The sequence below is a fragment of the Eubalaena glacialis genome, chromosome 13 (assembly GCF_028564815.1).
Source record: "Eubalaena glacialis isolate mEubGla1 chromosome 13, mEubGla1.1.hap2.+ XY, whole genome shotgun sequence".
NCBI lineage: Eukaryota > Metazoa > Chordata > Mammalia > Artiodactyla > Balaenidae > Eubalaena > Eubalaena glacialis.
Window position 1 is genome coordinate 22,110,712 of NC_083728.1, and position 71,897 is coordinate 22,182,608.

Sequence of the window (71,897 nt, forward strand, 5' to 3'; positions counted from 1 at the left end):
AAAGCAGAAGTCTTAAAAAATGGGTGAGTCCTCAATCTGATAAAGGGTATCTATGAAAAACCCACAGCTAACATGATATTTACTGGCAAAAGACTAGATGTTTTCATTGTAAGATCAGGAACAAGACAATGATGTCTTCTCTTGCCATTTCTATTTAATATTGTACTGGAGTTTCCAACCAGAGCAGTCAGTTAAGAAAATAAAATAAAAGGCATCCAGATTGGAAAGAAGTCAAACTATGTTTATTTGTAGATGACATAATCTTATATAGAGAAAATCCTAAGGAACCAACTGGAAAATTATTAGAATTAATAAATGATTTTAGCAAGGTTCCAGTATACAAGATCGATATACAAAAATCTATTGTATTTTTATACACTAGCAATGAACAAATGAAATGCAATTAGGAAAATAATTCCACTTACAATAGTATCAAAAAGAATCAAATATTTTGGAGTACATTTAACAGAAGATGTGCAAGATTTGTATACTGAAAACTACAAAACATTGTTGAAAGAAATGAAAGATCTAAATAAATGGAGAGACATTCCACGTTTATGGACAAGAAGACTTAATACTGTTAAAATGGCAATACTCTCCAAATTGATCTAAAGATTCAGTGCAATCTCTATCAAAATTCTAGCTGGCTTTTTTTTTTTTTGCAGAAATTGACAAGATTATCCTAAAATTCATGTGGTATTGCAAGGGACACCAAATATTAAAAACAATCTTGAGAAAGAAGAACTAAGTTGGAGGATTCACTCTTCCCAATTTCAAAACTAACTACAAATCTACAGCAATCAAGACAAGGTGTGCTGGCATTAAAGACAGACATATAGATCAAGAGAATAGAATTGAGAGTCTAGAAATAAACCCTTACCTTTGTGGTCAATTGATTTTCAACAAGGATGCCAAGACTACTCAATAGGTGAAAGAAATCTTTCAGCAAATGATGCTGGGACAACTGGATATCCACATGCACACCATACAAAAAAATCAACTCAAAATGGATCATAGATCTGAATGTAAGAGTTAAAACTATAGGGACTTCCCTGATGGCACAGTGGTTAAGAATCTGCCTGCCAATGCAGGGGACACGGGTTCGAGCCCTGGTCTGGAAGGATCCCACATGCCACGGAACAACTAAGCCCGTGTGCCACAACTACTGAGCCTGTGCTCTAGAGCCCATGAGCCACAACTACTGAGCCTGCGTGCCACAACTACTGAAGCCCGTGCGCCTAGAGCCCATGCTCCGCAACAAGAGAAGCCACTGCAATGAGAAGCCCACGCACCGCAGCAAAGAGTAGCCCCCACTCCCCACAACTAGAGAAAGCCCGCACACAGCAACAAAGACCCAACCCAGCCAAAAATAAAAAAATATAAATATAAATAAATAAATACATTTATTTTAAAGACCCAAAGGGTTAAAACTATAAAACTGTTAGAAGAAAATACAGGAGTAAACCTTCATGACCTTAGGTTAGGCAAAGCCTTCTTAGATATAACACCAAAAACACAAATGGCAAAAAAAAAAAAAAGATAGGACTTCATCACAATTAAAAACTTTTGTACTGCAAACAATATCATCAAGAAAGTGAAAAGACAACCCAAGAATGGGAGCAAATATTTGCAAATCACATGTATTATAGGGGATTTGTATCTAGAATATATAAATAACCCTAAGAACTATATAAATAATGAAAAGATAACAATTTAAAAATGGGCTAAGGATCTGAACGGACATTTCTCCAAAGAAGATATGCAAGTGACCAATAAGCACATGAAAAGATGTTTAACATAGTTAGTCACTAGGGAAATGTAAATCAAAACCATGATAGCCTCTAATGGCTATATTAAACAAAGAGACAATAATAAGTGCCAGGGAGAATGTGGAGAAAATAGAAATTCAACCATTGCTAATAGGAATGTACAATAGTGAAACAACTTTGGAAAGAAGTTTGGCAGTCTCTTAAAAAATTAAAGAGTTACCATGTAATTCAACAATTCCACTTTTAAGTATATACCTAAGAGAAATTAAAATATACATCCACACAAAAACATGTACACGAATGTTCACAGATGCATTATTCACAATAGCTTAAAACTAGAAACAACCCAACTGTCCATCAACTGATGAATGATATAACCACTGATGGAATATGATCTGGCAATAAGAAGCAATGAAATTCTGATATATGCTACAACATGGACAAACTTTGAAATCATTATGCCAAGTGAAAGAAGCCCATCAAAAAGACCACATATTGTATGATTCTATTTATATGAAATGTCCAAAATAAGAAAATCCATAGAGACAGAAAGTAGATTAGTAGTTGCCTAGGATGAGAAGGAGTGTAGAGAATGACTGCTAATGGGTATGGAGTTTCTTTTGGGAGGTGAAGAAAATGCTCTAATATTAGATTGTGGTGATGAATCCACAACTTTGAATATATTAAAAGCCATGAAACTGTGCACTTTAAATGGATGAATTTTATGGTACATTAATTATATCTCAATAAAACTGTTTAAACAAAGATTGAATCCTTGATTCCATGATTAGAAATTTATCCTGAGGCAATCATTGTCAACAGGCTCAAAAGCATAGTTTATATCATTCAGAGCTCAGTTGCAGGAAGCAGAAACCACATTTTCTGCTTTAAACAGAAAGAGACTTAATACTGGAAGTTGGGTTCTTGAAAAATTATTGAAAGACCTGGTGAGTGGGCTGTGTCTCTGGGAATGACTCTCGTAAGTCACCACTGTACTGTCTACCTATGGGAGCTGCTGCCTCTACCACATCCTGGAAGCTTGGTAACTGCTGTCTTCAGAAATTTGTCACTTCAGAGAATTCTCTGGCAGTCTAGTGGTTAGGACTCTGCACTTCCACTGCAGGGGACATGGCTTTGATCCCCGGTTGGGGAACGAAGAACCTGCAAGCCATGCAGCATGGCCAAAAATTCTTTAAAAATGAAAACAAAAAGGAATTTGTCACTTCAGCTTTAATCTAGGGATCAGATGTTGCTGTTGCCCCCATCACCATCTCTGGACACCCATGAGCTGGTGACAACACTGAGACCACAGTTGCAGAAAATCTTAATGCCTTCACAACCAGCAGGAAACAGCCAAAGCAGAAAGAGAGTCTCCACCTTGCTTTGTCTTTAAAATCTCACACATGTGCGTTTAATGGGTATGACTGAATTGGTCTCCAAACCCTAGCTGTAAGGGAGTCTGGGAGATGCAATCTTCACCCTTCCAGCCCCTGCAATACAGGAAGGCACATCAAAAGAAGCTGAAATGGATGTAGAATGAGCCAACCCACCATAACCAATGGTTGCAGGGATGACCACTGTTTGCAATAGTGAAAACATGGGAAAAAAACTAAATGTGCAACAATGGGGGTTTGATAAATTAGGCTTCATCTATTTGATGAAATTCTAGACAACCAAAAAATGTGTTGTAGAAATACATGTTGTGATCTGAAACATGTTAGACAAAAATGAAAAAAAGCAGGTGAGTAGTACTTAATAGGCAACTTTTATGACATTAGGAACCACATCTGTTTTGTCCTCCTGTGCATCCCACTGACTGGCACATAGTTGGCACAGAGTAGGTGCTCAATAAACCTTTGTTGGATGATTAAAAGTAATTCCATTTTTAGAAGTTAAATACATATTTATATGCATTCATATATACACACATACTTAAATATGGTATAGTAAGCCTGAAAGAAATACAGCAAAATGTTAACAGTTGTTCTCTCTGGTGATAATATTTGAAGTGACTTTTACTTTCTACTTTTGGCTCTTCTGTATTTTACAGATTTTGAACAGTGAACATGCATTAATATCAATTAAGGAAGAAAACGCAGATGTTCTGTTAAAGCCACAGAAAGAAAACATGCCTGCTTCATTTTTCTGTCTCTCACAGGGCCTGGCACAGGGGTGGGCCTAAATCTATGGGTGGAGACCAAGTGACTGCACCTCCATTTGCTGCCTGAGTGATTTCTGGGTATTTCTCAAGCAGCCTGAGGGAAGAATTGGGCTTTTAGGAAAATTCTGACTCTAACACAGTATGCTTCCTTCAGCTAAAACTGGACAAGTGCCAAAGCCATGGCACTCTCCCCAAGTGCCAGTCTTGAGTGTTGCAGAGGCTGTGCCAGAGTGAGGTCATGTTCAAGAGTCTTAAAGGGCTAGACCAATGACTCAGTCCTGCCCTTCCCATGCACCCCTCAGGCCCTGGAGCCATTGATGCTTTGGCTTGCCAAGCCAGCATCACTGCTACCAGCTGGGCTCAAGCAGGAAAGCTCTGAGGGAAATGGAAGAGGGTTGTCTGTCCTTCTCCAGGACTCTCCCTCAATTTCGTGAGGAGTCCATCAGAGAATGGGTTTTATCACTTTCACTTACACAGCTATTGAGGTCATAGGTCACATTAAGAGGAGTATAGGAACCAGAATGAGAAAAGTGAGAATTCAGCTGGCTCCGTGCAACCCAGAACAACACTTGGGCTAATCATATAAATTATCAACCTTGTTTTCCCCATCTCACTAACAGCAACCTTCTGCCTCACACTTTTTGCCAGTGGTCAGGAAACCTGGTCATGGCTGGCCTTCTTCCTCCTTGGGGCCTTAGTGAGGGTTGGCTTGGGGAGGCCCCAGAATGTTTGATAGTTAGCACCAGCCATCACTCCATTTATTATACCCATTAGCCAGATGGAAAAAAAGCAGAAAAGGAACATATAAGAAGAGGCTCCCTTATCCGCCATGGTCTTTGGAGAATCCAGGGCAGGACCAAAGAAGAGAAACAGAGAGAGAGATATGTCACAGAAGGATGGGAATTTGTCCTGTTTGGGAAAAGCTTATCTCATAGGACATGCAAACATATCCCAGCCTCAGGCTCAGCTCACCTACAGATGAGGTGGGAGAAAATGCTTCTGCCCCCGACCGGCTGTGGGCACCATATTTTGGCTTCAATTTGCTCATCTTTAAAATAGGGCCCAGGGGAGAGGGTAGACAGCAGAAGAAAGAAGAACTACAATTCTGCAACCTGTGGAAGGAAAACCACATTCACAAAAGGATAGTCAAAATGAAAAATCAGAAGACTTTGTACCAGATGAGGAACAAGATAAAACCCCAGAAAAACAACTAAATGAAGTGGAGATAGGCATCCTTCCAGAAAAAGAATTCAGAATAATGATAGTGAAGATGATCCAGGACCTCAGAAAAAGAATAGAGGCAAAGATAGAGAAGATGCAAGAAATGTATAACAAAGACCTAGAAGAATTAAAGAACAAACACTGAGAAGAATTAAAGAACAAACAGAGATGAACAATACAATAACTGAAATGAAAAATACACTAGAAGGAATCAAGAGCAGAATAACTGAGGCAGAAGAATGGATAAGTGACCTAGAAGACAGAATGGTGGAATTCATACCGCAGAACAGAATAAATAAAAAAGAATGAAAAAAAATGAAGACAACCTAAGAGACCTCAGGGACAACATTAAACGCAAAAACATTTGCATTATAGGGGTCCCAGAAGGAGAAGAGGGAGAGAAAGGACCCGAGAAAATATTTGAAGAGATTATAGTCAATAAACTTCCCTAACATGGGAAAGGAAATAGCTACCCAAGTCCAGAAAGCGCAGAGAGTCCCAGGCAGGATAAACCCAAAGAGAAACATGCCAAGACACATAGTAATCAAATTGGCAAAAATTAAAGACAGAGAAAAATTATTGAAAGCAACAAGGGGAAAACGACAAATAACATACAAGGGAACTCCCATAAGGTTAACAGCTGATTTCTCAGAAGAAACTCTACAAGCCAGAAGGGAGTGGCATGATATACTTAAAGTGATGAAAGGGAAGAACCTACAACCAAGAGTACTCTACCCGGCAAGGATCTCATTCAGATTCGACGGAGAAATCAAAAGCTTTACAGACAAGCAAAAGCTAAGAGAATTCAGCACCACCAAACCAGCTCTACAACAAATGCTAAAGGAACTTCTCTAAGTGGGAAACACAAGAGAAGAAAAGGACCTACAAACACAAACCCAAAACAATTAAGAAAATGGTCACAGGAACATACATATCGATAATTACCTTAAACGTGAATGGATTAAGTGCTCCAACCAAAAGACACAGGCTTGCTGAATGGATACAAAAAAAAGACCCATATATATGCTGGCTACAAGAGACCCACTTCAACCTAGCGACACATTCAGACTGAAAATGAAGGGATGGAAAAAGATATTCCATAAAACGGAAATCAAAAGAAAGCTGGAGTAGCAATAAAATGCTCTAAGATAAAATAGAGTTTAAAATAAAGAATGTTACAAGAGACAAGGAAGGACACTACATAATGATCAAGGGATCAATCCAAGAAGAAGATATAACAATTATAAATATATATGCACCCAACATAGGAGCACCTCAATACATAAGGCAACGGCTAACCGTTATAAAAGAGGAAATTGACAGTAACACAATAATAGTGGGGGACTTTAACACCTCACTTACACCAATGGACAGATCATCCAAACAGAAAAGTAATAAGGAAACAGAAGCTTTAAATGACACAATAGACCAGACAGATTTAATTGACATTTATAGGACATTCCACCCAAAAACAGCAGATTACACTTTCTTCTCAAGTGCACACAGAACATTCTCCAGGATAGATCACATCTTGGGTCACAAATCAAGCCTCAGTAAATTTAAGAAAACTGAAATCATATCAAGCATCTTTTCTGACCACAACACTATGAGATTAGAAATCAATTACAGGGAGAAAACCGTAAAAAACACAAACACATGGAGGCTAAACAATACATTACTAAATAACCAAGAGATCACTAAAGAAATCAAAGAAGAAATCAAAAAATACCTAGAGACAAATGGCAACAAAAACACGATGATCCAAAACCCAAGAATAATGATAGTGAAGATGTAAGAAGAGGCTCCCATATCCACCATATTTTTGAGATGCAGCAAAAGCAGTTGTAATAGGGAAGTTTATAGCAATACAAGCCTACCTCAAGAAACAAGAAAAATCTCAAATAAACAATCTAACCTTACACCTAAAGGAACTAGAGAAAGAAGCGCAAACAAAACCCAAAGTTAGCAGACGGAAAGAAGTCATAAAGATCAGAGCAGAAATAAATGAAATAGAAACAAAGAAAACAATAGCAAAGATCAATAAAACTAAAAGCTGGTTCTTTGAGAAGATAAACAAAATTGATAAACCATTAGCCAGACTCATCAAGAAAAAGAGGGAGAGGACTCAAATCAAGAAAATGAAAAATGAAAAAGAAGAAGTTACAACAGACACCGCAGAAATACAAAGCATCCTAAGAGACTACTACAAGCAACTCTATGCCAATAAAATGGACAACCTGGAAGAAATGGACACATTCTTAGAAAGGTATAACCTTCCAAGACCGAACCAGGAAGAAATAGAAAGTATGAACAGACCAATCACAAGTAATGAAATTGAAACTCTGATTAAAAATCTTCCAGCAAACAAAAGTCCAGGACCAGATGGCTTCACAGGTAAATTCTATCAAACATTTAGAGAAGAGCTAACACCCGTCCTTCTCAAACTTACAAAAATTTGCAGAGGAAGGAACACACCCAAACTCATTCTATGAGGTCACCATCACCGTGATACCAAAACCAGACAAAGATACTACAAAAAAACAAAATTAAAGACCAATATCACTGATGAATATAGATGCAAAAAACCTCAACAAAATACTAACAAACAGAATCCAACAACACATTAAAAGGATCATACACCATGATCAAGTGGGATTTATCCCAGGGATGCAAGCATTCTTCAATATACACAAATCAATCAATGTGATACACCATATTAACAAATTGAAGAAGAAAAACCATATGATCATCTCAATAGATGCAGAAAAAGCTTTTGACAAAATTCAACACCCATTTATGATAAAAACTCTCCAGAAAGTGGGCATAGAGGGAAGCTACCTCAACATAATAAAGGCCATATATGACAAACCCACAGCAAACATCATTCTCAATGGTGAAAAATGGAAAGCATTTCCTCTAAGATCAGGAACAAGACAAGGATGTCCACTCTCGCCACTCTTACTCAACATAGTTTTGGAAGTCCTAGCCACAGCAATCAGAGAAGAAAAAGAAATAAAAGGAATACAAATTGGAAAAGAAGAAGTAAAACTGTCACTGTTTGCAGATGACATGATACTATACATAGAGAATCCTAGAGATGCCACCAGAAAACTACTAGAGCTAATCAATGAATTTGGTAACGTTGCAGGATACAAAATTAATGCACAGAAATTTCTTGCATTCCTGTACACTAATGATGAAAAATCTGAAAGAGGAATTAAGGAAACACTCCTATTTACCTTTTCAACAAAAAGAATAAAATACCTAGGAATAAACCTGCCTAGGGAGACAAAAGACCTGTATTCAGAAAACTATAAGACACTGATGAAAGAAATTAAAGATGATACCAACAGATGGAGAGATATACCATGTTCTTGGATTGGAAGAATCAATATTGTGAAAATGACTATACTACCCAAAGCAATCTACAGATTCAATGCAATCCCTATCAAATTACCAGTGGCATTTTTTCCAGAACTAGAACAAAAAATCTTAAAATTTGTATGGAGACACAAAAGACCCCGAATAGCCAAAGCAGTCTTGAGGGAAAAAAACGGAGCTGGAGGAATCAGACTCCCTGACTTCAGACTCTACTACAAAGCTACAGTAATCAATACAATATGGTACTGGCACAAAAACAGAAATATAGATCAACGGAACAGGCTAGAAAGCCCAGAGATAAACCCACGCACCTATGGTGAACTAATCTATGACAAAGGAGGCAAGGATATACAATGGAGAAAAGACAATCTCTTCAATAAGTGGTGCTGGGGAAACCAGACAGCTACATGTGAAAGAATGAAATTAGAACACTCCCTAACACCATACACAAAAATAAACTCAAAATGGATTAGAGACCTAAATGTAAGACCAGAACTATAAAACTCTTAGAGGAAAACATCGGAAGAACACTCTTTGACATAAATCACAGCAAGATCTTTTTTGATCCACCTCCAAAGTAATGGAAATAAAAACAAAATAAACAAATGGGACGTAATAAAACTTAAAAGCTTTTGCAAAGCAAAGGAAACTACAAACAAGACGAAAAGATAGCCCTCAGAATGGGAGAAAATATTTGCAAACGAATCAACTGATAAAGGATTAATCTCCAAAATATATAAACAGCTCATGCAGCTCAGTATTAAAAAAACGTACAACCCAGTCCAAAAATGGGCAGAAGACCTAAATAGACATTTCTCCAAAGAGGACATACATATGGCCAAGAAGCACATGAAAAGCTGCTCAACATCACTAATTATTAGAGAAATGCAAATCAAAACTACAGTGAGGTATCATCTCACACCTGTTAGAATAGCCATCATCAGAAAATCTACAAACAACAAATGCTGGAGAGGGTGTGGAGAAAAGGGAACCCTCTTGCACTGTTGGTGGGAATGTAAATTGATACAGCCACTATGGAGAACAGTATGGAGGTTCCTTAAAAAACTAAAAATAGAATTACCATATGACCCAGTAATCCCACTATTGGGCATATACCCAGAGAAAACCATAATTCAAAAAGACACATGCACCCCAATGTTCATTGCAGCACTATTTACAATAGCCAGGTCATGGAAGCAACCTAAATGCCCATCGACAGGTGAATGGATAAAGAAGATGTGGTACATATATTACAATGGAATATTACTCAGCCATGAAAACGAACGAAATTGGGTCATTTGTAGAGATGTGGTTGGATCTAGAGACTGTCATACAGAGTGAAGTAAGTCAGAAAGAGAAAAACAAATATTGTATATTAATGTATATATGTGGAACCTATAAAAATGGTACAGATGAACCGGTTTGCAGGGCAGAAATTGAGACACAGATATAGAGAACAAACGTATGGACACCGAGGGGGGAAAGTGGTGGGGGGGTGGTGGTGGTTGTGGGATGAATTGGGAGATTGGGATTGACATATACACACTAATATGTATAAAATGGATAACTAATAAGAACCTGCTGTATAAAAAAATAAAATAAAAATCCAAAATTCCAAAAAATAAATAAATAAATAAAAATAAATAAAATAGGGCCCAGGGATCATGATAATCACTCAATTCAAGCTCTAAAATTCCATGATTAATGATTACCTCATTATCTTCCCCAAACTCAGCCCTAACCACACCACTCCCCCATTTAAAAGCTTTCCCATGGCTCCCTTTGGCCTAAACTGAGCCTGGAATTCAAGGCCCTTCCATGTGGTCTGGGCTCTTCCATGCTTTCCAGCCTTAACATTCCTTCCAAGTACCCCTAAACTCCAGCCACTCCGTTTGACATCCCCTTCCCATGAATTCTCCACACTCTTCCTCACCCCTATGACTTTGCCCCGGTATGCACAGATAGGTCCCTTTGCATGAAATGCTCCTCTTTACGGTATCTGCCTGACAAACTCCTATTCATACTGCAAAACCCAGATTAAGTGTTACCTCTTCCATGAAGCCTGCCCTGATCTGCCACACGGAGAGACTCTCTCTCCCATCTGGGTTCCCTGAAGCCCCAAGCTTTCCTCCACCACAGCCCTGAACACAGTACATGGGAATTAATGTTTACACAGTGAGTGTCTTCTAACCTGTTTCCCCCACTGACCTGAGAGTTCCTTGACAGCAGGAACTGTGTCTTATTCATGATTCACCCCATAGTAGGTGCTCAATAAATGTTCAATAAATAAAGTATCCCATAAGTAAAGTAATCACTTTTAAAAAAACCCACAGCTTTGTCTCTAATGGTTTATGGGTCTCAAGACAATGAGAGCCCTCTCTGGGCCTCAGTGTCCTTAGCTATAAAATGACAAGGCTGAACCGGTTGGCTTCTGAGGACACGACCTCTCTCTCCCCACAAGCTGTGATGAGCCAGAGACCCCAGTGATGCTGTCAGCTCACTTAAGAACTAAAGAGGAATTGAGACAGAAGAGAGTTAAGCAATCTCCAGGGTCTTACAGCATCTAATGATGGGTTGCGTTTAGGGTTAGGGTTAGGGTTAGGGTTAGGGTTAGGGTTAGGGTTAGGGTTAGGGTTAGGGTTAGGGCCAACTCTTCACCCCTTCTTTCATTGAGTTTCCTCCAAGCTTATCACCGCCCCCCATTCAGATACAGCACACCTTTCTCGGCACCCATATAGTGCCCAGGTCAGAAGGAACAGCCAGTGCAAAAGCTCTTAGCTGGGAGCATGCCTGGCAAGCTGCAGGAGTGGCAGGGAGGCCAGCATGATGGGAGCTGAGTGAGCAGGAAGGGAATGGAGATGGTGGATGGAAAGCGCAGGTCCCTATACACAGCGAGCGCTTAGCGAATTATGGCCATGCAGATGTTGATGTGGCAGCCATTGTTGGGACATGTGACCCTGGGGTAGATGTGAAGGATAGACAAGCACAAAGAACAGAGGGCAAAGGCACCAAGGCGTGAACAGGGCCCCACAACCTCCCTAGCCTGGGCCTCCATCCTCTCCTGCCTGGACTGTAACACCAGCCTCTTCTCTGCTCTCCCCACGTCCTTGCTCCCACCCCAGTGAGCAATTGGCCCCTTGACAGGCGAAAGGTATTTTGCAAAAAGCATGGGTTTCAGAGCTGGGCAGAGCTGGTCCTGGGCAAGTGCATCAGTTTCCCCATCGGTAAAAGGCGCAGCGGGGTGAGGGGCTGGCACTGAAAGGCTTTAACAAAAGCCATTGGAGGTGTCTGAGCTGCTGAGCAGGTGTTGGTGGCTCCCTGTGAACCTGGGAGGGAGGATTAATGAAGGCCAAAGTCCTGCTGGCTTCTGACTCCTCAGGGCACCGCAGTGAATGCCCTGTCTGAGCTCCAGCAAGGCAGTCCCAGTGGGTCTTGGAGCTGCTGGTCTAGAAAGATGCACTTTTTCCAGGGCTGCCAGATGGCAGCTGAGAAAAGGTGGGAGTGGGGGGTGGCGCGTGGAGGTGGTCCATTGTGTTCAGCTGGCGGGATGTGTCAGAACGCAGGGCTGGGGGACTTCCCTGGCAGCCCAGTGGTTAAGACTCTGTGCTCCGCGCTCCTAATGCAGGGGGCACAAGTTTGATCCCTGGTCAGGGAACTAAGATCCCACATGCTGTGCGGAGTGGCAAAAAAAAAAAAAACATGGGGCTGGGATCCTGGGATCCACAGGGAATGGGCAGACCAAGTGTGAAACCACCCGACAGACCCCAGGGTCCAGCCCAGCTCCAGAATTTCCATCCAGTGACTGCAAGCAACCTTGCTGCTCTCTCTCAACCTCACTCTTCTCATTGGAAATTGGCGGGTGGAGCCATTCATCATGCAGACAGAGAATTACCGGAGAGAATGACAACTTAGGGTCTTTGTGGGGCCAGATGGGACTGCAAACAAATCAACGAAAAGCAAGAACATGCATAAGTCTTCTCCACACAGAGCTGGCACACAGTAGGTGCACAAGATGCTAGCATCCCCTCTCACCCACACCCCAGAGCTGACTTGCAGGAACAGATGGAATTGAGGCACCTGAAGCCCTTGAAAATAATAATGAGTCATTAAAACAGCCAACACTTGTGTAGCTCTCGCTGTGACCTATGCTATCACATGCAATAGCTCATTTATTCTCAAGTCTGGGAGGCTGGAACTGTCATTATACCCATTATCTGGGTGAGAAAATTGAGGTGCAGAGACATGAAGTTACTTGCATGAGGTTGGGCAGCTATCGCACCCGGAAGCTCTCCATCACTCTGCCTCTGGGCTTCCTGATAAGCCTGGGTACCACCCAGGTAGAATGGGGACCTGGGAAGAAGGTGGGTCTTCATGCAGGACTTGATCGAAGATGAGGCATCAGCCACTTCCCTCTTCCCACCTCTCCATCCCCCCAGCAAAGCCAACGGCCTGACTGTCGCTTAGGAAAGGACAGGGTTAATCTAATTTGAGCCTCCAGACCATGCACAAGGTGATTCATTTTATTTTTAAAAGCTTAAAAAAAAAAAAGAACTCAACCTGTCGGGTCTTGTTTAGAAACCTGAACGTTCCGAAAATATTGACGAAGAGAGGGGACTGCATCCACGAGAAGATTCTCAGCGAGAGGCGTGATGCTAATCCAATGTGACAGGGGTATTTTTTTTCTCAGGCCAGAAAGGCAGAGAGTGCAAATTGCTCTTCTGGGGGTCAGCTAGCTGGTGTGCAAGCTCAGGAAGCCATCTGGGGTGGCTGTTGTGGGGTGAGCACTGGGCTCCGCTCCCCTACCAGCTCCATTTCACAGGAATGGTTTATCAGACGACCCCATCTTAGTCACAGCATGTCAAAATCACAGAATCTAGAGCATCAGAAATTCATTATTGGTCCAACCTTGTCATTTCTCAAATGGGCAAACTGAGACCAGAGAAAAGGAGTGAAGCATTTATTCTACCAACCATCGGTCAATCAACAGGTGTTAGAACCTGCGTTATGAAACTGTTCCCCTCCCACCAAGGTGACCAGGGATTTAGAAAGGCAGCTATGGCTCCCTTCATGACTTTGATTTGGATTCAAGTCTCTGCTCCGTGGTCCAGGGCAGGTTATTTAGGCTCTCTGAGCCTCGATTTCCTCCGTAAAATGAGGACAACAATCCCTAAACCCCATAGAGTCGTTGGGAGAATTAAATAAGAGAAATGTCCGTTCCAGTCTTTGGTTACATGAACAGGCACAGACTCAGGGCAGCTTAACAATTTCCCAAAAAATCACTTGGAAGGACATGGGAATGGCTTACAGGTATTTACACAAAAGAAATGAAAATATATGTCCACACAAAGAGCTGTACCTCTATGTTTATAGCAGCTCTATCTATAATCACCCAGAACAACCCAAATGTCCTTCAGCTGGTTAATGTAGAAATAAACTGTGATGTATTCATTCAATAGAATATTTACTACTTAGCAACACCAAGGAAGGTATGGTCAATACTTGCAACAGCTGGATGAATCTCAAATGCATTATGCTAAGTGAGAGAAGCCAGACTCAAAAGGGTATCTATTGTATGATTCCATTCATCCAGCATTCTGGAAAAGACAAAACAGTTGGAACAGTAATCAGTCAGTGGTTGCCAGGGACAGAGGAAGTGGGGAGAGAATTGCCAGGAAAAGGGCAGGAGGGAAATTTTGGGGGTAATGGAAATGTTCTATATCACGATTGTGATATAGTAACAGGACAATATATGTTTGTCAGCTCATTGAACTGTACACTCAAAAAGGTGAAATGGATTACATGTAAATTATAACTCAATAAATCTGACTTAAAAAAAAGTCAAACAAAAGCTAAAAAGCCTAGCTTCAGAAAAGACAAAAAGTGAAGTAGTTTTAGGAATGAACCAACGAACTTTAACCATCATTTAGAACTTGTGTCAGAGCCAGAAGATTCAAAGTCCCAGGAGAGCACCTGATTGGCTGAGTTTGGGTCCCAGGCCCACCTTAACTAGAGTTGGGCAGGGCCATTTGATTGACAGCCCCATCAAGCCTGTAGAAAAGGGCAGTTTACCCAGAGGCAGATGAGCTGTGTCTACAAAGAGGACTCCATCAATTGCAGAGGCCTGTAGCCTTGGGGTTTATTATCCTGGATACTGAGCTCTGCCTTTGCAGGAATGAGACTAAAAAACTTGCATCTTCTGTGACGATGGGACATGGTGACGGCAGACTCCCCTCAGATGTGAAAGTTGGGCTTCAGACTAACGGGGTCAAGCTGAGTGCTGCTTCAGACCTACAAACACTGGGTTCGGACAATCTCTTGAGTGGCTCATCAAACAGATGGGAGAAACAACGATTAGTTCAGCCACACAAGTGTTCAATTTAGCTGGACAAGCTCAGCCACTGCCCTAGACAGTCATTTATTTCCATGAAAGATTCATGTTTGATTCTTATTGACTGAGCGTGGTGTGTCAAGCAGACACAACCAATGACCTAGCCTAAGTGGGGGAGATGCAGGGTAATGCTACAGAATCCAGTGGTTCATCCCCCATGTCTTCACAGCCCCAAAGGGCCATGGGGGCTTAACCAGGCCCCCATGCCAAGGCTTAACTCCCCTGGCATGAAGTTCCAGCAGTATGGATTACAGGTATGGACTTCAGAGCACTCGCTCTGCCCCTTCTAAACTGTGTGACCTTGGGCTAGTCACTTCGCCTCTCTGACCCTCCTTTTAACACAGTAAAAATTTTTCAAGCACTTTCTTGGATTTCACTGGGATTAAGCGCTCCAGAAGCATTTAAAGACATAAACAGGATTGTGAAGTAAACAGAAACTCAGTGTACCATTCTCAAAATTCCGAATTTCAGATGTGGGAACATTTGTGAATTTCTTCTTTACTCATGTGCTGTGATCGTGGGTTTGGTTTTATAAGATTGTGCCAGTACTAACAAAAGTTGTTTTCTATGGGCTGATTGTGGATTTTGTTTGGTTTTTTTTTTGGGGGGGCGGGGTGCGGGCAGATTTCTTTTCTTTTTTTTTTTTCTCGGTCTATATTTTTTCTACCTTCTTTGCCAGAATTTCTTTATTTTGGAGTATTTCCATTTTTATAAAAGCTCAATTCTAAATGTAAACAGGTTATTCTTTTTCTCTTGAAAAATTAATCTTTAATTACCAAAGGGATACATAAAAACACTTCCCTGCTTAAAACTTTTCCACCTTCCAGGAAATACTGAAACCACCTTTAATCACCACTACCTACCCCCTAATTATGGCCACAGTACTCCTCCCATCACCGTCAGCAATTTGGAGAGAATTTTTCCAAACCTTCTTTTGTATACTTCTGTTTACATATTTTACATATATTTACTTATTTGTTCTCATGGGAAATGAACAGTCTTGTGGAATCATAACCTACGTAATGTCCTGCAATTTACTTTCTTTGCTCAACATTATGACTTGGAATTGTTTTCATGTCCATACACAGAGGACTACTTCGTCTGGTTTTTAACTGCCATATAATATTGCCAGGCATGGCTTATTTATTCATCCCCCTTTGCTGGGCACTTAGGTTGTGGCCAGTTTTCGCCAGAAGGAATAATAAGGTAAAGACCCTCCCTTTACAGAACCTTTGGGCACACGTGCAAGTATTTCTCTTCGGTTTAATTTGAAAATGGGACAATATTTGCAAAGGCTTTCAGAGCTTTATTCTTGTGTTTTGTTTTTTAAATCTACTCTCATTTTAAAAACCATGTTGTTGAGATATAATTTACACCCCATAAAATTCATCCATTTATAATGTTCAATTCAATGGTGTTTAGTATATTCACATATTTGTGCAACCATCACCGCAATCTAATGGTAGAACATTTTCCTCACCCTCCCAAAGAAACCCCAAGCCCATCAGCAGTCACTCTCCATCGCCCCCTCCTTTCAGTCCCTGACAACCACTCATCCACTTTCTGTCTCTGTGGAGTTGCCTATTCTGGGCATTTCATATAAATGGAATCACAGAATATGTGGTCTTCTGAGATTGGCTTCTTTTCCTGAGCGTAATGGTTTGGAAGTTCCTCCATGTTGTAGATGCATCACTACTTCATTTTTTTAAATTGTCAAATAACCCTTTTTTGAGTGTTTATTCTCTACCAGGCATGGTGTTAATCCTCACAAAAAAGCCTGAGAAGTAGGCACGATTATTATCATACCCATTTTACAGATGAGGAAACTGGGGCTTGGAAGTGCTGTGACTTAGCCAAGATCACACACAGGAAAGTAAATGGCAGAGCTGGCTTTGAACCCAGGTGTGTTGAGCCCCCATACCTGTGTCCTTGCAGCTGAACTGCACTGCTGCTAAAAGAAGCAGGGAGGGAGTGAAAAGTGTCTCAGGGGCTCAGTGGGCAGAGCACAAAGTCCCTTCTACTCATAGGATGCCTCTGGGTCACTATCATGACCGCTGATGATTGCCGCATGAGGCTGGACTATTTACCCAACTCCAAATGGCCCTTAGACTTTACCAATGTCAGAGCTCCTGGGCCTGCTTGTGCAGCTTTTCTGCCGTCCCCCTCTCTCTCGGCACTTCCCACCTCTAGTGTTTCTTCTCTCCAGTCCTAATGTCTTAACGTCTAACCGTCAGGGGCTGTTACTTCTGTGACGGTGTTACATCTCTGTTAGGATTGTATGCCAAGTAAGTGATAACTGGTTGTGAGTAAGGGTCTGAAGTGGGTTTTCCTATGATTAAAGCAAATCTTGCTGCCTGAAATGGTAGGACTCCACTCTCCAAAAATCCTAAAACTCTCCACTCCCCGGGGTGTCTGGAGAGTTAAGAAGTGTAACCACATAATGGTGACAACAATAATAGAATCAAGTTACTCTCCTTGGGAGGGGCTTTCACATCTCTGGGTCTCCTCCTCTGGGCCCAGTGAGCTGGGGGTGGAGGGGAGTTGTCCCTTTTTATAGGAGATTAAGACTTGAGGCCACATAGCCAGTAAGAGGGAGAGCAGGGTTGGAGCTTAGTGCTCTCGGACCCCACGTCAGCCCCTGCCACACCAACTCACCCTGGTTCCGTTGTACAAGTCTCATGTTTCACCCCATTCCCAGTTACAATGCAATGCCCTATTGCCAAGTTAAATAAAAGCAGCTTTCTACCTTTTCAAAATTGAGAGTAGAGGTACAGGCCAGGACTTGTTTTTCTATTATGTTTGGAGGTCCCACCCTGACTCTGCCCTAACTTGCTGTGTGATCTGGAGAAAGCTATTTGCCCTCTCTGAGGCTCAGCAGTGAGTCTGCCTACTCCTGGGATTGTAGGAGATATGACTGGAGAGTAAGTTGGGCCCAGACCTCTCATCTCTGGTGGAGGCAACAAGAATTGAAAGATGACTCAGCACCATGCCCTGGCTCCTGGTCCTGCCCCAGGCACCACAAATCCTGCCAACCAAGGCTCTGGGGTAACCCCCTGAGCCTGGCCCAAGCTTGAACAAGTCTCTCTCTCTCTGTCTCTCTCTGTTTCTCTCTCTCTGCCGCAGGTCACTTATTCATTCAACAGACATTTATTGAGCAGCCACTAAGAGCCAGGTGGGCAGTGGGAGACAGACACACACAGACACACACACACACACGCACACACACACACACACATTGGTCCTTATACAACGCAGACTGTGACTGTGTCCTGCAGGTACTGGGCATGAGGGAAGGGAAATCCTGCTCTAGGAGGAGGTGGCCTTTGGAGGGGCGTAAAGCCTGGGTGAAATTTTGATAGGTGAAGAGCGGAGGGCGTCTCAGACGGCACACCTTGAGCAAAGGCTTGGAGGTAGATAATTGCAGGGTACATTTGGGGGCCGGTAGTGTGTCTGGTGAGGCTGGAGGATACAAATGTGGGAGATGCGATTGGAGGGTAAGCTGGGCCAGAGCTGCAGGGCCTCGAATACCAGGCTGAAGAGCTCATACTTTCCCCCAGGGGTTTCAGAAGGAGAGGGACAAGCTCAGATCACTTCTCAGAAGGCTCCCTTTGGCCCCATACCTCCTCTCATTCTCACATCAGCCCCAGGAGGGCTGGGTTGTGATTCCTGCTTTTACAGAAACAGAAACTGAAGTTTCAGAGAAATGAACTAAAGTACTCACGGTCCCTAGAGCTTAAGTGGCAGAGTTGGGGCTGAGACCCTATGCTGGGGGCAGGGAGTTGGGAGGGGGGCACATTGTAAGGGTGGAGCTGAGGACACCATGGCCAGGTCAGTTTTTCCATCTGCAAAATGGACACATTGGGAGGGCCCTCCCCAGTCAGGTGCCCTGCTCTCTGCTCCCCACAGCCTGGGACACCCAGGTCCTGCCTCGGAGAGGCCACCCACCATACTCCCTCTCAAAGGGCCTAAAATGTCATGCCTGCCCCTTGACATTTTCCCTAAGTCCCCTGTCCTAACACCCCTACCTCAGCCCCTCCCATCTCAGGGGATTCTGGCTCTGCCCTTCCTGGGCTTCATGCTAGACGCTGCTCATTTGCCATTAGTCACCAGCTGGTAGAAAAGCTGAGACCATGTCCTTATTACGGTCCCACCCACTACCACCCAGCCCTCCCTCCCCTCCCAGCTCAGCCATCCAGGGCCATCTCTGGTCTGGGGGTCCCTTGTCCTTAGGGAATAGCTGAGCCCAGCTGTGCTGTAACCTCAGGCAGTTTCCCCAACCTCTCTGAACCTTAATCCTTTTCCTTTTCTTCCCTTCCTTCCTTCTTTCCATCCTTCCTTTTACTCTGACTCATCCCTCCCTCTCTCATGCCATAGACATTTATTGAACGTCTACAGTACACCAGACACCATGGGTCACAAGCATGGACCACTGCTCTGACCTCTGAACCCTGGAAGAGCCAGCCCAGGCTTTTGAACCAAGCCCAAGTTCCATGCCCCGACTTACTGACTGTGTGACCTCGGGCAAGTCACTTCACCTCTCTGAGCCCCAGTTTCCCCATCTAATAAATGACTAAAATCATATTGTGATATTTAAACAGAATATCTGACTGGTAATGGGTTATTCCAAAGTTGTAAAAATTCACCTTTGTCTCCACCTCAAGGCCTGGAAATCCTTATGGAATGAAGGACTGACCCCTCGAATGGGGGAGTTCAGGCATCAATCAGTGAGCCTGGGTCCAAGACTTACTTACGAGGCAGGGAGTTCTTCTAAGAAACCCCCAAATATTGTAGAACATGCAAATATTCTACCTTGTTTGCAACCTGCTTCACCTACGCACGTCAGAATCTCCCTTTTGTGGGTGAAGGGGAGCCTTGATTCTTGATGACATCATCATAAAAAAGTTTTAGGTGACATTTACTGAGCACTTACTATGTGCCCCCCACTGCACAGACATTATCTCTAATTCCCAGAAGTGGTGATTCTTATCATACCTGCTTTATAGATGAGGAGATTGAGGTTTGGACAGGTCTAGTAATTTACCCAGGATCACACAGTCAAGAATGACCTCAGCTGTGCCCTGCCCTGCACTTCCCCTGTAAGGGATGATGAAGGGTCACCTCCTGCACTGTCTGGGGACCTTGAGCTCACAACCACCCTCCCTGGGCCTCAGTTTCCCCCTCAGTAAAATGGTTTTGAATTTTTACTTGCACAGTGAGGTAAGACAAGGCAGGGTTTCCCAACCCCTCTGAGCAGATGGGAAAACTGTGGCCCAGAGTGAGGCAAGGGCCCCCTGGTCACCAGGCCTGGAATCCAGGTCTTTGGGCTCAGCCTGTGGTCTGGTCTTTATCTGTCACTTCTTGGAAGCCAGTTCTGACTCAGACTGCCCTGGGATTGCTCAAGAGCCTTAATCACTTAGGTGGTCATAGTTCTACAGAAACAGGGAGAGGAAGGAAGAGGTGGCAGCTGGCGTGGTCAGGGACGGGTCTGGGGCTCTGTACCAAGCCCCATGCAGGGCACCAGGAACAACCTGATGGGTAAAAAGCTTCCAGTGGATTCCTGCCCTCCAGGGAGCTCCCAGGTGGGGGTGATAAAGGGAGATTAGTGCCAAGTGGAGAAGAAATGTCATTTCCAAACGGAAAAGAATGGACAAAGGCAAAACCCATCCTTTCATGTGGGGCAGGTCTGACTCTTGTAGAAACGCTGAGCCTGCAGCCTTCCTTCTGCAGAGCCTGGCTGTCCCCGGGCCTCCTGTTTCTCTTTGAGGTCCCTACTCTCAGGGCCAGGTTCTGGGACACATGGCATTTTTGCTCCAAAACTCAGAGGCCCCAGTTATTGAGTGCTCACTATGTACTAGGTGCCCAAACTCAGTCATTATGGTTGAGTCTTACTCCAGGCCTGTGAGGGAGGAATTCTTGTCCTCATTTTGCAGAGGGGGAAACTGAGGCCTGGAGAGCCAAAATACCTGCCCATGGCTACATAGTGGGATCTCAAACCCTGGCTTCTTGACTGATGTTCATGCACCCCACTCCTTCCTTTGAGCTCTCGATAGCTATAGGGAACAGTTTCTACAACAATCTATAAGATGGGGCAATGACAAGGTTCACCCATTGGGCTATTTTATGGGTCAGCAGGGCCCAAAACTGTTGTAAGTTTGTTCACTAAGACCTCAGGCAGGGTCCATTTGACTCAGAGACAAACATCTACTAAAACAACACAGGTTTGTTCCCTGCGCTGTGTCACACAGGAATGGAAACTGGGGCCAATTTTGTAGCCTAAATCCATCAATAGATATGGAACTTATTCTGGAAAAAGGGCTGGAGGAGGCTCACAGGCCCCTGCCTCTCCAAGGACCCTCCCTGTTCAGGACTTGTGGTGGGTAAGAACCATAGGAGGCTGGGGGACCAGAGGGAGAAGAATGGGTGATCCCCCCACCCCCTAGGGTGCTAGGAGTGAGAGGTCAGAGGTTGAGTCCCTGGGACGTTGGCTTTGTTTCCTTCTGGCACAGGCTGGACCTGAAGGAACATCATCAGTAGAGGGAGGGAGTGGGCGAGGGGTAGGTGGATGGATGGATGGATGGATGGATGGATAGATGGATGGGTGAGTAGACGGATGAATGAATGATTAGATGGATGGACGATTAGATGGATAGAGGGATGGATGAGATAGAGGGATGTCTCTGGATTTTGCGACAGAGACAGGTGTGTTGTGTCTGTCTTTGTGGGTGTGTCTGCATGTCTGTACATGAGGCCATGTCTGTCTGTGTGTCCGTCTCCCAGTATCTGCACCTTTGTGTGTCTGTAAGTGCCCCAATCTGATTTTGTGTCCACCTCTGGTGGTGTGTGGTCTGTGTGTCTGTGAGCTGGGTGCATCCGGACACCTGCTTATTTGTGTGTGGCTCTTGGTGGGTACCTGTCCGTGTGTGTCTGGCTGTGTCTATGTACAGGCATGTCTCTGATTTTAATCTGATATTCTGTCCACGTCACCGTGTCTGTGTGTCCAGGTTTATTTGCAGTATCTGTCACAGTGTGTCTGTGTCTCTGTGCGTCCACAACCCTACGTCCCTGATTGTGTGTCTGTGTCTGCTCCATATGTATCTTTATCTGACGGTGTGTGTGTCTTCTTGATCCCGGGTCTGACCTGACTGGGGGTCCATGTCTGTGTAACCAAGTATGTCTGTGTGTCCTGGTGCAACTGTGTGTCTGTATCTGTGTGTGTGTTTCTGTATCCAGGTGTCTCTGTTACCCAAGATCTGACTCTGTGTATCCAGGTGTGTCTGGGTGTCCTGGTCTGTGTGTCCCCGTGGCTGCCGTCCCAGCCCTGCGCTGTTTCCCCAGGGGGCGCCCTTGCCCAACCTTCACTTCCTCCCTCGTCTCCTGACCCCCGGGTACGCCCCAGCCGGCTGGTGGAGAGGAGCGTGGACTCAGACAGGGCACCGCCGCCCCGCCAGGTCCCCGCCTTCCCGCGAGGCCCCGCCCCTAGCCCGCCCCTAAGCGGGCTATAAGTTCACCGTCGGTCTCAGCCTCTGCATTGCCCGTCGCTAGTGGTCTGCACTTGGAGAGTCCTGCCACCGGTCTGAGGAGTACAGCCACCACCCGACCATGGCCGAGGGTGAGTATCAGGGTCAGCGCCGCTGCGACCGCTCAGGGGCCCCGGGTCCAGCCATCCTTACCTGGTCTCTGTGGTCCCACCGGTGCAGTGGGGGTCAGGACCGGGCTGGGCTCAATCCCTAAGTCCCCGATTTGGAGCTCAACAGGTGGGCTGGGCTGGGTGAGAGGTGCTTGGCTCCCAGTCCTGGCTCTGCTTGGGGCCTCAGCTTCCCCATCCCCAGGGCATAGTCATTAACCTCTGCCTTCCTGGATCAGATGAGGCAATGGAACGCGAAGGCGTGTTATGAACGGCAAAGTACTGTGTTAGCAGACCATTGTCACTTGTCCTCCGTCAGTTAGTGGGAGCTGCCTCCCCGCTGCGTGCCAGGCGTGAAGCTGTACAGAGGGTGCTGGCCTGGACTCAGGTACTTAGTTCTGGTTAGTCCGCGGTGATGTGCAACCCAAGCCTGGCTGTCTCCTTGGCCTCGGGGGCCAGAGAGGAGCTCCCAGCATCCTATGGAGGAGAGGCCTGAGAGCACACTTGCTCTCCTAGGTCCCTCCCTGCCCTCAAGTTCTGCAACCCTGGTCCTTGGCCACTGGTTGAGTCTCAGTTTCCCCTCCTGTAAAACATGGACAGTAATGCCAGTCCTCGGTACATCTGTGAGGGGACTGGAGAAGGGGCTCAATTCATTTCCTACACACACACACACACACACACACACACACACACACACACGGACAGGGCTACCATTTCAGAGGAGGGATTTCTACGATGGGGGATGCGCCTGTACTAATGCTGCTGGACTCAGCATCCTGGCTGACTCTTGGGTCAAGTCCATTTGGAGGTGGCCTCTGCACCGCCTCTGCAGCCCCCAGGAAGCAGGGTGGGCAGAGGGAACATGGAGAGGGACCCGGGGCACGTGGGGCAGGAACAAGCAGGAGGAACCACCGACGTGCCTGACCTGCTGTGTGATCTCGGGCCATCTTTGTCCCTCTCTGGGACGCAGCTCCCCAACACATGCGATCGAAAGCCAGCTCAGGGCTGGCTGTGACGCGTCACCTAGGTGGCCACTTGTGCCCCATGCAGTTTCCCACCCTGTCCCCAAGAGTGGGGCTCAGTAGACCTGGGGGACTCTGGAGATGCCAATTATGATGAGCCCCCTGCCCCATTGCCAGAGTGGCCACTTCCTACAGGGGTCCCGGTGGCCTGGAAGACCTTGGGTCCTTTCACAGTGCAGAAATCCTAAGATCCTAGACCCCAGTGTTTCTGCACCTCTAGAGCTGGGCATGATTTCTGGAAATCTTTCTTCAGACAATAGAGTGAGAAAGCACTGCATCTGCCCCAGACCAGGGACTGACCATCTCTCTAAGGTCCCCTAGGGGGACAACAGTGGCCTCTTTCTTGCATAAGCTCTCTGGAGTTGAAGTTTCCCAAAACAGTGTCTCTTCACCCCAGCAGGCCAGCAGGAAGTTCTTCCTTGTGGCTAGCGGAGGTCTCTCTTGCTGTGATTGCAGGGGCCTCAACTTCCCCCAGGTCTCCTCCTAGGCTTGAAACAACACAGGATGTGGGCGGGGAATGGGAGGAGTGGAGGGGGGCAGGGGGATGGACAACAAATCCTGAGCTGTGAGTGAGGTGGTTACCAGTGTGGGCTCCCGAATCTACAGCCCTGGATTCAAACCCCAAAGCTTCAGTTTGTGCTTGCCATGAGACCTGGGGCCATGTGATGTCTCTGTCTACAAAGTGAAGATAGTGATAGTAGCTCTGTAGGTGGGTAGTTGTGAGGTTTAAGTGGAGATAATCCATGTCAAAGCCATCGGCAGTTACTGGGCAATTTGTTTGCACCTCATTTGGGGGATATTCCATGGCGGGAGGGAGGAGACCTGCATGTATGTCCCTGTGGAAGGACCCACTTGCTGGGTGACTTTGGCAAATCCCTGCCCCTGGGCCTCAGTGGGACCACATACTCTTAAGGGTCCCATAGTTCTGAGCATCTCCCTTGCCCACTCCTCTCACCCTACGGTCCCCCTAATCTTGACCTTGATTAGGTCAGATTGAGCTTGCCAAGGTTTATGAGATTTGACCCTCACTCTCCCATCACCCCAATCCCTCCCCTGGTCTTCAGCTCCCTCTGAAAATATGGGAAAAGAGAACTTTCACATATCAAACTTTTGCCCTGGGCTCGGCCCTGGGGAAAGGGTGTCCTCTGCTAGACCTCACAGCAGCCCTTTGACGCTTCAGAAAAGGAGGCACAGAGAGGGAGAGACACCTTCCCCGGGATCACACAGCGGCACAGCAGAACTAAAACTCAGGTCCAGAAGACTCCAAAACCTCTGTCACTGAAAAAAATTTTTTATTATGGAGAATACTGAACATACATAAAAGTAGAGAGAACAGTAGAATAAATGCCTATGTTCTCGTCACCTGGTCCCAACTACCACCAACTTATGGCTACTGTTGCCTCCTGCCCTCACACCCCCCAACCCATTATTTGGAAACAAATCCCAGGCAGCACATCATTTCATCTGTAAATATTTCAATATATCTTTCCAAAGAATAAGGACTTCTTTTTAGACATAAACAAATTAAAAATTCCTTAATATCACCATTATACATCAGTATTCAAATTTCTAATTGCCTCATGCATGTAATAAGTAGTTTTTAAAATCAAAATCCAAATAAGGGTCACACAGCACAGTGGGTTGTAATGTGTTTTAGGTTTCTCTTAGTCTATAGGTTATGCCTTCAACTTTTTTTTCTTGTCTTTTCTTTCTTTTTTTGGCAATTTATTGGTTAAAGAAACCGAACACTTTACCTATAGTTTCCCAGAGTATGAATTTTGTTGATTGCTTCCTGGTTCTGTGTTTACATCTTTCTCAGTCCTCTGTATTTTCTGGAAATTGGAAATTGAACCTAAACGGCAAAGCCTGTGTAATTAATTGATACCGAATACCACCCCCCTTTTTACCAAAAGAGCCCTCCAATCATAATAGACTAGCTCGTGTTTAGTAGGCATTTATTATGTGCCAGGCACCAGGCTAAATGGCTCACCACAGCCCTGTTAGGTGGGTCCTGCTGTCCCCACCTGTGGACACATGGGGAAAAGTGAGGCCCAGAAAAGCTGAGTTGCCTGAGGGCCCATGGCTGGGAGGTGCAAAGCCTTCCCCACTTGCCACAGTGCGCGCAACCTGTGATTAAGAGCTGGGGAGGGAATTCCCCGTCGGTCCAGTGGTTAGGACTCCGGGCTTCCACTGCAGTGGGCCCAGGTTCGATCCCTGGTCGGGGAACTAAGATCCTGCAAGCTGCGCAGCACGGCCAAAAAAAAAAAAGAGTTGGGGAGATTCAGGCCCAGTTAGCCCCCGGGTGACCGGGGGTGTGGGGATTGGGAAGGCTGGCTCCCGGGGGCGCCCTGACCCCCTCACGTCCAGGGAGCTCAGGGCTCACAGCTGGCTGAGGGATGGAACCACGGCTCAAGCCCCTCACTGTCTCCACAGATCTTGTTCTGGAGAGATGTGACCTGGAGCTGGAGGCCAATGGCCGTGACCACCACACGGCTGACCTGTGCAGGGAGAAGCTGGTGGTGCGACGGGGCCAGCCCTTCTGGCTGACGCTGCACTTCGAGGGCCGAAACTACGAGGCTGGCGTGGACAGTCTCACCTTCTGTGCCGTGACCGGTGAGTCCCACGCCCGCACCTCCCTGTTCTATGATTTCGTTGTCCCCTGACAGACCATGGGACAGGTGACGCCGTTCCTCTTCGCCCCCTGAGAAATTCCCAGCAGTCATACCCCATTTTACAGATGAGGGAACTGAGGCCAGAGAGTGCAGAGATGTCTCCGCAGGCCGCTCAGTCTTGTAGATAAGTCTGTGCTTCTGGATGCCTGGGTTGCTGACCACCTGTTGTCACCAGGGTTGAGGAGGAGGTTTGCTGCCACACAGGTCCATCAAGGTCCTGCCTGCCTTTTCCCACATCAAAACAACTTCCCAATTCTTATCAACAGCCGCCCCCGCAAACCCAGGCAACCTGACGAAGCCTCTGGGATCAGGCCCAAAGAGGATCTGGTTGGTGGAGAGAACCCCAGCTGGCTCCAGCCCTCTGAGTGGGCAGTTTTATGTTCCCCTAGTTCTTTCTCTAAGCCTTGGGAAGCTGCCTCAGGCTCAGGGGCTGGACAGACAGACCTGGGTTCTGGTGTGGACCAGACTGCCTACCCGCTGTGTGACCTTGGGCAAGTTGCTTAGCCTCTCTGAGGTAAAGCACTCCTTGTGGAAGGTCGTTAGGTGAGAAGGGCCTGACATGAGGGAGTGCTCTGCAGATGTTAGCAGCTGTTTGCTGGTCTTGCTCCAGGGACTCCAGTGATGGATGAAGGGACATTGAGGCCCCAACCACCCCATCCCCAGATGCCCAGTGTCCAGTCTTCTTTGCTATTCCCAGGAAAGTGGCCTTAAATGCCAAATCCCTGGGTTTGGCTTCTGATGGGAACCACTCCCTTGAGGTCAGAGAGGGGCCGCCTGGCTGGGACTCTGGCCCAAGGGTGGGAAAGATAAGCTCTAGCTCTTTCTGAGGTCTCTGAGGCCAGAGAGCAAGCAGGCTGAGGCCCATACTACCTGGGAGGCCGTTTGATAAAGCTTATCACAGCGCCTGCAGACCGGCCACGGATATCCCCTTCATCCCTTTCCTCCCTCCCCCTTCCCTTCTGGCAGGAACACACCTACTAGCCAGGGCACCCCCCCCCACACATACCCAGCATCCTTGGGGTTCTTCCAATAAATCTGAGGGGCCTCCTGCAAGTCTCTGATCTTTCCAGCCTCAGTTTCCCCCTCTGTAAAGTGGAAGGCTGAATCCATGGCAGTTAAGGGCTGGGTGTGGTGCCCTGAGAAGTGTCAGTCTTGGCTTGATGAAAATCACATCTATGGTGTATGCATACTCATCCTGAATCCTTCTGTTCTGGAAGCGTAACTAGCACCCATTTTACAGATGAGAACTCTGAGGCTCAGAAAGGTCAAGTTACTTGCCCAGGTCACACAGTAAGTTAGGGACACAGCAGGATTGAAACCCTGACCCCAGACTTAAGGCTTTTCATTGATGTGATCTGAGAGCAGGGACATTTACTTGTTCACCACAAGTGCCTGCCGGCCTTAGTTTATTCCTCTGTGAAATGGATGGTCGATGAACTGCCAGCTTGGGTATTTCCCACCTTGTTTTCCTTCTTTCACTTTCAAGGTGTCCGAATTTCTTTCTCCTTCTTCTCCATTTGTCTAGGCAGCCTGACACTAGGTCATGAGGCCCCAGGTTCAGGGTTGGGGCCACGGGGGAGGCAGGCAGCTGACCTTCTTACCCCAGCAACTAATCTCTGTTCTCCAGTCTCTGCCAACTTATCTCAAACCATAGCCAACCTGCCCTGGTAACATCCACAGCCCCCGGGGCAGCCACAGAAGGCACTGTATCTCTGGGTGCACTCGGCCTCCCTGTCTGGGCTACCAAGACCCTCCTGTGGGCTGGGGAAGCTGAGAAACAATACCAGGAAGCGGGGCCTTCTGCCTTGAGGCCTGGCTTTGGTCAGTCCCCGACCCTGGGCCTGGCCTGGGCACCCTGCCCTAGTGCTGGAACATTCTAGCTTATGATCAGCCTGTCCTACCTCTTCAGGGAAACTGAGGCCCAGAGAGGGGAGAGAGCTGGCGAAGGTCACTCAGCAAATGGGGTGTGTAACCTGACCCCACCCATGCCCAGATGCCATGCATTTCACCCTGACAGTTCGAGGCCGGACAGGCTCTGCTGTGGGGTACAGACCACAGCAGACAAGCACCATCCTTGTTAAGGAATAAAGCTCTGCTTCCCCGCAAGGCAGGCCAGGGTTGGGAGGGTGGGTCGGGTGAGAGTGAGGTCAGCCTGAAGCAGTGAAAAGAACCCTTATGCAGCTAATAGAAGGCTTGACTCTGGAAGGTTCCCCTCATCCACCCCACCCAGCCCCTCACTGCCATGGTCGGGGTAGTGGCCAGGACCCCTCAGGTCTCCAGGGTCATTTACCCAGAGGGGTCTCTGCGGTGCCTCTAGCCCCACAAAGAGTACCGTGTGGAACCGGAGCCAAGGAGTTTTCTAAGCCAGCTTATGTGAGCAGCACTGGGGCCAGGGGCAGCCCGTCCTCATCTCATCCACCAGGACCCCTCAGAAGAAAGGGGTGTGTAAGTGCGTGTATGTACACTGCTGCCGCGGGACAGAGAGAAAGGGAAATGTGTTTCCTGGCCTGTCCCCGAGGGTGGTGTATCAATAGTGACGGTGGCTATGGTACCTGGCCCAGACCATTACCATGGAGACCAGATCATTGATCATCCAGAGTCTTTTCTGAGAATGAAAGGGGTGCCATTAAGAATTATGCTGAAAAAAAAAAAGAATTATGCTGCGAGAGGGAGGAGATATGGGGATTTATGTATATGTATAGCTGATTCACTTTGTTATAAAGCAGAAACTAACACACCATTGTAAAGCAATTATACTCCAATAAAGATGTTAAAAAAAAAAAAAAGAATTATGCTGGGACCACAGGCATAAAATGGGACTATCCTGGGAAAACTGGGACGTATAGTCACCCCAACTTTACCCCTTTCAGTCTCAGTTTCTGTATCTATGAAGTGATTCAAATGAATCAGACACTTACTGCATTCCACTCCAGTCTCAAAATCTGTTATTTGGCCTGAGAACTCTGATCTGTAATGGTCTCTTTGGATGACACTGGGGATAGCTCATATTTACTGCATAATTACCATCTGCTAGTCACTGCTTTAAACTCTCACTGGTTCCTCTAAACAGCATTAGAAGGTGGTAGTGACAATAATAAATAATAACTATTATTTATTGAGCAATTACTATGTGCCAGGCATCTTGCAATGTGCTTTACAAGGGTCACCTTCTTTGAGCCTCACAATGACCTTATGAGGAGGTACTGCAATTGACCCCATTTTACAGATAAGGAAACTGAGGCACAGAGAAGCTAAATAGCTGGTCCAAGGTCACAGAGCCAGTTTCAGACCTGGAGTCGAACCTTTCAAGGCATGAAGTCTAAGCCTGTTTTCTTCTTTGATGAGAAAATCGCAGCTCAGAGAGGCCTGGTGACTTAGTCCAGGTCACACAGCACTCAGGGTCTAAGTGGTGGAACCAGACCTAGACTGGCTCTCGGGCCCCAGTGCTGCCCAACTTCTCCCCTAAATACTGACTCTGGAAGACAGGGAGAATTTAAAGGCTTACAGCTGGCTCCTGGCACTCAGACAGGGCCCCAGAGGCCTGTGTCATGCCTGTTAGTTCATAGTTATATTTGGGCCTGGGAGTGGGTGGGGCTGGCAGGTAGCCCCTCAGTGAGCAGGCCCCTATCTTGTCAGTAGTGGGGGGTCAGAGCTGCAGGGAGGGAGATGCAAGAATAAACAGAAACCCTCCCGAGAAGCCGCCCAACCAGGCAGAGAAGGTTTTGTTTCTTCTCTCCGCCGCCCAAGTCCAGAAAGGGTGACCAGCCCCCCTCACCCTCCCCATGACTCAGACCTGCCTGCATGGGCTAGGCCTTGCCCTCCACCTGAAAAAGAGCCAGTTCAAGGTAGGCTCTCACCACACTGAGCCCTGAAACTCCCCCACTAGGGAGCATCCCTTTTGGGAATGAGAGGCACCATGGGGGGCAACCCAGGGCCTAGAGATGTGGACTCGGATGTTAGCTTTGCCGCAGACCCCTGGGATGTTCTTGGGAGAGCCCTTCTCTCTGAGCCTCAGTTTCCCTCACCAAGGGGTGTTGGGGGAAGCAGGAAGTGCCAAGGTGCTTTGTAAAGTGTAAAAGGCTGTAGGGAGGTGAGGGATAGTTCTGGCTCTTCGTGGCTGCCTATGGAGATACAGAGGCAAAAAGTTGGAGGGTCCCTTGGGAGATAGACACCTAGACCTGCATTGGCCAGCACCCTCTGCTAGCCAAGAGCAAGCAGGCTTTCAGACAGGCCACCACTGGGGACATCAGAGGACCAAGGTCCCGTTCTACTCAGAGTCTCAGCTTCTTTTTCTGAAAGTTAAAGGATTTAGGCAGGAGAGGAGGACCTTCGGGGAGTATCTTGCCTAATTCCTGTCCATGTTACAGATGGGCAGACTGAGCCCAGAGAAGAGACTGGTCTTCCCCAAAGTCGCGCCAGTCCAGAACAGTGTGACTGTGACCCTGTCCCAGGCCACACTGTCCCCTCTCCCAGGAGGAATCTCCCAGGAGATTGAGGACGTGCTGTGTGCCTGCAGTTTTTCATGTAGTCCCACAAAACCATCCTGCACATTTTGGGGTCTGATCCCCATTTTACAGATGAAGAAGCTGAAGCTCAGAGAGATGAAACCTGTCACCAAAGTTCCCTCAATGGTTAGTGACAGAACTAGGCCTCAAACCCAGGCCCAGGGGACCCCAGACATGTGCTCTGCTCCTGCCAGCCCTGGCGCTCACCCTCCCTCACCACCCCTGGCTCACGGCCCCTGCTTTCTCCCTCTGCAGGCCCAGCCCCCAGCGAGGATGCCGGGACCAAGGCCCGCTTCGGGCTGTCCGATGCTGTGGAGGAGGGTGCCTGGGCGGCCACGGTGGTGGACCAGCAGGACAGTGCCCTCTCGCTGCAGCTCAGCACCCCAGCCAGCTCCCCCATTGGCCTGTACCGCCTCAGCCTGGAGGCCTCCACTGGCTACCAGGGCTCCAGCTTCGTGCTGGGTCACTTCACCCTGCTCTTCAATGCCTGGTGCCCAGGTGAGCTGCGCTTCATCCGCAGGCGGGGTGGGGAGATGGGCAGGGCTGGACCCACCCATGGGAACCACTGAGGGTGGGGGGATGGGGTGGAAGAGACATCCAATTGAATTGAGTGAGGCCTACTCTATACAGTTCCGTGCTCCAGCCTCCCAAAGACCTTGTGATGTCAGAACTCATTATTCCCATTTACAGAGGAGGAGACAGGCTCGCGGAAGCAAAATGACTTGCCCCAGCCTACATAGCTACCAAGGGATTTCACCCCGTGTCTGAGGCCCTGGCACTGTGAGCTGGGCCTGGAGGTGGCCCGGGTTCAGAAGCCCCGTTCAGGAAAGGGCTGCCCAGTGGATGCCCAGGGCCGTGGCTTTATGCCTGGTTGTCTTTCGTGGGGCTCTGTTTTAAATCCCACCAGACTGGCTTGGGGAAGGGAAACAGGGAGGTGGAGGGGCGGGGTACCCAGGAGAGGTGGGCAGGAGCAGTTTGGTCACCTAAGTGCCTCCTTATACACTCTTTCAATGATGTCTCTCAACAATCTCCAGGGGGAGAGGTTAGCATCCTCGTTTTACAGACGGTAAACTGAGGCTCAGAGATAAGTGGCTTTAGGCAGGTCCTTCAAGAAGCAAGTGGGTGATGCTGGACAAAACTAGAGAGTCAGGGAGAGGGCTGAGTCTGTCTCGAGCAGATGGGAGGAGACAGGGGGGCGCCACAGGCCTTCCCAGGCCTCAGTTTCCGCATGTGACTTACAAGACAGTGGGCTCTCTTTCCTTCCTGCTCCTACGTAGCCCAGCAGAGAGAGGGGCCTTGTGGGCGGGCCCAGCCTGGGAATGGGCTGTCCCTCCTCAAAGCCCCGGCCCAGGGCAGAAATTCTGGCCTCTCCAGCATCAAGACAACCACCTTCCTACTAGGCCACTGCTTTCTTTCTTTCTTTATTTTTTCTCCATTTTGGGGCATTTTATTTGAACAAAAAGATTTTTTTATTTTCTCTTTTACATACTTTGGCTTTTATTTCTAATTATAACAGTAAGACATGAGAACACCCTCTTTATAAAAGCTTCAACCACTACAGAGAGACAACCCCCCCTTGACTCTCTTCCTTGGGAAACACCATTATTAGATGTCTTTGGGGGGTTTATCTCCTTAGATTCCAATGTATGTGCCTGGAGACGTCGCTGTCTTTTTTTTTTCTTCCAGTTTTATTGAGATATAATTGACGTACAGCACTGTATAAGCTTCAGGTGTGCAGCATAGTCATCTGACTTACGTACATCGTGAAATGATTATCACAAGTTTAATGAACATCCATCATCTCATATAGATACAAAATTAAAGAAATAGAAAAAAATTTTCCTTGTGTTGAGAACTTTTAGGATTTATTCTCTTAAGAACTTTCATATGTAACATACAGCAGTGTTAATTACATTCATCATGTTGTACAAGACCTCACTGCATTACGGGTTTCCCCGTCTTTCTTAAACATAAAAGAATCTTACCATATACATCAGCCTACAACTTGGGTTGGTTTTCTTCTTCCTCTACTGTACATCTTGAGGCTCTTTCCGCATCAGGCTGCAGACATCTGCTCATCCTTTTTAAGAGCTGGGAGTGCCCTGGGTCTTGCCGGGCGGATGGTTCATTAGTCTGGCTCCCCCCCACAAGCATGAGTTGGTCCCCTGTGGCTTATCAGAGGGAGGAGCACCCTTGATCACATGCCCTGTGGCCACACGGAATGGTTTCTCAGGACAGAAGTGGCCTTGCTGGACCCACTGTCCACTCATTTTTTTTTTTTTCAAGCTATAAAAAAAACTTTATTAAAAAAAATAGACAACATATGTAAACATCTTTTTCAGTCACAAAGCTTCATAATACAGCATATCAGGCCCAGGCCTCAAATCTCTGCAGTGGGAGCACCTTAACTGTTGACTAAGAGTAATCAGCTTAATTTATCTTTCAGTGAGCTATTAAGTCTATGTGAAAATAAATAACCAGATTCCGCTAAGTATACCTATACACATAGAAAATCGCAAATGTACAACAGATCTCAGCAAAAAATAACTATCTGCAGTAACATGTGAGATTGAGTCCTTATATGACAATTATCTTTTCAATATAACTTCATTTCTAACTTCATCATAATGTAGAGTTGACTAAAATAAAGCTAAACAGGAACAGAGTAGAGGGACCAGACAGACGGACACCCATCACTCCCCTACCCTCACACAAAGTGCCATACACACACACACACACACACACACACACACGATGTTTTGGTAGAAGCAAAACTGAAAACACAGTTTCTATATTTCGTGTTTCATGTATTACTGTAGGCATGTATTTCGTTTACTTTGAGCTGGAAGTTACATGCCCTCAAATGACTGAGTATGAAGTAGCCAACCATAGTTTCAAATGTGATACAATTTTGAGGAAACCAAATCTCTGTTATGTAATTCAACAACCACCCAAAAGTGAAGCCAAATCATGGAATGGACCATAACACCACAAAATGTAATTAATGTCCACTCATTTTGATTTTAGTCAATGTGAACTTACAGCTAGTTGGCAACCCTGCCCGCAGGGCAGGAACGTGGCAGTGCCCCTCCCCGACCCCAACACCGTGGGGTTTCAGAGTTCAGGAACGGGGAGTGAGGGTCTGGGGGATGTCCCCTTCCTGTGGCCTTGGCTCCTCCCTGCCTGGAGGGTTGGGCTGACAGTCAGCCAAGCAGCACAGTGACTAAAGGGACCCACATCCCAGGCCAGGAACTGGTGATGCGGAGGCAGGAAGTTGGGCTCAGTGGGGGTGGGCGCGCTAGGGGAGGAAACTGCTCTCCCTCTGGGGGGAGGGGGATCTGCCCGTGACCTGGGGGCCTCCCGTCCCTGAGCTCCAACATGGTCGGGATCGGGATCTAGCGGCCCCAAGGCCTCCACCTTTACCAGCTAGAGACCTGAGCGGGGACATAGTCCCGGCTTCCTGGGCTGCGGTGGGGACAATTCAACATGTGCTGACACTTTCACTGGATGTGAAAGTACCGTGGGCTTTTCCTTCTCTTAAATTCTTCCTCCCACGCTGCCCGCTGATTTACAGCCACATAGTTCATTTATCTGAAGGCTGATGTTTATTGCGCAATCTTCAGAGCCACAGGGCAGGACGCAAAAGACACCCAGCCACTTTCACATTTGCTTCCTCCAAGCTGTAAGGTTGCTGGTCACTGTAGAGGAGCCCAGGGGTCTGAGGGGCCGGGCAGCTGCATCCCAGGCACTGGACATGTTTCCCCAAGCTGATTTCAGTAGGCACGCTGCCTGGGCCCGCCATACTTTTAGGGACCCATGAAAATGTGTTAATTTCTTTTAAAATCAGAAGAAACAAAATGAATGTTCAGGCCAGAGAATGTGTTTTAACATATAATATTAATATGTTCATCATTATACCAATGCAGTCATAAAATATATTTTTGGTTTTTTATTTTTTTGTGGAGGAAGGAGCCCACGGAGGCAAAAATGCCCAGAGCTGACCAAAGTCATACCATGGCTCTGGATTTCCCCTTCCCAGCCTCAATTTCCTCACTTCTGAAGTGAGGATTAGAAAGGCCAGGCTAACCTTTGCCTTCCTGTCATCTGGCCCCACCACCCCAGGTCCTTTTCTGTCGTCGCTAGCCACAGGGAACTAAGTGCCCTGCGTTTTCCAGCAGGCGCACCTCTGCTCTCTCTGGTCCTCTGCTTAGAATGTCATCCAGGCAACCTTCAGATGCCAGCTGACCCCCAAGCTGGACAAGGACCCTCCTCCCCTGAGCTGCAGTGACCCTTTCTCGGCTTTCTCTCCACCTGAATGATGCTTCTTCCTCGCACTGGCTCTGGGCTTTAGCTTGCAAAGCACCTTTCAGATCTGGGATCACATTTTACTCTTAGGGAACACAGTCAGGTGGCAGGAGAAGAAGTGACCTGCCCAGGGTCACACAGCAAAGGAGACTCAGAGCTAGGGGGTTCCTGACTCGTGGCCCAGCGAGTGCGCCTCTGTCTCTTGTTTTGGCATCAGTTTTCCCATCTGTAATATATTCTTGAGCCTCAGTTTTGCCATCTGTAAAATGGGGCTTCCAAGGATCCCTTCCACATGGGGCTTTTGTAGAGATTAAACAAGTTAATATATGTCATACATTTATCATGGGTCCTGGCACGTGGCAAGTGTTGGATAAAAGACAGACATTGTTGTCACTGATAATACCTTATCTCACCGACATGGGATTATTAATTGTTTTTTTAACTTTTTTTTGGGGGGGGATTATTAATTAATGATTAGTTTTTCTGATTAAAAGAGAGAAAGGCCTCTGAGAAACTGACCTGGCCCTGGGGAGTTGGCACCCCGGCTGCCATGTCAGTGGGGAACCTGGGCCTTGCCAGACCTAGAGTTGAGACCCTTTCCTTTTCACCCACAGCGGACGCTGTGTACCTGGACTCAGATGAGGAGCGGCGGGAATACGTCCTCACCCAACAGGGCTTCATCTACCAGGGCTCAGCCAAGTTCATCAAGAGCATACCTTGGAATTTTGGGCAGGTAAGGCCACACCCTGCCCCTCCCAACCATCTTAGGCCCACTGTGTGCTGGGTCCTGAGTCTGAGACAATCAAAATCAAAGTCAGAAGTGTGAGCAGGTCTGAGTCACCCATGCCATGCTGTCAAAGATTCAAGGGCCCTGAAATGGCTAGAGGCTCAGAGAGGGCCCAGGCCAAGCCTGAGGTCACACAGCAAAGGGTGGCCCTATCCACTGTGGGAGCAGCAGCTCTGGATTCAAGGTGGGAAAGAATAGGAGGGCCTTTGAGAGTTGTGGGGCTGGCAGGTGCTCCACGAGGGAGAAGGGGAACATTCAAGGCCATATATCAAAATAATGGGCAGCATTCGAGAAAGCTTACGATGTGCTAAGCATGTGCTGAGAGGGGCTTTAAACCATTATCTAGATCAGTGGTTCATAAACTCGAATATATGTCAGAATCACCTAAAAAAATGGGTTAAAACACAGGTTCCTGGGTCCCATCCCTGGTTTCTGATACAGTAGATCTGGGTGTGGGCTGAGAATTTGCATTTTTAACAAGTTCTCAGGTGATGCTGATGGTATTGATCCAGTGATACTTTGAGAATCACTGTTGTATCAGCTAGCTACTGCTGACTAACAAACAAGACCAAAACTTGGAGGCTTGAAAAAACAATCATTCATTATTTCTCATAAATCTGTGGGCCAACCAGGACACGGCTGTCTAGGCTGGGCTTGCCTGATCTCAGCTGGTTGGCTTATCACTGTACCATGTGATTCCTCCTCTTTCAGCAGGCCAGCCTGGGCTGGTTCTCCAAATCGATGCTCTTATTTCCTCTACTATCCAGCACCCCATAAAAATTCTTGAGATATTGCTGAGAAAACTCATGAAGCAAGAACCATCACACCCCTCGCCCTTCAACCTCCTGATGTATTTGTGAGTGTTGGCCTCCTGGGGTAGGGTTCACCTTGAGACTTCTCTTAGCAGCCCCTGGATCAGGGTCCATGTTCAGGACTAGAGAGTCCTGCCCTGGGATCATAGGATGATCCCTGAGATCTGGGGCTCTGGCCTCAGTTTCCTCTTCTGAATATTGGGGATAATAATTGCAAAACTATCTGCCTCCAAATAACTGCAGAAACCCTGTAGCCCTCTGTGGGATGTAAATGAAATGGTGATATGACTGTGATGCATAAAATACATCAAAAAATGAATTGGTTCTTATTTCCCAGGGCTCTGTATTCTCCCCTGAGAAAGAGAACAAAGCCTACTCCTCCCTTTCATTTTCTGAGTTCCTGGTCTGTGTCCAGGTTGTGTGGGGCCGTGGGACATGGCCTTGCAAACTTCCGGAAGTCATCACTAGCCAGGATGATAAGACCTAAAGGAAGGAAGGAAGGGAATCAGGCAGTTCCTGAAGTAGGCAGCATTTGAGCTGAGCTTTGGAAGAGGTGGGTGCCTGGTATTCCAAGCAAAAGGAACAGCATGAGCCGAAGCTCAGAGGTGGGAAAGTTTATGTTGTACCTAAGAAGTATGTTACAGTTTGGGGAGCGCTTATATGAGAAGGGGCCCCAGGAGATGACGTGGGAGAAGTCAGCAGTGTTCAGGTTGTGAACAGCCCTGAATGTCAGGCTGATGGCAATAGGGAGCCACAAAATGAATGGTTCAAGCCAGGGAGGGCTATTCTGTGTCATGGAGGGAGACCTGCAATAAGGCCTGGTTTGGGACAAGACCACAGAGACAGGGAGCAGGGGGCAGACAGGAGAGCCCTTGAACGTGACAGATGGGTGGTCCGATGGAAGGTGACAAGGAGAGATTTTGATAAAGATAACATCTGAGTTGCAATGATGAGAAGGTGTGCGTCACACAGAGAGAGGCAGGAAGAGCATTCCAAGCAAAGGAAATAGCAAATACAAAGGTCCTGAGGCAGTGAGCCTGGAGCAGGATGAGTATGGGTGAGAGCGGTGAGAGATGAGGTCAAAGATGGGGTGGGACACAGATCTTTTTTTTTTGAATTTTATTTTATTTATTTTTTATACAGCAGGTTCTTATTAGTTTTATCGATTTTTTACACATTAGTGTATATATGTCAATCCCAATCTCCCAAGTCATCTCACCACCACCTCCCTTCCTCCGCGCCCCCTGCCACTTTCCCCACCTTGGTGTCCATACGTTTGTTCTCTATGGGACACAGATCTTAATGGGCCTTGCAGGCCACAGGGAAAAGTCTAGATTTTACTCTGGGTGCAGTGGAAACAGGAGTGATGAGGTTAGATTTACATCTTTTCAGTCTATACTTTGGTTCCGAATGGTGTGTGGGGATGGGATGGGGAAGGAGGGGAGGCTCATCAGCTCTGCAGGGTGAGTCAGGCTTTAGGGAAGTGAAGACTTGGCGGTGGGGGAGTGCAGTGGCTGGGCCTGAGGTGACTCGGAGGGGAGGGAAGCTCCAGGGACGCTGGGCTCTACTCCAAGTTCCCAGGACCCCCCAGCCTGGATGCAGTCACACCCCCTCCCCTTTTCTCACACACTCAGTCATTGTCCCACCTCACCCCCCCCTTTCCTGGGCCAGGAAAAGCTGGCACCACAGAGATGTGACAGACCCAGCCCGAGCCTCCGAGCCTCCGATCTGGTGTGTGAGACAGAGCAGAGGGGTCCCACAGCTGCTGGACTTCAAGGCAGGCTTCCCTGAGGAGGTGACTTCTCAGCTCCCTCATTCTCCCCTTGTTTCCTCTGACACAGTTTGAAGACGGGATTCTGGACATCTGCCTGATGCTCTTGGACGTCAACCCCAAGTTCCTGAGGGACGCTGGCCGCGACTGCTCCCGCCGCAGCAGTCCAGTCTACGTGGGCCGGGTGGTGAGCGGCATGGTGAGTGAGTAGCAGGCCCGCCCCAGGGGCCCTCCCTTCCTGTGATGATGGAGGCCAGGCCCCACGCTGGGCACGGTGGGGGGACCCAGGAGATGGGTGAGTCCCAGCTAGGAGACCTTGTATTTGGAGAGACAAGGTACAAATGCGGGTAATGCCATGTGGTCCCTCAAAGCAATCCATTCATTCATTCATTCACTCACTCATCCAGCAAGTATTTGTCAAGTGCCACCCACATCCTAGGCACCAGGGAAAAGCAGGTGTAAGACATGAATGGTCTCTAACTTCATAGAGCTTCCGTTCTAGGGTGTGTGTGGGAGGAGACAGGCGGAACCACGGTATCACATGAGCGCACAGTCATAAGTTACGATGCACTTGCCAAAGGGGCCAGATGTGTGACAGTGTCTGAATACAGGGCCTAACCCCAGCAAGGGGCTGGGGGACCTCCCTAAGTGATGAGTCCCGAGGTGACGTAGTAACTGGGAGGAGAAGAGCATCCCAGGCAGAGGGGACAGCTTGTGCAAAGGCTCCCTGAGGAGGGACAGCTGTGGCAGGTTTGAGGAGCAAAAGGGGGGCCAGTATGGCTGGAGCAGAGCACAAGCAGGAGGGGCGGGTGCAGGTGGGCTGCAGAGGGGGCAGGGCCAGACGGTGCAGGCCTCAGGGCCACGGTCAGGAGGCTGCATTTTATTCTCGAGGTTCTGGGAGTCTGGGGGCAAATGACACAATCTGGGCAGGGGCCAGAGGGGGTCTTTGTAAAACTCAGATCACGCCGTGTCACTCCCCTGCCACCCCGTGGACAAATTCACATCTCCAGCATCACCCTCACGACCTTGACCCCTCTCTACCTCCTCCCTCCCACTTCTCTCTCCGGCGCCAGCCATCTCTAACCTCCCAGTCTGTCACACCTTGGGATCTTTGCACCTGCTGTTCCTTCAACCTGGAACACCCTTCCCTGCCTTTTCACCATGTGCTGAACTCATGCCCACCCTAGTGCAGCCATCACCATTTCCCCAGGCTTGGCCCCTCTGACGCTCTCGCTGGTTGCAGGTCAACTGCAATGATGACCAGGGCGTGCTGCTGGGACGCTGGGACAACAACTACGGGGATGGCATCAGCCCCATGTTCTGGATCGGCAGCGTGGACATCCTGCGTCGCTGGAAGAATGACGGCTGCCAGCGCGTCAAGTATGGCCAGTGCTGGGTCTTTGCTGCTGTGGCCTGCACTGGTGAGTGGCACACGGGATGTGAGAGGGCCTGGAACCGCCCTTGGCTTCTGTGAGCCCGGGTCCCTGCAGCCTTCTCCCAGGCCTGATGTGTAACGGAGCCAGGGAGATTTGGTCAAATAAGGGGGCGTCTGACCCCCGTGGTCACGGGGTTTCTGCAGGGAGCCGGATGGTGGATCGGCCCAGGGACTCGAGACGGACTGCCCGGGTTGAATCCCAGCTCTGCCTCTGACCCCTGGGAGGACTTGGGCAAGAGAACTGGTGTCTCCAAGCCTCAGTTTCCTCACATGTAAAATGGAGACAGCAGTAACTGACCCAAGTCCCAGGGAGCTCTTAGGACCCGGGGAGATGTCACTTAGCACAGTCTCTGGTTCAAGTTAGGTGGGGTTTGTGGGTTTCCGGGGCAGCTGGGATTCCTCAGCTGGATCCTGGGGCATTTTCTCTGTGTCCATAAGTCGGCTGACAGTGATTGGATGGACGTTTGCAGGGACGGGCACAGTGACACACTTTTCTGTTCGGCCAGACTGCCCATACCCATTCCTCTCTGAATCATTACAAGATCCCGACAAGCTGCTATTATTAGCTCCTCTTAGAGGAGGAAATGGAGGCACAGAGAAGAGAAGTGGCTTGGCCAAGGTCGCACAGCTGGTGAGCGGCACAGCCAGGCTTGGAACGAGGTGGGCCCGGCTCTGGCACAGCCTCCTGGCCTTAGACTGTGATGATGAGGCCTCCCGGGACACCATCCCTGGGACAGGAGTGGAGCCTTGCTCCCTGGGCAGCGGGGACAGGCCTCCCCAAGCCTCAGGTCTGTACTCTGAAGCCTGTCACATGGTGGGGCAAGGCCTGGGGTTGGGACATCAGCCCTCGCCACGGGCAGCAGAGCGTCCAGACTCTGGAGGGCACAGGAGCCAGGCAAGAGGTGAAGGGTCACAGCTGCTCCTTCCTTCCTCCTCCCAGTGCCCTCACGTCTCCCGGCCAGAATCCAGGGCCATCGGGGAAGCTCTTGCCCTGGTTGATGGTGGGCACAGGGCAAAGGTCACATCCCTGCCCCTCCCCCGTCTCAGAGACTCAACCTCAATCAAAACTAAAAGTAAAACAAAGGTCCTACAGGTTATATTTAGTAGGCCTTTCTGTTTCACTTCATTTTTTAGATGTTACTTTCTTTACCTTACCCTGAGAATATGTTACTTTTACATTTTACATAAAAAGTAACATAAAAAAATGAAGGAGGAGAAACACCCATAATTCCCTCTGTCAGGAGCACCTAGCATCACCATTCGGGCAGGATTCGTGCCCGGGGTCTTCGTCCCTCCTCTGCGGTCTATAGATGCCACTTGACATCCTGCCTCTTTGTCACCTATCATTCCAACACCAGTCCCTTTCCCAGTTACTCCGGGCTCTCTGTAAACTGTGCTGAGGCACAAATGCAGGCCCTCCTGGCCCACGATGGAGTCCCAGTGCACCTGAACCCCGGGCTAGAGAGGAGGAAACAAGGCCCAGAGAGGCGAAGGGACTGGCCTCAGGCCACACAGCCCGAAGCAGCTGGGGCTGGAATGGAAGGGCTCCTGACCTTTGTCTTCTGCTTGCCCCGCTGTTCACTCCTCACTCTGAATCTCTGTCATTCCTTCTTTCCTTCCCTTCCTCCTTTTCTTTCTACTTCACCCACTCCTTCATCCCATTTGACAAATTAGTCTGCGCCAGGCCTGTGCTGGGCTCTGGGGATATAAAATAAGACAGCTCGCTCACTGCCCTCAGAGGACAAATTAAAGAATCCCTCACACACTTGTATATTGAGAATGATGATGAATCCCCAGTTTTGCTATGAATGCAAATGATGGGGTAATCTAAACCCAGCCGGGTGGCCTTCCTGGCCCAGGGAACAGCATATGCCAGTGTCCTGGGGCTGTTGGCAGCATGGAGTGCTGGAGGAGCCGCGAGGCCGGTGTGGCTGGAGCAAAGTGTGCAGGAAGTGGTCAGGGGCCAGACCCTGCAGGGCAAGGGCCACGGTGGAGGTCTGGCCTTGACCTCGAGGGCTGTGGGGAGCCATTGAGGGTTTAGCAGAGGACTGTTAATGTCAGATTTGCATTTAGAGTCTTTTGTTAGCTGCGATGTGAAAGGGAAAGAGTGGACATGGGGCAACCAGCAAGGTGGGTGCCACTGTCCGGGCAAGGGGATGGCACACCCTTACCAGTGTGCAGTGCTCCCTGGGGTACAGATGGGCACGTGGAGGCCCAAGCACAGCAGATGTCTCCAGGGCCTCAGCTCACCCCCTAAGCTCTCTCCACTGTGTCCCCCGACCCAGTGCTGCGGTGCCTCGGCGTCCCCACCCGCGTCGTGACCAACTATAACTCGGCCCACGACCAGAACAGCAACCTGCTCATTGAGTACTTCCGCAACGAGTTTGGGGAGATCCAGAGCGACAAGAGCGAGATGATCTGGTGAGGGGGGCGCTCAGTGGGAAGGATCCCCTGGAGAGGAAACTTGGGGCGATTTCTCAGAGGAGGTCACATTTGAACTGGGTTTAAAAGTTGAACAGTATTTGGACAAAAGGAAGCGGGCCTTGGAGAGGCTCCGGGAGGGGGAACAGCAGGAGCAAAGGCCAAGAGGAAGGAAAGTCAATGCAGGGAGCATGAAAGGGCGTCAGGGAGAACACACCGTCCGGGGTCTGCACTGCCAGCCTGGGGGTCTGGTCTTGATTCCAAAGGCTTCAGACTGGAGAGGGGTGTGCTGATGACCGTGGGGACAGATCGGAAGCAGGGGGCGGGGCTGTGGTCCAGGCGGGTGGTGGTGGGGTCTGAATCCAGGCAGAGCCTGTGAGCTGAAAAAGAAGGAAGAGTCGAGAAATTAGGAGGTCAGGTCAGCTGGGCTTGCAGAGCAACTGAGAGGGGCAAGGAGGAGGGGAGAGGGGTTGAGGACTCCCAGTGTAGAAGGGAGCACCAGACTGGGGCCCCCAGGGGAAGAGCAAAGTGTCGGGGGGGATGTTCTGGGGTCAGCTTAGGACAAGGCGAGTGTGGACAGCCCGCAGGAGGTGACCGTGAACGTCTGCGTGAGAGTCCTGGTCCACGTTTTGCTTTGTTTCCCCAACAGGAACTTCCACTGCTGGGTGGAGTCGTGGATGACCAGGCCTGACCTGCAGCCGGGATACGAGGGGTGGCAGGCCCTGGACCCCACGCCCCAGGAGAAGAGCGAAGGTGGGTAGGCAGGTGTGGCCCCATTACCGAGATGAAGAAACAGAGGCTGGAGGGGACCCACCCAGCAGAGGGGCTCCTCAGCTGGAGAGGGACAGAGCTGGGATGCTAACTCAGGTCTGGCTGACTCCAAAGAACATTGAGTGTTGGGGGACCTCATTGATATTTTATAAAACACCTCTTTTATAATTTGAAAAGTAATTCATGCACATTGTGGAAAATAGAAAATATGGAGAAGCACAAAGAAAAAAAGTCAAATAGCATCTTTGTCCTCTTCCCCCCAAGAAATTTCATTAACATTCACACACAGCTTCCAATAATTTCAAATGAAGCCTTCCTCAGAATAATATTTTAAATACACACAATATAACACCTAGGGTTCAATTACATTGCAATATAGTTATCAAAATTTTTTAAATAAATTTGTGATATAGTAATATATGCTTTATATAACAAGATTTATTAGTAGAGTCAATAAGTTCCATAATTTCGTGGTAGAGATGAACATAATCTATATTTCCAGTTATCTGTAACAAATATAAAGAGAGATAAAAATATCTGTGGTTCTTATGAGTGACAAGTCATAAGTGCACCTAAGACTGTGGTTTTTGGTCTTCTTTCACATTCGAAGGAAGTGAAAATAATGATGTAATTTTTTCCCATCCAAGTTTATGAACTCCTGAATTCTATTTGCTGCGCCTCGGGGGTTCCATGGACCTCAGGTTAAGAACTCTTCCTGCACGTGGCCTTTCATCCTGGCCCTGTCACTTCTCCATATATCATTAGCATTTCTCTATCAGATAGTTTTCTGTGATTTTAATTTTAATTTAATGTTACCACATTCCATCAAATGGACGCACTGTAATATAGCTACCAAGCCTCTAGTCCTCAACATTTAAATTTGTGACCAGTTTGAGGAAGTTGTAAACCACACCCAGATAAACACCTAGCTCTCTTGTTCATTTCGTTAGCACACACTCCCTGAGTCAGTGTCCGACACTGACTGCTACTCTCAGTCTGGGCAGGAAACCAGACAGACACACACCCTTGTAAAGTATTGCCTACAGTTGGCTCCCTCATTTCCTTAAGTGCCTTGGGATACATTTCTGTTTATCAAACACATAGCCGTAAGTGTTTGCCAATCCTCATTAGGTAGGTACAAATATCCCCACGTGAAGCCAGGACTCAGAGAAGTTAAGTGACTTCTCCAAGGTCACACAGCTAATAAGAGACTGAGCTGAGATTTGAACCTCAGAAGCTGGGTTCCAGGGTCCCCTGGAATTCTTTTTTTTTTTTTTTGTCTTGTTGCATGCCTTGTAAGATCTCAGTTTCCCAACCAGGGGTTGAACCCCAGGGCCCCGGCAGTGAAAGCGCAGAGTCCTAACCACTAGACCACCAAGGAACTCCCTCCACTGCAATTCTTAATTCTTACCTGATGCTGCCTTTTTAGAAATGGAATCCCTGAGTCAAAGGCTATATGGTCTGTAGGTTTTCGGCTACGTGTGGTTGAATTGTGGAAGATTTTGGAGGTACCACCCTCCCCTCAGCCCAGGCTCATCTCACCCTCCTCCTACTCCCAACCAGGGACATACTGCTGTGGCCCGGTTCCCGTTCGTGCCATCAAGGTGGGCGACCTGAGCACCAAGTACGACGCCCCTTTCGTCTTTGCCGAGGTCAACGCCGACGTGGTGGACTGGATCCGGCAGGATGATGGGTCCATGCACAAGTCCATCAACCACTCCCTGGTCGTGGGGCAGAAGATCAGCACAAAGAGCGTGGGCAGAGATGCACGGGAGGACATTACCCACACCTACAAGTACCCGGAGGGTAAGGGCCCTCGGCTCATCACTGCCTTGCAGATAAGCAGCTTGTTTACCAGCCCAGAGGGCATATGTGTGTGTGTGTGTGTGTTTTCTGGCAGCTTGCAAACAACAGTGATCTGTAGGTTACTCTCCATTTCAAGAAATTCCTTAGAATCAGGTGCAAACTTGACAAACACACTGGGGGCAGGGGGACAGTGGTAAAGGATTATTCATTTAGGAAAAGAATTCTATATTCCACAAAAAGATTTCATTTGGTTTTTAAGCCTCACTTTCTTTGTTGGTTTGACTCAATAAAACTGAAAGGGATGGCTGTTATACAAGAGAGGCTTTCATCTTAACAGAAAAATCATGATGTCCATGTTGTTTAACAGAGCTTATTAGTGGTGGGAGCTCCAACAATAGATGGTCAATTCCATGCTTTTTTTTTTTTTTAATCTTTATTTATTTATTTATTTGGCTGCACTGGGTCTTAGCTGCGGCATGCGTGATCTTTAGTTGTGGCATGCGGGATCTTTAGTTGCAGCATGAGGGATCTAGTTCCCCGACCAGGGATCGAAGCCGGGCCCCTTGCATTGGGAGCACGGAGTCTTAACCACTGGACCACCAGGGAGGTCCCTCCATGCTTTTTTATTGCAACGTATTTGTGCTGAAGAGGCTTGGAAGTCCAGGGGGGCCACGGAAGAGAAGTTCCTGGAACTCTGTAGTGTTAATTGTTTTAGCATTTCACACACAGGTGGGGAAGTGGGCATGAAGGTAGATTGGAAAGGTTTAAAGAGAAATGGACCAAAAGAAACTTAAAGATAATAAGATGGGCTCAATCAGACACAAAGATGAAGCTTCTTTCTGCTACTAATATTAAATCAGCAGTGGGAAAAAGATGTGGTTTATTTTAAAAACTGGATTTGAGCACATCCAATGGCCAATTCAATAGACAGATATTTTCTAAGCATCTACGATGTGCCAAGCACAGTAGGGTTCGCAGAAGTGACTAAGAAACCACAGCCTTTATCTGACCCCCGTTGACTCTCCAGGGCTGACTGGGGATTGGGTATTAAGTGGCCGTGCTCTAGTGGGAAGGGCTAAAACAGAAGGAAAAGATGCTTTCCCTGGCCTCTGAAAGGTCTAGAGCTGATGATTTGATAGAAGAAATAAATATGTACCCAACAACACTGGGGACAAAAATAAAAGGCACATGGGGAGAAGTAAATGGAATATAAAGCAGGGGGCAGTCATTCCTGCTGGAAAGCTCAACAGGTAGAGAAGGGAGGGAAAGGATTTCAGGTAGAAGTGGTCCCTGTGCAAATGCTTAGAGGTGAGAAAGTTCTCATTGTATCAGTGCCTACTAGGCACCAAACACTGTTGTAGGCATTGGGTATGACTTAAGATTAAGTAACACAGTCTTAGTCCTCAAGAGGCTTGAGAGTGTAAGCATATGAACAGAAAAAAACCTGGTGGGCCAAAACACCATGACAGGCAATAGGCAGCTATGAAACTCCAAAAGACACTGTGACTCTTTCATCCTGGGAAAGGAGGAGTCAGAGAAGGCGTCCTGGAAGAGGGGTCATTTGGGGATGGGTCTTGAGGGATGTATAGGAGTTCACTTGTGGAAAGTAAATAAAATACTCTTTCCTCCTCCTGGCACAGTAATGTAAAGAAGGGGCTCCCTCAGGGGTGCTCTGAGTCACCAGGACTCTGAGAAGCCAGCTTGCCCTGCTTCCAGCCTCCTTCTCATTGATCCCCCTTCCAGCTGTGATGACGCTCTCTTCCCTGTCCCCACAGGGTCCGCAGAGGAGAGGGAAGCCTTCGCAAGGGCCAACCACCAGAACAAACTGGCTGATAAAGAGGAGACAGGGGTGGCCATGCGGATCCGTGCGGGCCAGGGCATGAACAGGGGCAGCGACTTTGACGTCTTTGCCCACATCACCAACAGCACTGCCGAGGACCACACTGGCTGCCTCCTGCTCTGTGCCCGCACCGTCAGCTACAACGGGATCCTGGGACCCGAGTGTGGCACCAAGGACCTGCTCAACTTTTCCCTGGAGCCCTTCTCTGGTAAGGCCCTGTGTTCCTGGAGCAGCTGTTGACCACCCTGACAACATGCTAGGTTGTGCCCTGAGAGCTGAACGTGTGCCATCTACCTCACAGACACTCCCATCGCCCTCACTGTGGGTCAGGCCCTGTCCTCGGCACTTTATAAATAGCAACCCAGTTCCTTCTTATAACAAAAGTAGGAGGTGGATTCTTTTATGGCCCCATTTTCCAGATGAGAAGACTGAGCACAGAGAGGTTAAGTAACTTTCCCAAGGCCACACAGGAAGTGACAGGACAGAGACTTGAACCTGTACTCGCAGCAACTATTCTATTTCATTCCATCTCATCTTCGCAGGACCCCTGACTGATTTCCCAGACTCTCTGCTGCCCCTTCCAGCAAATTCCTTTCCTCCGTCTCCAGCAACTCACACTACAGGTGCCTCTCCCCAGAGCCCCTTTGAGAACCTCTCCTATTTCTCTGGAGGTTCTCAGGCTTAGAGAGAAGAGATTCAAGACGAGCACTACCCAGAGAACTTTCTGTGATATAAGGATGCCCTGTATCTGCGTTGTCCAGTGCGGCGGCCACTAGCTCCATGTGGCTATTGTGGGCTTGCAGTGTGGCTGGTGTTAATTATGGGACTAAAGTTTTAATTTCACTTAAACAGCCGCATGTGGCCGGAAGCTGCCATACTGGACAGTGTGGCTCTAACAGTGATAGGAAAGGAAAGGCCCTGATCTTCTCCTCTTCCATGGCTCCAGTGCCTGGTCCGGCCTCCCTGGGAGCAGATCCCCTTCCCCGTTTGGGGCTGAAATAATGTCAGTAGCTCACCCAGCCCTCAACCCTGGGCAGAGCCTCTGTCGCTCTGGCTTCTTGGTCGGACGCCTGCACAGTCATCGTCCCCTTGATCCCTTTCACTGCTGTCTTTGTCACCATGCCTGGTTATCTCCCTAAAATTAAGCTGGAGGCCCTGAGAGGACTTGCAGCTGCCGAGGTCACTTAGGGAGGCAGCACGGAGCCCAGTCTCCTATCCCCCCCAGCAGCCCATTCTCCGTTCCTGCACTTGGAGCCTGTGGGCATGGGGAGGGCAGGGGGGTCTTCGAGTTGGGAGAGGACCTGTGGTCAGCATGATCTGAGTAGAACATCAGTCAACCCTGGGGCCTCTATCTCAGGCCCACCTCAGGCACCCTGGAGCCACACGCCAGGACAGAGCAGACCCTCTGTCAGGGTCCCTGAGCAGCGGCAAAGCTCTAGGGGCAGAGCCACGTGGCACCAGGGCTGGGGCCCCAACACTTATGCTGCTAAAAGGCGTGTTCGGAGGCCAGACTTGGCTTTGAATCTGGCCTCTCCCACCTTCTGTTATTATTATTATTATTAATTTTGGCCACGCCATGTGGTGTGTGGGATCTTAGTTCCCCGACCAGGGATCCAACCTGTGCCCCCTGCATTGGGAGCTCGGAGTCTTAACCACTGGACCACCAGGGAAGAACCTCTCCCACCTTCTAGATGTATAACCTCGGGCCTTGAATCACACTCATCCATCAAATGGGGCATTAGCATGCCCCTCATGGGCTGCGAAGGAGATGTGTGCTCAGGAAAGATCTGGAAAGTGTATAATGGTGCCTGGACACGGCGGGGCTCTTCACTGTTCACTGAGCAAGTGCCGACAGGTGTGCGGAGGCCGAAAAGCGTCTTTCCTGAACCCTGCTGTGCCAGGCAATGGTCTCAGGGCCGGGCTCAGTGCTTCCTGAGTCACTGCCAACCTTGCTGGTGTGCAGAGGACTCAGCTCTCATCTCCACATCCAGGCCCCGAGTCAGGGGCAGGGCTCCATCCCTACAGGTGTGTGGGGTGGTCGGGATACCGAGGTCCTAGTTCCTGCAATTCTGCCCACAGGCTGTGGGCTCCTGGCTATTTCTCTTCTCCATTCCAGGCCCCGGGTTCCCCATTTGTACAAAGGCTGGTTCATCTTTGAAGAGCCCTTCCAGCCCCTTTGTGTGAATGCACACGTGTCAGTTCTTCCTCACGCTCAGAACTGCTTCAAAGGGAGGAAGTGTCTTTCCTGGAATGTGTATCATAAGGTGAACTCCAATCTGAACCAGGGATGCCAGAATAACTTCCACCCAGGCTGCTGTTGAGTCACCCTTTGCCTCCCAGATACCCTCAGGCCCTTCACAGCATTCTTCTGCTTCAGCCACAGCCCCAGTGTTTCTTCCTGGGGATGTGTTCACAGCGGAGGGGTCCCTCCTGCTACGGAGACTTCTGAGGGGCACAGCCTGTTGGGAGAGGGCAGAGGAGAGCAGTGGTCCTGCGTGTTGCCCTCAGGTGGGGCTAGGCCAGGATGCCCTATTGAGGCCTCCAAGGCCAAAGTCAACCTGAGAGTGATTCTCCCACCCTGTGAGACCCTGAACTTTGGCTGAGTTGCTGGTTATTCTTTGATGATGAGATCTGGGGGATTTCCATGTGCTAGCGGACAGGAAGCCAGGCCTAGGACAGCGGAACTGAATCCAGCTGTCCCCCACCCCGCCTCCTTGCTCTCTCCCTTCCTGCCACCCACCCCTTCTCTCTCTCTCTGGATACCCTCACCCCTCCAGGTGGGTCGTGAGGAATGCAGGCAGCGTGACCTCTGTGATGATCAAAGGAATCATCTAAGGAATGAATAGACACTAACCGCAAATGTTTCCCTCTTTCAGCCAGCATCTGGCCCGAAGCCAAGGCCAAGGCCCCTGGCCTGTAGATGGCAATTCTCAAAGGTCCAGCCCCACGCTGACCTAAGCCTCCTGGAAAAGTTAACAGCTGGGGCCACCTCCTCCAGGCTCCTGGAGGACAATGGTTTCCTTCTTTCCTGTCGAGCTGGTCAGAGTTTCCACTCTGCTCCACCAGGTCCTGACCCAGGAATTTTCACTCCTTTTTGTCCTTTTTGGCAGAAGCTTTGGTTTTTTTTTCCCCCCACGTCATCTGAGCAGAGGTTGGGGCAGATCCACCCCAGTAATGAGTGACTAGAGGGCTGGGCACACATTTTCCAGAGAGTGGGACGGGGAACACCAGTGTCCCCAGCCAGGACCTGGACCTTGACTCATGCAGAGAGAAGGTGACCGTCTGCTCGGGCCTTCACAGCCCTAGAGATGACCTCCCAGCGGGTGCTCACTGGCCCGGGCACCCCAGATCCTTGCTAATCTCCCTCTTTAACAGTAAGCTCAGGTCTCAAACTCAGAGCCCTCAGCAGATGAGAATATCGGCCCGAATTGAATAAACATGACTTTGTTTGCTGGTGTTTGTTTTTACCAGCTTCCTTCTACTTATGGTAAATGAGACAGGTTTTCTGCAAATAATGATGAAAAGTTTCCCTAAGCAAAAAAGGTTAAAAAGTGTAAAGCAAGGGGACTGAAAGAAAATTATTTAATGAGGAGTTACTCAGATGTGTGGAAAATCACATGAATGGCTGGAGTTTGGGAAACGCTGGTCTAGTGCAGGGATGGAGGGGACAGATGGCAGAAAAAGAAGAAACAGCATCTCCCATCATGGCACTGGGACAGTGAGGAGAGATTGGCTGGGCTCCATGGAGCCCCAGGACCATCCCTCCAACATTGTTGTTTGATGGGGGGAAGCCCGAGGAGCAGAAGGGATTTTTCCCAAGGTTCCCTGCGACCGAGTGAACAAGCAGGGCCTGTGGAGAATCAGTCCTGTGCCCTTTTCACTGCTCCTTCCTGCCTCCTGTAAGCTGACCCCTGGTGCCCTAAGGCTTCAGTGTTCTTGTCAGAGAAATGGGGCTGCAATCCACACTTTGCTTCCCTGCAGTGGGAGGGGTTGGCCCTGCCGGCTTCTTTCTCACCCCTATCACTTGTGTGGCTTTTGCTCTGAAATGACCTCTGGTCTTAGCTCTGCCCAGCGGGTGCCAGATGTCCCAGGGAACAGAGAGGGAACAGAGGAGAAACAGAGAGGGGAGGTCATCTTCCCAGGCTCACACAGTCAGTCAGTGGCCAAGCAGGGCCAGCTCTCCTGATCAGAACACTTACTGGCAAAAGTGTTTCTTCATCTGTAAATGGGTACAATTCTACCGACCTCATGGGGGGAAATGGAGGTCCTGAGAGGACCCAGCATCCCCAGTTAGCAAAGGGCAGAGGCAGGATTAAAGCCCAAGCCTCCCCTCCCCACTTCCTCCCTGGGAGCCTTGGAGCCAGGGCAGGTGAGGGAAAGTGCTGGGACATGCACATCCATTCACCAGCTGTGTGACCTCGAGTTCATTCCTTGCCCTCTCTGTGCCTTTTGGAGATGCCATAGGAGAGGTGGGGGCCACGATTCAGGTGTCATGAGTGCTCTCCCCTCTCCCCTCCTGCAGAGAAGAGCATTCCCCTTCGAATCCTCTACGAAAAGTATTGTGACTGCCTGACCGAGTCGAACCTCATCAAGGTGCGGGGCCTCTTCATCGAGCCAGCTGCCAACAGCTACCTGCTGGCTGAGAGGGACATCTATCTGGAGAATCCAGAAATCAAGATCCGGGTAAGGGCTGGCTGGGTCCCTGGACAGGTCCCCACACGTGCATGCACCTCCCTCCCTGCAGCCTGAAGATCTCTGATGCCCCAGGTTCCTCAGATCCTAGGTTCATCAAAGAAAAGCATCATGAAGCAGAAAGAATTTGGGACTCACAGCCTCTAGGAATGAATCCTAAAATCCCAGAGTAGTAGGATCATGGCACTTAGGGATCTCAGACTCATGGACCCTTAAAAGCTAAACTACTAATGCTAGAGTCCCAGGTCCTGGGGCCCTGGTGGGGCAGGAAGGGATGTGTTGTTAAGGGCACAGACTCTGGAGTCTATTTATTCATCTATAAAATGGGTGTTGTAATGATTAAATGTGCATCTACAGGAAGCACATAGAACCATATCCAGCACATTATGAGGGCTCAATAAAAACTGACTATTCTTATCACCAACTTCATGGTCATCATAGTGATTCACCTGGAGGAGTCACAGCCCCAGATCCCCAAACGCTGCAGTTACAAATAAATGGTAAAGAGCAGAGCAGGAGGGAGTGGGCACTGTGTGCCAGACAGTCTGCTAGGAGCTTGCACGTATTAGCTCAGTTAATCCTCATGAGAACCCTGTGGTCAGGCATTTCTCTCCTATGAAGAAACCAAGGCTCAGAGAGGGTAGTAACTTTGCCAAGGTCACACAGTGAGAAAGGGGCAGAGATCAGCCTGGCTCCAAAGACTCTGATCTTTCCACCCTAGACCCTAGAATGAGGGAGGCACTTTACACATCCTGTGGGTTGCGTGGAGCCTCACTTCAGCTCCATGAAGGAGGCCTGGGCAGGCGTCATCATCTGTGTTTTCCAGATGAGGCGAGGAATGTTAGCGGCGGAGCTGGGCAGACATTGGGCCAAATTGCAGCAAAGATGGAGATGGCCCAGTTGGGACCCTGCATGCCCTTGAGGGGCTGTGGGCTGCTCTCCCTCCGTGCTGCCCCTGACATCTGCCCCATGCCTCCTCTAGATCCTGGGAGAGCCCAAGCAGAATCGCAAGCTGGTGGCTGAGCTGTCCCTGTGGAACCCGCTCACCGTGCCGCTGTCAGGCTGCACCTTCACCGTGGAGGGGGCGGGCCTGACCGAGGAGCAGAAGACCGTGGAAATGTAAGTGCTGGTCCCTCCAGCTTGGGGGCCTGGGAGCAGAGGGCAGATGCTGCGGGGGGAAGGGCGCCCTCCAGCACTGAACCCAGGCCCGTAACCCCCTCTTCTCCCTTCCCACACACCCACCCACACACCTGCCTAATATTCCCCCGTGTCTACGCCCAAATACCCACACGTTAGCTGCGTTGTGTGCACATGTGTTCACAAACCTAAACAGGTACACATTCACTAAGCACCCACCTCGGGACACCCGAGTCCTCACATACACGCAGGTGTACATGCGTGCCTGTGTGGTGTACCCTCATGGGTACATATTTATATATACGTACACTTACGAGCATACACACTTCTTCCTTTTCACTTTTTCATTGTAATGTAATTTACATAGAGTAAAGCATACAAGTCACGTATGTACAGCTCAATGCATTTTCATGCATGTGGTCACATGAGCATCCACACTCTTACCCCCAAGCACACCATCCACTTTCATGTACACACACACAAACACACCAACCCCTCTACACATAGGAGGGCAGATGGCCCAGGCCTTCAGCGAGTGGTGAGCGGGACCCATTTTATTCTGTCGGCACAAAGCTATACATCCATGGAGTTTCTGGGCTAAGATCTCAGTAGTCACGTGTCATCCTGGCCTGTCCCCATCGTGGGGACCAGGCCAGGGCCCTGATCTCACCCTCTTTCTCTCTCTCTCTCCCAGCCCGGGCCCCGTGGAGGCGGGGGAGGAAATCAAGGTGAGGGTAGACCTGCTGCCCCGGAACGCGGGCCGCCACAAGCTGGTGGTGAACTTCGAGAGCGACAGGCTGAAGGCCGTGAAGGGCTTCAGGAACGTCATTGTTAACACCTCCTAAGGGCCCCCGTGCCAGCCCCACCTGAGCCAGCCGAGGGCCCCCAACTTGACCCCAATCTTTATCCAAAGCTAATGAGCAAAATTTGCCCCTTCTTGGGCCCCAGACCCCAGGGCAGGGTGGGCTGCCTATGGGGGCTCTTTGGAATTGAATGTACTTCCGGCCCATCTGGTCCCCCTGAGCCTGGCTCCCCACCTCCCTCACCTGTGAGGAATGTTTTGTGCCTCCATAGTAGGAGCCCTGACCTTGGCTGACTGGGCCTGGGGGGTGGGCCGGGGAGGAGGGACTCCCGCCTCCCTTCCCAGCCCAGATGCCATTTGGAAAGCCACTGACCACCCGCCATATTGTTTGATCAACTCCAGAGCCCCTTCCCTGGGAGCAGGTGAGAAAAAGTGTGCCCAGTGACCAGATCAAGGAACTGAGCTCCCTAGGGTGTCCTGAACCCCTTCCCCAGATTGTGCCCAGGCCCCAGGGGCCGTTGGCAGAGCCTGAGCAGGTGCAGATCGGGAGGGTCCCAGGAACAGTCCAGACCCAAGCTCCCCCCACATCCCAGCAGCCCCGGCCCAGTAGTACCCCCGCACCCCACAATTGTGAGGCACCTACTAAGTGCTTCCTGGGCTCACACGGCCACCAACCCATTTAATTGCCATGGGAAACTGCAGAGTGGGAGCCGCTTTCTCGATGAGAAGACTGCAGCTTGGAGAAGGGAGGTGGCCCGCCCTGCACCACTGGATATTTGCAAGGCTGCTTAATATGAAGGTGCAGGAATGGAGCCAGGCCTTCTGGCTCTGAGTCCAGGGCCCCGTTCACCACACCAGCCCTGACCTGACTGTCAGAGAGGCTATTTGGGGCCTGATCAAAAAGGATCCAGTTAGGATGAGGAGGTGGGGAGGAAATTGGAGGGGTTAGAGCCCTGGGTTTGAGCCCCAAGTCTGGCCAGCCACTGCCTTCCCCTCTCTGGGCCTCAGTCTGCTTCTCGGTCACAGAGTGGTGGAACCAGCTCATCTCCAAGGCCCCTTCAGCTCTGCACTGCTGGTGCCTCATATGACTCAGCCTTGCCAATGACATTGAGTCTTACTCCCTGGCTTCACAGAACCTTAGGTCACAGGCCAGGATGTTTCGGAGAATGAGACCATGACCATGACCACCTTCCTGCCCCCAGCCCTGTCTGAGTCCCCCACCTGTGCCCAGGCATCTTCCTTCAGAGCCCAGTTCTAGGGGAAAAGAGCCCCGGAGGCCCCTGTCCTACCCATGACCCCACCCACCACAATGCGTAGACTTCACAGGAGCCTTAGTTGCCTGTGCTGGTCACTCACCAACAAGGCTGGCATCTCAGCCACCCCCTCTTTGAAGAGCCAGGGCCCTGGAACACAGCCCTTGCCCCTGACTAAGCTCGGGGACCCCACAAGTTGCCATCTCTGACTTTACCCCTCGCTCTCTCCATGTGACTGGGCCTCCCTCAGCCTGGAAGAGGGAAGCGGGGAGAATTCTGTATCTGGAGTGGGGTCAAAGCCTCCAGAGTCCCCCAAATCCCAGAGAGGGATTTGGGGAAAGTCACGCTGATGCACTTAGAACTTTCTGCTTTGCACAGGAAGAAGCACTTGAGCCGAAATATATATGTTCTATATAAATATTGCTCGACTTCTCTATGGTTTTATAAATACTTCTGGGTTCCAAGCAAGCAGTAGATGTGCTTTTGAGCCACAAAGAGCAAGTACTGAAATAAAAGAGTTTATTTTTCACATTCAAACCAGGTCTGGTCTGTTCGCTGCATGCTTTTGAGGAGGGTGGGTGGGTGAGCTCACTTAACATCTGGACCAGCCACTTCCTGCCTAAGAGCCTTTCCCTAGCCTCAGTGCCTCCCTCAGATCTAAACTTTACTGGCATTCAATGCTCTACAACTGTCCAGCTCCACCTCCAGCCCCTTCTCCAAACAAACCATGTTCAGACCAGAATGAACTGCCTGTGTCTCTTCTAACATCCTGTGTACTTGTCAACCTCTTAGCTTGGAGTGCCCCTCTTTTTCCTTACCCAGCTTGTGAACTCCTATTCATCTTATAATGCTTAACACTAAAGTTACCTCTTCTGTGAAGCCTACCCAGATTTCTTCTCAGAACCCTGGAACATGGACAACTCAAACATTTATCACAGTGACTTTTAGTTCCATGTTGATATACTTGTCCCCCTCCCCATCCTGTCTGAAGTCCCCAAGGGCAGAGACCAAGAATCTCTTAAACATACACTAATAAATGCTGGATCAATGTGTTTCAACTCAGCTCCCATAAGACCAGTGCTGTCCAGTAGAAATATAACGTGAGCCACAAATGCAAGCCATATATGTAATTTAAATTTTCTAGTGGCCATATTAAAAAGAGAAAAAGAAACAGGTAAAATACATTTTAATAATGCATTTTATTTAAACTAATATGTCTGAAATATTGTTATTGCAACACATAATCAACGTAAGAATTATAAGTGAGATATTTTACATTCTTAATTTTCATACAAAGTTCTTTTAATGTGGTGTGTATTTTACACTGACAGCCTGTTTCAATTCGAACTAGCTGCCTTCAAGTGCTCCATGGCTGCAGGTGGCTACTGGCTACTACATTGTGTTACCAAGCAAGGGCTCATGTGCCTGCCACACAGAAAGCCAAACTCTGACAGTGGGTGTTTGCAGCAAAGTAAGGTTTTATTTGCAGGGCGCCAAGCAAGGAGAATGGGTAGCTCATGCTCCAAAGACCTGAACTCCCCGATGGCTTTCAGGGTAAAGACAGTGTGAGGGGATATGGTCTGGCTTTCAGGGGAAAGACAGTGTGAGGGGATATGGTCGCAGGATGCGTGATCAGCTTGTGGACCTTCTTCTGATTGGTTGGTGGTGAGGTAACAGGTGATGTTTCAGGAATCTCAACCTTCTGGTTCCAGCCAGTCCGGGGTACGTGCTTGTGGTCAGCATGTAGCCACCATCCTCCACCTGGGCGGGGGGGGGGGTCTTAGTTTCTACAGAACAACTCAAAGATATGCATCAGATCGTTATCTATATCCTTTCAGGAGGAACTGGGAGCCCTGTGACTCTATGGTCCTCATCAGTAACTGCTTAAATCTGCTCTTTGGAACTCAGGGAAGGCCTAGGAGACTAAAGCCTTTTTTTTTCAAACAAGAAACAGGGGACACAGAGGGACTTTTGTACCTGGGAAGTCCCCACAAGGTCCTGCTTGGTTTCAATCCCCTCTTTTCGTTGATACTCTTCAATCCTTAGGGGAACAGAGGTGGGACAAGAAAGTGAATAAAGTTTTGGACAGAGAGAGATGACTCATAAACTCAGCAGGGGAACTCAGTTTCAGGGGACTCAGTTTCAATTGAATGGTTCCAGGTCTACACTGATTCCAGGAGTGTGGGGATTTGGTCATTCATCTCATTCCCCACCAATGAAGCACTAATCAGTGTTTGTTGATTGAATAGATGATGGAAGACAGTCTCTGCCTTCAGGGAACCCATGTTGAAACATCTGACATGCATGCAAAAAATAAATCAAACTCAAAGCGTGACATCACATTTTCGGGGTGCTAAATCCTTCTGTTCCTTAAAAACTACACCTGGGTCTGGTCTTGATGGCCTGAGCATTTTATCAATTAGTGACCAGCAAGAAAATAGAAAACACTCGGCTATTTCAGGTGGAGAGGGAGTTTACAAGGGAAACTGACTCCAAAAACATCTGAGGTGCTGGAAGAGCAGAGGGAGAAGGAGTTGTACCCAGAAATCGGGAAGCAGCTGCCACCCAGGATGCTCAGGAGCCCAGGAGCCAGGAGCCAATCCCCACCACCCAGCTGCTGGAGGCACTGTCACTCCAGCTCTGGAACCAATAGAGCTGCCGAATCTACAAATCCTGCTGAAGTCAGCCCTGGTAGGAGCCAGAGGCAGGCTGGCATCTCTCATCCTCCTGCCTTCTCCCCACTGGCAGATCCTCACCAGAAATAGCTGGCAAGGGGCTCTGGCAAATATCATTTTCAGGCTTCCAGCCCCGAAAAACAGAGATGGCAAGGCAAGGGTTGGGGGGCATGGAGCTGAGTGGCCGATACCTATGGCTGCTCCCTTTGTAAGAACACCCTTCCAATCATCTCCACCTAAGGAACTCAGCTTCCAAAACCCTGCTCCAGAGAGACGTCCTCTGTGAAGCCTTCCTGGACTGCAGCCAACTGCTTCAAGCTCTGTTCCCCTTGGCATATGGTAGAGAGCCCTTTACAACACTCAGGTTAGCCTGGATTAGGACCAGCTGCTGATATGCCTGGCCTATGCTCTGGAGCACCCCAAGAGCAGAGTCAGGGCACACCTCACACAAGGGGGTCACCAAGTGGACGCGGTACTGCCAACTCTAGCTCCCAGGCCTGACCGCCTCGCCTCCTAAAGAGAGACAGGGCTGCCCCGGCCAGGTCTGCCAATGCTGGACAGATTTGGAGGCCCCTCCTGACCACCCCCTAGGCCTGCCCCACCCCTGAGAGCTCACTAGCCAGGAACGCAGGAAGGAGGAAGGCTTTGCTGGTCACGTGGGCCCATTAGAGACAGGGGAAAAGAGCCTGGGCTCCTTCTCCACAAACCAGAGGCAAGGGTTGAGTCTGGGGCCCTACACAACAGTGCTGGGCACAGCTCCACGGCAGCTCAGAGCTACTGGGCCCACACCAAGGCTCGGCTCATAGCCCGGGTGTCAGGGGCCTGGATTCTGGAGCCAAACAGACCTGGGATCAAATCCTGGCTCTGCCACGGGTTCACAGTGTGGCTTCAGGCAGGTTCTCAAACTCTCTGTGCCTCTGCTTCCTCATCTGTCTAATGGGGATGATTTGGTGTCTACTTTCATGACTGGTGTGTAAGTTCAATATAACAGTGCCCATAAAGTATTCAGCTGGCTCCTGGCACATTCTAACCACATCAGCCAACTTTCCTCCAGGTCAGCAACATTTATATGCACTGAGTTATTCACTCCTGAAACAATACTATTCAGTTTTTCCCCCCCATTTTACAGCTGGTAAGGTGCAGAGTGGGGAGACTTGAACCCAGGCAGCCTGCCCTCCCCAGGGCACGGCCTAGCCTAGAGGAGGCCCGATTTTACTGGAACCCTCCCTTCCCACCAAGTGCTAGGGTGCACGGGGCAGAGGCCTCCACAAAAGCCCTCGTGGAATGGAGGTCTGATCAGGTCTATCTTTCCACCCCTAAAAGTCCCTCTCCTTTCCAGCTGCTCTCGTTTACCTGGGATGCCTGCCAGCTCCGCCCCTTGGCCTCAAGTCAAACCCAGAATAACAGAACTTTGACAGAGTCCCAGAGAAGAGGCTTAAGTGGGAGGGCCAGGCAGGGGCCTCCTAGAGGCACATGTGCCTTGGGGCCAGGACAAGGTCATCCCATACACTTTCCCAGCCTCCCCACTTCCCTCCCCGACAGGCCTGAGCACACACACAGAGATGCACGCCCACGAGACCGTGAAGCCCTGTGTCTTGTTTCAAGATGCAAAGTCCAAAGGGTTCCATTAAAAGCAGAAGGAATGACAAAAAAGGTGGTGCATACAGCCTTGAGAATGCAGGATCTCTAAACACCTGAAGTTGAGCAAGAGAAGCAGACATGAAAGACCATGATCCACATAATTCCACTCGGACAAAGTTCATGAACTCATCTGTGGTGTTAGAAGTTGGGGTCGTGTTTTCCATGGCAGGGGAAAGACTGGACAGAAGCACGAGGGGGCTTTTGGGGCACTGGGATGGCTTTGATTTTTTACATCTGGGTGCTAGGTAAACAAGTACATTCAGCCTGTGAAAATGTGTCAAGTTCAAAAAATATAGTACTTGAAGTTTCTAAAATTAAGTCCGAAGTGGGGTGGAGACTTGATCCACAGACCCTGGCCACTGGGAGTAGCAAGTCTCCCATCAGCACCCCCCAAGGTCTGAGAAAGCCAGAGCTAAAAGGCGGGGCTCATAAACATAGTTACCATATGACCCAGCATTTCCATTCCTAAGTATAAACCCAAGAGAACTGAGAACATATAACCACACAAAAAGTTGTATGTAAATGTTCACAGCAGCATTATTCATAATAGCCAAAAAGTGGAAACAAACCAAATGTCCATCAGTCAATGAATGGATAAATAAAATATGGCATATCCATACAATGGAATATTATTTGGCAAGAAAAAGGAACGATGTACTGATACATGCTCCACCATAGATGGACCTTGAAAACATTATAATCAGTGAAAAGAAGCCAGTCACAAAAGACCACATTTGTATGAGTTCATTTATATGAAATGTCCGGAAGAGGCAAATGTATGGAGATTGAAAGTAGATTAGTGACTGTCTGGGGCTGGGGAGCTGGAGGGACTGGGAGGGGGTGACAGCTAAAAAGCATGGGGTTACTTTCTGGGGTAATGAAAATGTTCTAAAATTGATTGTAATGCTAGATGCACAATTTTATACTAAAAGCCATTGAATCGTACACTCTAAAAGGGTAAGTTGCAAGGTATATGTACTAGATCTCAATAAAGCTGTTTAAAAATAATTAATAATGAACAAGGGGAAAAAGAAGAAGGCTGAGCCCCAGAATCTGACTTGATTCAGATTCAGGAGGTCTGCCTGGGTGTGCTGGTGACCTTGGGTAAAGCTCTTCCCTTCTCTGGGCCTTAGCTGGCCCTGCTGTCACAGGGGGAGAGGAAAGAGTAGCAGCCGAGGAGTGCTGAAACGCCACTGATGTGGGCATGACATCCATGACCACACAGGCTCCTGGCCCAGCCTGTGGAGTCTGGGGGTCCCCCAGGGCTAGTAAACCCCTAATCGTTCATGAGATCTTTGCACTCTGGTCACAAGTGCAACGTTTCCTCAACAGCCTTTAAAAATGGGAGAAGAGATGCTTTTCCAAACATTGCTTTCAGCCACTGCTCCATGTCAAGGATACCAGAGGCGCAGCGGAAATCCCAGTTTCTCTCTAGGCCCTTAGTCAGTTCCCAACTCCACGTCAGCTCATTCCAAAGTCATCTGGAGTAAACATACAGAGAGACCAAGGAGAAATGCCAGCCAGACCAGGTGAGACAGGGATCCGCCTTCACTTGGTAAGTGAAGCCCATTTACAGATGGGGAAACAGGCACAGATGGGGCAGGGGCAGGTCCATGGTCCCAGATCCAAGGCTGAACCCAAGGACTTTCCTCTTTCCACTTGTCTTGAGCAAGCCTAAGAGCCTACTATGTGCTCAGCCTGAGGTGCTCTCCAGAAGGGATGAGTGAGAGAGGGCCTCCAACCACGTGTGGGCAGCCCCTCCCCAGGAGTCCTGGGCCTGTGTCCCATCTCCCCTCTCTCTCTTGCTGTGTGACTTTGAGGAAGCCACTTTCCCTCTCCAGGCCTTTGTCGCACTGGAGCTCCCAATTACTGCCCTGTCACCCAACCCAGGGTTGTGACTATGATGGGAACAGGTCTTACAAACTGTAAAGGGCTGTAGAGGTGGAAGCCAACAGGAACTCCAGCCATGCCTGAGAAAGGCAAGATCAAGGCGAGCGACTGAGGCTCATTTATTTAACCAGTGGCAGCTATGGGGTCAGCAGAGGTGGCTGCTGCCTGAAGGGAAAGGATGAGGTGGCCTGGACCAGGGTGTGGCTGTCTTGGAGTCATCGGAATGGATTTGAGATACATAGAGGAGATTCATTCACTCAACAACATCTTTTTTTGCCCCGACTGTGGGCCAGGTGCTGCGTTAGGCCCTGGGGATACAGTGGTCACCATGGCAGGCCTGTCCTACAGAGCATTCAAGCAGATCACCAGTGTGAAGTGAGATGTGTCAGAAAAAAAAGACTAAGGCTCAGGATAATGGGGCCGTCAGCACAATCATAAGAGCAAGGGTGCCAAGCACCCTTTTAAATACATCACATGCATGAACTTGCTGGGTCCTCACAACACCCTGTGAGGCGGGAGCTAGTATTACCTTCTCCACCCTGTGGGCAAGGAAACTGAGGCCCAGAGAGGTTACGTGACATGTCCAAGGTCACACAGCTAGAAAACAAGGAAGCTAGGACGCCAACCAGGAAGGCTGGGTTCACAGCAACTGCTCCTAACCTCCTGCTCTGTTGTCATCTGTCTTGTGATGTGGACTTACAAAACAAGAGGGTCTTCTTCGACAAGGAGGTAAGGGAAAGCCGTCTGAGAAGCTGATGTGGAAGCTGAAACCCTAGGGAGGAGGAGCCAGCCCAGGGAAGGGTTGAGGGCAGGTTCGGGGGTGGGGGGTGGGGGCAGAGGCTATTTCCCAGAAAGCTGATGCTCTAGTTTCTGGGACCCTCACTTGTGTGGGGCCTTGTTCACACAAAGATCACAGGCAGCTGTGGAGTATTGCAGGCAGGGAGGGGAGCCAGATTGCTATCAGGAAGCATTTCAATGTAAACATTTCTGGGAAATAGCTTGAAAAACGCCCAGAAGAAGGGAATCTGAAACTAGCAAGTCTCCAGCAATTTATGATGATTTCTTTTCACATTCTTCATAAATAATCACTTTTGTACTCAATTTTATATTTGTAATTTTATCTTATATTCTTTTTATTAAAGATGGTCCCCCCACCCCAAATTAAAACTAAATCCATGATGTGATAACACAGCCTTCTCACCAGAATGGTTAAAATGCAAAGCAAAAGAAAAAAAAATTCGAATTGTTGGTGAAGATATGGAACAATAAGAACTCTCTTATGTGACTGTGAGGGGAATGTAAATAGTTATGACCACTTTGGAAAACTATTTGCCATATCTTCTAAATGTACAATCATTTATCTTTATGAGGCAGCAATTCCACTCATGGATGTTTACCCAACAGAAATGAGTCCATATATTCTCTGAAAGACATGTGCAAGAATGTTCCTAGCAGTCTTTTTTTTTTTTTCTTCATAATATCCCAAAGCTGAAAACAGCCTAAAAGTCCTACACTAGCAGAATGGATATATAAATTGGTATAGTCGTTCAAAGTAACACTACAAGAAAGAATGAGAAAAAAATAAATGACACCTACATGCAACAACTTAGTTGAACCTCACAAGCATGTTAAGGAAAGATGCCAGATGCACGGTACACTGAATGATTTTATTCATATGAAGTTCAACCCCAGGCAAAACTCATCTATGATGTGAGAAGTCAGATAGTGGTTGCCTTTAGGGAATGGTTAGTAACTGGAAAGGGGCACCAGGGAGGCCTCTGGGGTGCTGGTGCTGGGCTGATTGTTGAGCTGGGGGCCGGTTTACATGGGTGTGTTCAATTTGGGGGAATTCATCCAGCCATACGCTTATGACATATGCTTTTCTATATGCATGTTGTACTTTAATGAATGCTTCCCTCTCCAATGGTATAAGCTTCAAGCCCTTTGAAACCTTGACTTGACCTTGAGACCAGAGAAGGGTTTGGAATTTATTACCATGCAGTGGTTCCCACAGGACGGTTGTGAGCAGCAGGTGATACGATCTCCTTGATGCTTTAGGAAGCTCCCTCCAGCCACCCCAGGGATGGAGTGATAACGCCAGGGTGGCAGAGGGGAGGATTGGGAGGGGCTGCAGAGATGCCCAGTGAGGGGGGAAGGGCAGAGAATTCTTCCTGGGCGGGACCTCAAAGGCAAGACAGGGGCGGAGGAGGTGGAGGTGGCTGGGGAGGATATTTTGGGCAAAGACAGGGAGACTGAAATAGAACAGGGGCAGCCAGTGTGGGGGGCTGAGGAGGAGAGGGAGGGCTGGTCTCTGATCATTCCAGAATGAGCTTTCTTGCCCCCTGCCTGGCCAGGCTCAAGCTCCAGCCCTGCCCAAGCCTGGTACACCCAGCTCCACATGGAAGCCAAATCTCTGTCAGCCAACTCCCCCTTCATTCCTTCCCAGGCCTGGCCAGCTCTGCTCATGGAAACTCTGAGGGGCCCACAGCCAGCTCTTGGCAGTCACCCAGATGCTCACAGCGCTGACAATTTGTCTCTCCTCAGTCATGACTGGTTTTATTTCCCCTCTTCCCTGTTTTATTGATTCAAACCTTCGTGAGGGCGTCCTTGGGGCAGATTTAAAGCTCGATGATGTTGTATCTTGTATCATTGAGGCACCTGGTGGCCCTGGTGAAGTGGGTAGTACTAACCCATTTTACAGATGAGGAAAGTGAGGTCTGATGAGGTGAAATGACTTGGGGCCAAGATCACCCACTCAATCAGGGGCAGAGCTAGATTTTAACAATGAAAGAACAATAACAGTTGCCGTGTATTAGCACTGAGGGGAGCCAGATGCTGTGCCGAGCACTGTGCAGGCATTTGCCCATTTGGTCCCCACGATGACCCAGGGGAAGAAGCTGCAATTATTATCACCCCTTAACAAAACCGTTTATTGAAGCCTTAAGTACATGTGCAGAAAAGTCCACAAATCATAAACTGAACCCAGCCATGAAACCAGCATCCAGGTTAAAAAATAGAACAACTGACACACTACCAAAAGCACAAGTGATAAAAGAGAAGATTGATAAATTGGACTTTATAAACATTTAAAACTTTTGTGTTTCAAAGGATACCATCCAGAAGTGAAAAGGCAAAACACAGGATGGGGAATATATTTGAAATCATCTCTCTGATAAGAGTCTAGTACCCAGAATATATAAAGAACTCTTACAACTCATTAATAAAAAGTCAAATAACCACATTTTAAAATAGGCAAAGGACTTGAAGAGACATTTCTCCAAAAAAGATATACAGATGCTAATAAACAAATGAAAAGATGTTCAACATTATTAGACATTAAGAAATGAAGGTTAAAACCACAAAGAGATGCCACTTCAGAGCAACCAGCTGGCTATAATCAGTAAACAGATAATAAGTGTAGGCGAGGATGTGGAGAAGTTGGAACACTCATACACTGCTGCTGGAAACATAAAATAGTGCAGCTGCTTTGGAAAGCTGTTTGATGGAATTCATCAATTCCATTCCTAGTGGAATTAGAGAAAAAAACCATATGTCCACCCAAAAAATTGAACATGAATACTCATAGCAGCATTATTCATAGTAGCTTAAAAGTAGAAACAACCCCCGCCCCCCCGCAAAGTAGAAACAACCTAAATGTCCACCAACTCATGAGTGGGTAAATAAAATGTGGTATAGTCATACAATGGAATATTATCCAGCAATAAAAAGGAATAGAGTACTGATACATGCTACAACATGTGAAACCTGAAAACACTATCTTAAATGAAAAGACCATATATTCTATGATTCCATCCTATATGACACGTCCAGAATAGACAAATAGACAGAAAATAGATGAGTGGTTGCCTAGAGTCAGGGGATGGGGAGGGGTGGGGTCAAGAGGATAGGGAGTGACTGCTAATGAGTATTTTCTTCTGGGGATGATGAAAATTGTTATAAAATTATATTATGATGTTGGTTGCACAACTCAAATATACTTAAAACTACTGACTTGTACACTTTAAATAGATGAACTTTATGGTATGTAAATTATATCTCAATAAAGCTGTTTAAAAATAAAAAGATACTCCATGCCTTTTTTCATGCAATATCTGGATTGCCCCTACCTTCTCCTTGCTATCTGAATGCCCCCAAAATAGGTGATTGCTAAGGCCCAACTCAAATGTCATTACAAAGATTTCCTTGATCCATTCCCATCAGAAGTAATTTCTCTCTCCTCTGAATTGCCACATTAACTCACATCGTTCACTCAGAGATAATTTACAAGGCATCCATCATGTGTCTGGCACTTATTACATTTCACATGATTATTTAAGACCTCATTTCATCTCTGCTACTACACTGTAACCTTTTGGAGGGAGGAGATTGTATCTTGTTCCCTTCTGTGTACTCAGAACCCGCCAAGTGACTGGCACACAAAAGGCATTCAAGGAAGGTACGTGGATTTCATTCTACATTTCCTTTTTCTCATATCAGCTTCCTCCGAGGACACAGCTTCGCAATGGCAGGTTCCAGGCCTGATGCATCATTGTATCCCCCATAGAAATGGCCTAGCACTTAGTAGGTTTTTTTGTTGAGTAAACACAAAATGATTAAATGATGAATGTGGCTTTAATTTCCATCGTAACTGTCCGCCAAAGTTTTTGAAAGGAGGTGAGACTTACCTCCAGGTGTGGAGGATGGGTAGGGATAAGTGAGGATTTGCAATCCAGATAGGGAACAGCAAGAAGGAAGGAGTACGATCTTGCAAATGGCTGCATGGTACAGGAAACCATAAATGGTGCCTAGAAGAATTAAAAGAGAACCAAACAGAACTTACAGAAATGAAAACTATTAATAACTGAAACTTAATACTCAATGATTGAGCTTGATAACAGATTAGACAGAACTGAAGAGAGAATTAGTGAAGCAGAAGATAAATGATCCAGAATATAGCACAGAGAAATAGATAGATGTAAAACATGAAAGAGAATTGGGAAGGCATTGAAGACAGGGCGAGAAAGTCTAAAATACGTTTATTAAGAGTTTCAGAAGGATGTAAGAGAGAAAAAGAGGCAGACACGATAACTGAAGAGATAATGACTGAGAACTTTCCAAAACTGATGAGAGCTAATAATCCACAAATTCAAGAATCCCAACAAACCCCAAGCTAAATAATAAGAATAAATCCATGTCTAAATACATAATAGTAAAGCTGAAGAACATCAAAGACAAAGAGAAAAATCTAAGGAGCATCTAGAGAATAAAATAAATTACCTTCAAAAGAATGACAGGTGATGCTGACTTCTAAATAGCAACAATGGAAGCCAGGTAATGGTGAAATGCTATCTTTGATGGGCCAAAAGAAAATAGCTACCCAAATAAAATTCTATACCCACCAAAATGTACTTCAAGAACAAAGTTTAAATAAAGACATTTTCAGACAAACAAAATCAGAACTTTCTGCTCATAGAACCTCATTAAATTCTAAAGGATATACTTTGTGTAAAAGGAATATTAACCCTGATGGAAGGCTTGAGATAAAAGTAGAAATGAAGAGCAAAGAAACTGATAAATACATCTGCAGGTCTATTTGAACATTAACTATATATAAACAATAATATTAATGTCTGGTAGAATTTCTTTCTCTCTTTAGTATTTGATAAAATTATAATACATGAAAACTATGGCATATATGTCAAAGTAGCATTGCAGTGGCTGGGAAAAGATAAAAGGTACTGATTATATAAATTTAAATATTCATGTTGTAATTTCAAGGACAACATTTAAAAAATAGAAAAAATGTATAATCTCCAAGCTGGTGGAGAAGGGAAATAGAATTAAAAAATAATCAATTCAGAATAGCCAAAAAGAATAGAAAAATAACATAGAAAGGGTGAGATGAAGAGAAAACACAAAATAAGCGAGTGGATTTACACCCATATACATCAATAATTATATAAAATATCAAAAGACTAAATGCTCCAGTTAAAATATAAAGATCGTTGTATAGCTTGGATTTGAAAAATCCAACTATATGTGGCTTACAAGCAGCATACAGGAAACATAAGGATATATAAAGATTGAGAGTAAAAGGATGTAATAAAATATAACTTACAAAAGAATGGTGGTGTGACTATATTAACATAAAATAAAAGAGACTTTATCATTAAAAGTATTACTAGAGATAAGAAGGCTGCTGTATAATGGTAAATGTTTTAATTTATAAGAATATATAACTATTTTAATTTTATATACACCTAATGACATAGTTTCAAAACATACAAAACAAAAATTGATAGAATGATAATTCAATACATCTCTCTCAGTATTTGACAGAACATGGAGACAAGTCAGTATGGATATAAAAGATGTATTTATCAGATAGGGATAGGTTATGCCTCAGTAACAAAAAAAATCCGAAGTCTCAGTGGCTTGGTACAACAAAGGTTTATTTGTCAGTCACACAAAGTCCAGTAGAGTCAGGCAATTCTCAGGACAGTTCTCCTCCAAGGAGTGACCCAGAGATCCAGTCTGCTCTTATCACATGCCTCTGCCGTCTCACTCTGTGGTTCCCAAGATGCTTCTAAAGAAGAGAAAGTGTGGAGGAAGCACACTGGCTCTTAATTGCCTTGGCCCAGAAGTTACACATATCATTTTCATTCACATCTCTTTAGCTAGAACTGGTCACATGTTCTCTCCCATCTCTAAGTATACTGCGAAGTGTAGTCTGCCTATGTCTCCAGAAGAGAGGAAAACCAGGCAGGAGTGAGAATCTATAGTCTCTACTCAGAGGATTTGAACAAAACAGTGAAAAAACTTGACCTAATAGAAACACATAGATAACTCTGTGTCCAACACCTTATCTTCAGACACATAAGACAATTTACAAAATTTGACTATAACCTGGGTTATAAAGCCAGTCTCACCAAATTTCAAAGAACCAAAATCATATAGAGCATATTACTTAACCAGCTATTTCTTATAACTAAGGTATAAATCAATAATAAGAGATAATTAGAAATTTCCATATGCTAGGAAAATTTTAAACACTTCTAAATAACCTATGGGTTAAAGAAGAACTGATAAAGGAAGCCAGAAAATATTTTGAATGAACTGATAGCAAATTAATTCATATAAAAATTTGTGAGTATAGGTAAATCAGTACATAGAGGGAAATTTATAGTCTTAGATACATATGTCAGAGAAGAAAAGAAGCTGAAAATTGATAAAATAAACATCGACTCCAAGAAGTTGTAAAAAGAATGTTAAGGCATGGGACTTCCCTGGTGGTGCAATGGTTGGGAATCTGCCTGCCAATGCAGGGGACACGGGTTCGATCCCTGGTCCGGGAAGATCCCACATACCACGGAGCAACTAAGCCCGTGCGCCACAACTACTAAGCCTGCGCTCTAGAGCCCATGAGCCACAACTACTGAAGCCCCCACGGCTAGAGCCCGTGCTCCACACGGGCAAAGCCACCATAATGAGAAGCCCGCGAGCTGCAATGAAGAGTAGCCCCCCGCTTGCTGCAACTAGAGAAAAGCCTGCACGCAGCAATGAAGACGGAACGCAGCCAAAAAAAAAAAAAAAAAAGGAATGTCAAGACAAATCCAATAAAAGTAGGAAGAAGTAAATAATAAAGGCATGAACAGAAAATAATAAAATAAGAAAGCAAAGATTAAAACAGAGCCAAAAGACGGTTCTTTGAAAAGGTAGTAAAATTGATAGACCCTTGAAGGAAATTGGTCTAGAGAAAAACAGAACTGGCACCAAAAAAACAATATTAGGAATAAAAAGTGGGACATCACTACAGAGGCTGCCAGCATTAAAGAAAAAAGAGGGTATTCCGAACAACTTTGAGTCAATACATTTGAAAGTTTAAACATGGAAAGGTGTAATATACCAATTTTGACTCAAGACAAAATAGAAAACCTAGAGAATCCTCTAATAATTAAGAACACTGAAAATCCCTTTCATTAAGAAAACTTTAAGTCTAGATGGTTTCACTGGCCAGTTCTATCCAACATTCAAAGAAGAAACAATTTTAGTCTTCCAGAGAATAGAAAAACAGTAAATAATCCCCAATTCATTTTATGAGATTAACATAACCTGCCTACAAAAAACAGCAAAAGGATACAGCAAGAAAAGAAAGTTACAGGCCAATTTTATTCATAAATATAAATGAAAAATCCTTAATAAAGTGTTAGCCACAAAAATCACTATATAAAAGGATACCACAAAAGTGGGCTAATCCCAGGAACACAAGGTTGATTTAACAATAGAAAATCTATTCATACAATTCAGCACATAAACTGATAAAAGGAAAAAACTACACGCAGAGAACCATGTGATAAAAAATTAATATTTAGTTATGATTTTAAAACTAAAAAAATGATAATCTACAACATTAGGAACAGAAGGGAATTGCCATAATTTGATAAAGATTATGTCTGTGGCTACCATAATTAATGGTAAAATATTGCAAACTTTTCCTTTTGAGATCAGGACGTCAAGGATGCCCACTGCACCCATTTTATTCAGCATTTTACTGGCAGTCTTATCCAGTGCAGTGAGGCGAGAAAAAGAAATAAAAGATGTAAGATTTGGAAAAGAAATAAAAGTCATCTTTCAAAGGTGCTATAATTAGTATGTATAGAGAAACCCCAAATGATCTACAACTATGTTATCTAAATTAACAAGAAAATTTAGCATTTTTACTGGATTCAAAATAAACATATTAAAAATATGTTTCCATATAATCACCCACTGAATTATTGAAAAAAGCTACTGGGGGGAAGATTTGCACTTGGGGGACAAGAAGGTCTTCTGAACGTTCAGAGATAAACCTGTCGGAACAGGTTACCCTGTGTGTGAGTGAGCTTCCCGTCACTGGAAGGGTTCAAGCAGGGACAGGATGGGCTGCGTCCAGGGGTGCTGGAGAAAGAAACTGGGCTCAGAGCGAGAGGCTGGTTCTCCCCAGGCTGGACCTCAGCTCTTCCCACACTTGTCCCTGGGAGGCAGCCTTTCTCCTTTCTTCTGGTTCCTCTCAGAATCAACTTAATCCTTCTGGTAAAGTGGGTAAAATAAACCAGGATTTACGGCTCCAGAACATGTTGTAACAATCCCTAATCTTATCGCTGCCCACTTCCCTCTCCTAGGCTTTCCTTTCAGAGAAAACCCACAACGGCATTTCTCTTGCCCTGCCTCCTGCCCCCGCCCCCCGCCCCACCAGACTTATCTACCAAGTTCAAGTTCTGCGGCAAACGGAACAGCTCCCCCGAGGGCTGTAGGTGCCGGCCTAGGGGCTTCTCCACAAGCACAAACTTGAGTGGGTTCACCCTGTTCAAAGCCTTCAAAGTCTCCCCGCTGCCTAGAGTCATGTTTTTTTTCCAACACCACAGACCCCTTTGATAAAGGCAAATCTTTCCTTGAAAATAGCACCCCACTGAGTATTTACTCGGTGCCCAGTACCGTGCTAAGGCTTTACGGGCTTGATTCATGGAATCCCCCATGAGTCCCCATGAGGTAGGACCTCTTATTAGCTCCCCAGGTCACTAAGTGGGGACTTGGGACTGGGACTTTCTCAGTTCAGGCCACACACTCTGAAACACCATGCCATGTGGTTTGGTTTGGTTTGGTTTGGTTTTTGTAACTGTTTTTCAAGTGAAATTTAACATAGTCCCTTAAAGGCACAACACAAAGGCACAACACGGAACAGTAGAGCCGCTTTCACTGGAGCAGGGATGGAGGGCCTGGACTTCTCAGCTTTGCCACCTTATCCCCCAAAGCAGCTCCCCCATACCACTCAGCCACCAAATCCATAATCCTCACCAGAGGGGCCCAGGAGGTAGAGCACATAAGCATGCAGACCTGGGTCAGTCCTGTGCTCTCTAGCTACCTGACCTTGAGCCTTGGTTTTCTCACCTGCAAAATGGGGCTAATAGGCCTTCCTACTTTCGCAGGGTTATTGTGAGGATTAAACGAGATGGTGAATGTAAGGGCTCATCATCCAGAAGGTGCTGCATACATGTTGTCTGCGATTATTGGCGGTCTCTGGGGATTGGGGTAGCCCCTCGGCACCTCCCTCTGGACTCTCAACACGGCAAACCAGGGGCCATGAGCTCTGGAAGATGCCGCAACCCCGGTTCACGTCACCTGTTGAAAACTCATCCTCTGGTCATAGCACTTTGCCGGGCCCACTGTGCCTTTATCTGATTGGTCGCTGTCTGTCTCCCCCCAAGACTCTAAATGCCATGAGGACAGGGATTGTATCTGGTTTTGCTAGCTGCATCCATAGTGCCTATCACCAGGGGGTGCTTAAGAAACACCTGTTGAATTAAAAGAAAATTAAAGTCCCTGGGAAGATGATAAAACTGTAACTCTGAAACATAATTTGTTAGAATCACAGAACTCCAGGGCTCAAAGGGGGCTCAGAAACCAGCCAGCCAATTTCCTCAGAGGAAACTGAAACCCAGAGACAGAGAAGGACTTCCTGGGATGCAGAGTGAGTGAGAACAGGACAAGAAGCCAGGCCTCTGTGTGACCCCCTCACCTGCCATTTCCCATCTGTCATAAACCCCACTTACCTTCACCATTGGCACTTGACGAATGCTAACAGATCACCTCCATCAGCCCTAAGATCTTGGCACAAAAACTCCAGAAGCTGCTGGCAAAGCCTCCTTTCCAGTAAATTCTTTTCTTAGCTCTGGAACTACTGGTACCAAAGATGCACAACCGGTCCTGAAAATAGCCATTTCACCCCAAATTAAGAACAAGCCCTGTTTTTGAGGATTCTCAATTTGGGGTTCCTCTCAAGCGGAGCTCTAGACCATTTGAGTTGGCAGGGACCTGAGATATTCTGGGCCAATTCCAGAAGGGGAAACCGAGGCCAGAAAAGGACAGAGACATTCCCAAGGTCACACAGGGAATCAGTGACAGGGCTGGGACCAGAACCCGGGCTCTCCACTCTCTGACCAGTGCTCCTGTCTCTACAGCAGGCTGTAAGTAGTCGGACTGGATTAACTTGAAGGTACTTGCAGGCTCTGATCTGAGGCTAACAGATTCTTCTTCGAACAGGGGTGTGGTTTTCTTCAGACTGTGGTCAGCTGTGCAA

The 71,897-nt window shown here is 47.7% G+C and overlaps 1 protein-coding gene across 1 annotated transcript; it reads left to right on the forward strand.

Annotated features, from left to right (window-relative positions):
* The first annotated feature begins 22,403 nt into the window (after positions 1-22,403).
* Positions 22,404-55,112, forward strand: TGM2 (transglutaminase 2). Its single transcript, XM_061208725.1, has 13 exons — positions 22,404-22,529; positions 26,000-26,179; positions 30,999-31,241; positions 35,663-35,781; positions 38,489-38,617; positions 39,662-39,839; positions 42,139-42,274; positions 42,924-43,027; positions 44,609-44,851; positions 46,627-46,899; positions 51,214-51,374; positions 52,366-52,502; positions 53,215-55,112. The coding sequence occupies exons 1-13, from the start codon at positions 22,520-22,522 to the stop codon at positions 53,363-53,365; spliced, it is 2,064 nt and encodes a 687-aa protein (XP_061064708.1). The 5' UTR covers positions 22,404-22,519; the 3' UTR covers positions 53,366-55,112.
* Positions 55,113-71,897: the final 16,785 nt, after the last annotated feature.

Coding starts and splice junctions, on each gene's coding strand:
- TGM2 (XM_061208725.1), top strand. Junction 43,028..44,608: donor GCCCCAGGAGAAGAGCGAAG/GTGGGTAGGCAG, acceptor ACTCCCAACCAG/GGACATACTGCTGTGGCCCG. Junction 46,900..51,213: donor TTCCCTGGAGCCCTTCTCTG/GTAAGGCCCTGT, acceptor CCCCTCCTGCAG/AGAAGAGCATTCCCCTTCGA.